Source organism: Calypte anna, chromosome 3, assembly GCF_003957555.1.
Source record: "Calypte anna isolate BGI_N300 chromosome 3, bCalAnn1_v1.p, whole genome shotgun sequence".
Taxonomy (NCBI): Eukaryota; Metazoa; Chordata; class Aves; order Apodiformes; family Trochilidae; genus Calypte; species Calypte anna.
Window position 1 is genome coordinate 57,517,514 of NC_044246.1, and position 71,791 is coordinate 57,589,304.

The 71,791-nt window shown below is 43.9% G+C and overlaps 1 protein-coding gene across 4 annotated transcripts; it reads right to left on the reverse strand.

Annotated features, from left to right (window-relative positions):
- Positions 1-6,757: 6,757 nt before the first annotated feature.
- Positions 6,758-22,754, reverse strand: TNFAIP3 (TNF alpha induced protein 3). 4 transcript variants are annotated; one of them, XM_030448293.1, is made up of 9 exons: positions 22,547-22,754; positions 18,974-19,286; positions 14,674-14,864; positions 14,283-14,430; positions 13,898-14,068; positions 12,920-13,100; positions 10,595-11,499; positions 9,045-9,277; positions 6,758-8,371 (listed from the first exon to the last, which is right to left on the reverse strand). In XM_030448293.1, exons 2-9 carry the CDS (start codon positions 19,284-19,286, stop codon positions 8,090-8,092), a joined length of 2,424 nt encoding a protein of 807 aa, XP_030304153.1. In that variant the 5' UTR covers positions 22,547-22,754; the 3' UTR covers positions 6,758-8,089. The 4 variants fall into 4 exon arrangements, with proteins under 4 accessions (XP_030304153.1, XP_030304154.1, XP_030304155.1 ...); XM_030448294.1 differs by lacking the exon at positions 22,547-22,754 and adding an exon at positions 22,214-22,472; XM_030448295.1 differs by lacking the exon at positions 22,547-22,754 and adding an exon at positions 22,077-22,184.
- Positions 22,755-71,791: the final 49,037 nt, after the last annotated feature.

Consider the following 71,791-nt stretch of genomic DNA (forward strand, 5'->3'; position numbering starts at 1 on the left):
CCCTGAAACATAACAGAAAGAGAATGCTTGTAAAAAAGATTAGGCACAAACAGCTTTGGCAACTATACTGCAGATTTTACTATTACAGGCTGTACCTTCACTGTAGAAAAGAAAAGAAGAAATAAAACCATGGCTAATGTACTTCTAGGTGGATTTTTATGACAGCTGAATTCAAAGTTATTTCCAAATAGGAAGCATTAACTCAAAAGAGTAAATACTGTGAAATCTGAGAGGAAATGGAACAGCAGTCTCAAGAGGTGAGAATCAGTTGATCCCCAAGTGATGTTGTTGGTGGGGAGTGAATATGTCCCCAGTGCAGATAAAAAGCCTTTTGCAGAGCATGGCTGGACTTCTGTATTTCTACAGATGAAGCCACCTGCAAGATGAAGTAGGCAAGCATAAAGGAGGAACATTATGAACTGGAAATTTTCAGCAAGCCATGCTTGTGACCCTTGCCTCCTACAAAGCCTCAGAGAGTGGAGGAACATGCTCAACCCAGGAGCAGGCATGAAAGTGGGGGAATAGCGAGAGAGAAATCCTTTTGCGGGGTAAGAGGAAACCACAGGTACCTTGGGGAGTTGGCTGAAGCTGTAAAAGCTGTGCCATTTACAGCACACATAGACACTTCCATAAATGAACATTGCAAGACGAACCTCTCTCTTAGGACACAGCGCTCTGAGGTCCAACAGATGTTCCAGCAGAAGTGCACAGACAGTGCTCTGAGTCTGTTGCCCTCAGGACTGGTTAGCCTGGCTCAGTGCTACTGCTCCAGACTCAACTAACCTCTCTGCTGGCTTGCTCAGGACTGAGCTGAGCCTGTGTCTCAGGCCTCACCTTTTATTGGCCCCCTAATCCTGCTCATGTGCAGTGGGGACCCACCCTAATCAGGCACAGGTGGGCTTAACACAAGCTCATGCCCACTACCTGGCAATTAGTGGCACCTGGTTGCCTCATTTCACTACAAATGAATGAATAGGCAGGCAGCGGAAAGTATAACAAGGCTCTGCACATTAAAGACCAGCTTGTTCTTGGTCACAGCTGTTGTCAGGTTTTTTTTCTGGAAGAAGAGGGCAAGCCTGGATCAGAAAACAGATGCATCACAGTGAGGCAACTCAACATCACATTGGTGATGTGGTTGTAGTCAACTTACAATGTGCAGGCACATGAAAACCTCAAATCCTCAGACAAAAAAATCTTACCACTCTGAGGAGGAATAAGTGTAGTGGAGCCCAGAGTGGAAATCTGATGTAGCCCCACTGCAAGGGAGATGAGCAAAGCTTAAAGGTCTGATGTCACAGCAAACTCTCTGGTCTGAAAGATGGTTACTTAAACAATGAAACTCTAATGCTATGAAATTCTGCCTTAGTAAGTTTTCCCTGTTGAATGCCCAAAAGACAAAGTGAGAGGAAGAAAATTCTGGTGATGAATATGTTAAATCTGACACTCGTGTAAGCTCAGATTTTGCCAGACCTGATGGGGCCTGAGCTACACATCTGGTCTGAGTAATGCAATTTGAACTTTCATGGTGCACACTGCTGATATGACTCAAATGCTCATGAGTGGCAGCAAGCACTGGAGCCTTTCCTGCTCCAAGCACCTGACCTGGTGCCAGACTTCAAAGAGAACAGCTCTGCCAGGGGTCATCATTAATTGCTATATCACCACCACCCAAACTTCCATTTTTTAAAAAAAGGCTCTGGAAATTATAACTTGTTCCTTTTAGGCAAATGTAGGCTGAGATAGACATGCATATGATTGTGGAAAACTAATACAACATCATCTTTTTCTGTTAGACTGTGCATTAATATGTAAATGAAAACATAATGTGAACTCTTCCCTCCAGTAGAAATGACCCTTGTCCTCGTTGCATGTAGTAAGGCACAAGCTCAATAAGCTACAACCTATTGTGCTGAAATATCAGTTTGGTTACTTGCCTTATAAGTGGCTGTGTATTAAGGACCACAGCAAAGCCAAAGATACCTAATCCCCATTAAACAGTAACCAGAAAGCAGTGCAAGAGGTGCACTTATTTAAATTAACAAATGAGGTCTGTGTAGAGAGACATTGTCAACCAGGTGCCTCGAATTGCCAGTGAGTGGGTGTGAATCCACCTGTGCCTGATTAGGACAGGCCCCTATTGGGCATGAGCAAGACCAGGGGGCCAATAAAGGTGGGACACACACCCACAGAAGGAACCTCAGCTCACTCTGGTGCGAGGCATGGAGAGGCCAGCAGCTCGTCGAGTCTCTGGAGCAAGAAAGGCTCTTCTCGCTACACTTCTACCCTGGAAGCGCTGTGTGGTGGCTGGAGTCCTGGAAGAGACCAGCAGCTTGTCGAGCTTCAGGAGCAAGAATGGCTCCTCCCGCTACAGGTCTGCCTAGATAGGAATGACTTTGTGGCATGAGGATTGCAACAGAAGCAATCTAGGGTCCATCTTTTTATTACAGAACATATGAAAGGAAGTAAGAGACTGTTCTTATAAAACAGCTGGTCAAATACCCATCCTAGGTATCCTAGAGCAAAGCCTGGAGTAAAGTTGCTGAAGTCAATTGAATTACTAAAAGTTTACACCAACATAAATGTTACCAGAGCTGGTAGAAAGATGTTTACCAGACATGCAGTGTCAGGTAACAGGAAACTAAATTAGTCCTGCAACAGGTAATGTTAAGAAGTGGGAATTCTGCCTGGGTGATCTCAAAGTACATCATTCTTCACATCACAACCAAATTCTGCCCCATGGTACTCTGGGGTCTATCTGAGAGCTGTCAGTAAGAAAAGCATTGATTTTAAAGCTCAAACCATTGCACTGAGTTGTGTTCCTCACAGATTCCCCTGCTCACTGACTTTACATTGTAAATAAGAAAGGGATTTTGACCCCTTCTTGTGATGTGCCACCAAATAGTTGCTTTTTTAAAAAAAGAAGCAGTAAGGGTTGGGAGTTGAACTAACTCATGATATGCATTCATATGAGCTCACATTAATCCTCTGACAAAGAGCCATAACCAGAGAGAACAAAACCTGAGTTCCCCTCCCACCCCCACCCCCAAGTAATTCACCAGGGGAAATCTGACTTCCTGCCCAACACCACGGATATGTACTAGAGCTTAACCAAAAAAAAAAAGGGGGATGGGGAAAGAAGAAAAAAAAAGCCAAAGCAATAAAAAAAGAATAAATGCTGTCATAGATCAGAGGTGGTGGGCGGGGGGAATGGTTATGTACATAGTATTATTCACTTTGGTGAGGCCAAAGGAGAGGGCAGTTGGGATAGCACGCCATAGGTTGTCTTTCAATATTAGACACAGGGAGTTTTTTGAGAAATAACATTAGTACAAAAAGAAGTAATCGTAAAACTCCCAAGAAAAATTACCTGCTCTTATTTTAGTTTTCTGTTTGACAGGCATCAAATAACTTTTTTTTATTGTTTAATATATATATACATGCAAGTTTTTTTTTTTTTTTTCAGGAGACATTTATCTTGACAAATGGAGACACAATCACACTGGGGTTACTAGGTTACTTTGCAGGGGTTCTGGCTGCCCAGGGCAGCAGGAGGAGAGATATGGCTGGGGAACTGACTGAGCCAGCTTTGCTGCAGGTTGAGAAATGGTAATGCTCACACAGGAGCCATGGCTGTCCTCCTACATATAAGAGCTATAACACTTGTAAGAGCTAGTGTCAATCTCAAAATAACCATGGATGGTCAAAGAAAAGGCATTTAAACTACCAGCTCATTTAAACCACTTCCAACTATTTTTATAGTTCTTCCTAGCAGCTAGGATAGTGCTTTGGAACCAGGCACGCGTTGATGCTATCAGCATTTATCAGCCACATGGAGAAATCATCAGCACAGAAATGACTGAACAAGTTGACCTTAGTACATTGAATCTGCTCCCAGCAGTGACAGGTTTGCTGCATTGCATGTTAAACACAGACACCTGAGAAACGAAGCACCTCAGCTGTAAAGGCACTTTTGCTTCTAACTGTGTGTTTTAAAGGGCCTCGGCAGTTTAATAAAAACTAAAATTGTAACTGTTCAGTGTTGTGGTTTTATCTTTCTGTAGTGTCCCGTTCAAGTATTCAGGATGAAATTATGCAGTCACTGCTCCCCTGTGGCTCTCACCTGAACTAAGCAAGCATCATATCACCATGCTCAACCACTTATTTTGCACAGATTGAATGCACAAGCTAATGTCATGCACTGTGGCCTCATGACCCCAAGACCATAAAGATTTATATAAAAAGATCTATATTCAGCATGTAAACACCACTGAAATTTTTCTGTATCATGTCATCTGTTAGTATAGTGGTTAGATACATGAGAAATCCAGAAATACAGATAATATTCAGATAATTCCTTCCCAGTAAGGAATTACTGTAATAAGAGAAAAATGTCTTTCCCCAAGAAAATGAATGTGTAAGCACAGTCTGCACAGCAGGCCCTTACTGCACTGTATTATGAGGATTCCCTGTGTAATGTAAGTAGTCATTAAGCTAATTCTTTCATATTAGTTTTGGCTTTCTACTAAGAAAAGAAGCTCTGTCTGTGCAATATTAGCGTCTTAGCAAAGAGACTTTCAGAAGTGGTCACAAGAAGGGAGAATCTAAATAAAAGTTCTCTTTTGCAGAACAGGAAGGAGAAAACACATGAAGAGGTTTTTGGGTGAAGACCAGAAAGCATCAGAGGGTCAAAATCCCCAAAGGACATTAGGGAAATATCAGAGTATTAAATTAAAAAAAAAAAAAAAAGCCCAGCTGGCTTTAATGTTCCCACACAAGTAAATCACAAGAGACAGGCTGAGCACTCATTTGAATAGAAGCTTCAGAATGAGATGAGCCTCATGTGACTTTAGGGTTATGAGTAATGGGCCCAGAAAACAGCAGAGAAAAATCAGCGGGACATGGGGCATTTCATCTGACATCCTTCTTCTGCACAGAATTTGCAGTTAATAGCAGCTGGGGTTATCCAGTCTCTGATGTCATGATGGAGGCTCTGCCATTTCAGCACACAGGGGCTGATGGCTGCTGGGGCTGGATGCTGGGAGCTGCCTCTATGGAGCAGACATCCCTCCTAGTCTTTGCCTCCTCTTTCAGTATGGAGGTGTCTGCCTGGTGCAGAAATCTGATGAATTGGGTGGGCATGTGAGCTGCATGAGTTGTAAGGAAAAGGGAAGGAAGGTGGGGATAAACAGAGACAGACTTTGTAAAAGTAGATATGCTGTATAGATGGCATTGGTAGATCCAGCAGCCGCTGCCCTGGGGGGACTGTGTTGACTGACAGGTTGTATGGTCTGAAAGGAGTGGTGCACGGGTACAGGGGGAGCTGGGCTAAACTGTAAGGAGAGCAGAGGGCGTGAGGAAGGTGGACAGGCATCAAGGAACATGTGCTAAAGAGCTGAGCAAATTATAAGGACTAGTTAACCTGTGGCAAAAGTACTCAGGACACATGGAGCACTGTGTCCAGGTCTGGAGTACCCAGCATAAGAAGGACATAGAACTGTGGAATGTGTCCAGAGGAGAGACACTAAAATGATGAGAGGGCTGGAGCACCTCCCCTATGAAGACAGACTAAAAAAGTTGGGGTTGTTCAGCCTGGAGAAGAGGAGGCTCTGAGGTGCCCTTATAGCAACCTTCCAGTACCTGAAGGGGCCCTACAAGAAAGCTGGGGTGGGGCTTTTTACATGGGTGTGTAGTGAGAGGACAAGGGGAAATGGTTTCAAACTTGAAGAGCAGAGATTTAGGTTAGACATTAGGAAGAAATTCTTTAATTTGAGAGTGGTGAGGCACTGGAATAGGTCTCCAAGGAAGTTGTGGGTGGCCCCTCCCTGAAGTGTTAAGGCCAGGCTGGATGGAGCCTTGAGCAACCTGGTCTAGTGGGAGGTGTCCCTGCCCATGCAGGGGCATTGGAACTGGATGATCTTTAGGGTCCCTTCCAACCCAAACTATTCTATGATTCTATGGTTTCAATTGGAACAGCACTGAAGCATATGCTGATGTGTGCTCCTGAACAGTCAGAAAGGTTCAAAGAGTTAACCAGGATAGAGAGCAGCTGATATGGAAAGATAAGCCTCTTAAGAAAGTATCCACTTTCTTAACAGCATTGGGACATTTGGAGCCTTAGAAGCCATGGCACTGTTCAGTATTGCCCTGCCACCCCTGGTGAGGAGAGGTGGTAAGATGGCTTGTGCTTTTGGCTGGGCATGGTTGGGCTCAGCTGAGGATCATGTTCTGCCCTCACCATCTCCCAAGGTGGCATTCAACCTGTTTTTTCCCATCAGTTGAGAATCCCTGGCATAACTGATGAATGAAGAAAGCAAAGTCAAGTTCAGTCTAAGCTTCACTTATCTTGCAGCCTGGTCCTAACCATCCTTACTTTCCCACACCCATAGTTCTGGGGACTAAAGATACTCTGCACCCACAGGGACCATCTTCTTATGCACACTGACTTTGACTCCCACAGTACCAAGAGCTCTTCCTGAAAGGGCAAGGAGAGCAGGTAGGAGTATGCAGAGACTTACAGCAAGTTATGACATCCTCAAAAGGCTTTGCTACATCACTTGAACCAGGGAGCACGTGGTAACATGCTGAATGGTGATCCTGAGCAGAAATGGGCAAGGGTTGTCCCGTGAGCTCTATCACATTGATATAAATCAGAAAATTCAATCCTTCAATAATTTATTTCTTTATATCAGAAAATGGTTTTCAATTGTACATTTGTTTGTAACTTTCAACAGAAGACTAAATATGTTTAAAAAAAAATATCCTAGCTGTGCAAATTTCAAGTTGCATTGTTTCAAATAATATAAATATTTTAATAAAACACATGTTCACATTAAGGTTCACAAAATATATAAAATTTAACAGGAATAAGTAATGAATTATTCTTTTTCTTTTTAAAAACTGTTTTATAATAACTAGAGAAAGATTCTAAACTTGAGAAGCAACTTAGAAGAGGTATCTCCTCCAAAATCATAGCAGCAAAATAGATGCTGAAAACATAAAGGTGTGAAAGGAGGAGAAGGCACAATGGTAAAGGCAAAGTCAGTAAAGAAAGTATTGCAGACTGAGAAGTGGATGCATGAACTACAGGAGTAAAATCTCAGTCCCAAAGGTCTCCCGTTACTGAGCTCCAAGCTCTCTGCAGTCACAGAATCACAATGAGGATAACAAAACGTGTGACAGAAATGGGGAGGGAGGGTACAAACAGCAGCACACATATTCCTGGCAGTCACAAGGAAAAAGAGTTGCTTTGATTTCAGAATTGAAGCCGAAGACAAAGGGCTGTGTTGGGGGTTTTGTATGTTGGAGGTAATTCCATCCATACAAGTGGGAGATGATGGGATTCACTTTTCCCATCACATGCATATGTCCACAGACGTTGCTTCTGTAACCACCTGTCTTTCCAGCTGTCTTGGGAATTGGGAAACGACCTAAATGCTATTTAGGTTAAACACGTTAAAGGAGCAGATGCTGCTGGTCTTGTTTCTGGCTGTGGTTTTCTGAGGGGTCTGCAAACACAGAACCGCTTGCCATTAGCACCCTGAAACACCCACAGGAGCTCCAACCTTGATGAGTTCTGTAAGAACACCAGCAAGGATACAGGCAACCCAAAGCAAGTTTCTTCAGATCAACTGCAAGCTGCATCAGCCTGTCTGAGGGTGAGGGGGATTCCTCTCAGGAAAGCCTTGCCTCTGACTGAAGTACACGAAGGGCTCCTGCACCTCTGACAGCAGCCGTGACTCCTCATCCAGGGAGGTACTGAGGAAGAACTGCGAAGTTCTTTGGATTCAAATGCTTCACACTTCCTCTTTGGAAGTCCAAGAGTTAAATACGGCATTGCAGGAGCTTAGGCGTGAACAACAGCTCTGTGCAGAAGGCAGCCTGTCCTTCTCAGAAGTCCTTGTATGCAGTGTTTATAGGAAGTAGACATTTATTCCCATTCCTGGGGATAAACACGAACACGAGCAGACAGCTTATCTTTCCCCTCGCCCTCCCACTCCCAGGACTGTTAAGTGTTTTGGACGTAGCACCTTTTCAGTGAAGGGAAGTGGCTGGGACGGCTTCCTCGCTGTTCACCAAGCCCTGCCCTCCGCTAGCCATAGATCTGTTTGAACTGGTAGCACTCGTTGCAGTACCCATTGCACTTGGCATTGCCATAGTGGTCGCAAGCAGGGGCTCGGCAGCGTTGCTTCGGGGGCTCCTCTGCAGGCAGATCCCTGGCACCCCCCCACGGCATGAGCTGACTGAGGCGCTGGCATTCGTGGCACAAGCCACTGCTCCTGCCAGCCAGGTTGTTTCTACACGATGCTGAAGAGCACTGTCTCTTCTGGCTACTCAATGCTGCTCGCTGCAGATCTCTGTGCTGTCCCGTTCTCTTGAAAAACATTAAAAGACATTGTCAGTTGCAATGCTGGCAGGACAAGCAGCTTTTCCTTCACTTTCAGCTCTGCTAAGGGTTTGTATAGGTAACCACTGGGGACTCTTGCAGACACATGCTGCTTCTGAGAAGGACAATACCAAGAGCCAACCTGGTATTGAAAGAAAATAACAAGTTCTGCCATTTCTCAGAGAAAATATAGTGGGTTTTTTTTTTCTTTGCTAACTCTCAGTTCTAAAAGGGTCAAAACAAACCAAATAAAATTAAAAAAAAACAACAAAAGGACAAAAACAAAACAAAACAAACAGAACAAAGAAAACCTGTAATTGGCTTAGAGAACAAGGCAACATGAAACTGACAAAATCCCTTGACGCATTTGCATAGGTCTAAGGATACGAATGAAAATCTCCCTCTGATCAGCAAACAAACCTACTGTTGGTTCAACTGCTTTCATTGAAATTGCTGGCAAAATCCCAGCCGAGGCAAAATTGAACACAGCCGTGAAAACCCTAAACTGCAAACAACTTTTTGGAACGCTGCTCAGTCATGTTTGTCTTTCCCTGACACTTAGGATTCGAGGATTTTTCCAGTATGCATTCCAAGATATTCACCCAAGACAAAAATGTGCAGGGGATAAACATTAAGGAGTTTTAGAGAAGTTCACACTTACTTCTGGCTGTCTCACTAGCTGTTCTTCCGTCCTCCTGGCTTCCTCAAACCTCCGATTCTGGGCTTTGATGAAGCAGTTCTGGCAGTACCCTTCGAGCATCGTGCTGCCCAGGGTGCCACAGTCCCGCCGCTGGCAGGACATGGTGTCACGGAAGGCGGCGGCTGAGGTCCCCAGCTGTCCCACTGCCGAGGACTTCCTCTGGGATCTCCTCTGGTGGCGTAGCAAAGCACTATCTGTAATGCAAAGTAAGACAGGAGAAGTTAGAACATGCCTGACAGATCTAGTGACCCAAAGCAATGATGAAAATCTCACCGGTTTATAAAGAAAACAGTAAAATAACTGAAAAAGTCTACCAGCCTCAAACTTGGGTTTTCGGCAACCCTGAGGCTCCTCAGCTGATGTATTTCCCCTTATGTTACATAAATAAGTGAGCTAATACAGCCTGACTTTCATATCAGAAGTTGTTGAAACAGCTGATTTAGGAAAAAAATGTGCCCTTGGGTGAGAAAACTAAATCCCACTTAAGTCAAGTAGACTTTCAACTTCGGCTTCATTGTGTCATTTGTGATCTACCCCAACACTTCCCTTTTGGCTTCCCCCATTTCAGGTGCATGGGGCAATGGAAGTAGAGCAGCACAGAGATTAATGGGAAAAAGTGCCTTATGCTTTTCAGTCCTGAAGAAATCTTATATATTCCACAATCAGATGAAAAAAAAATTCATTGTCCACAACACTGGAAAATAAGCTACTGCAAGCTTGCATAGAAGTTCCCTAATTTGAAAGTATAAGAAGAGTGCACATTTGTCAGCAATCAAACAGTGAAGACATAAGCAGGTGTGCCTTTCAACCTCTCTGCCCAAGAGTTCTTTGCCTGTGTAACACAGCAGTAGCATGAAAGATGAAGATTTCATGCTGCAATTTATTCACACACTATTACCTTTTTGAAAACCTTCCTTTAAACATGCATGCACACGCATGATACTATCAAGAAAGATTTCAAGTTGGATTCTAATAAAACACTAAGTTACTCAAAAATACAAGCACATCAGCTAGTCAACTTTTACTTGCTCTGTTTATAAAGATGACTTCAGTAGTTACTCCAGAATGTTAAACCTGTTGCATCCAGAATGGATAAGAATCCTCAAATTCATCCCAAGGTTCCTTAAAGCCTTGCTTAGCAACTGGTTTTCAATAGCATCTGTACTTCCCCTACAACTTGTCTAGCTGTGAAGAAAAGTCATAGCAAACCATGACTGTAGTAGATGGTGGCGAGGGATCAAAACCCACCATTCCCTCTTGAGCTAGTTTTGCTCCCATGAAAGCTGGTGGGAAGTTCTACATGAGATTTCACAGATTTTCCACACTATTACCACGTGTCCCTTTGCAGGATAAGAACAACCAAAAAAGCCCCTTCTCAGACTGCTGCTTCTGCTCCATGCTGCTCCCTTCCCCCCCCAGTCCTTTTAGCACCCAGCGCATGCAAAATTTCAAAGCCTGAGGAAACTGATCTGCAGCCAAAACGTGCCAAAGCTCACCCCATCTCCACTTACCATGGTTTTCCCTGTACTCAAAGAAACACAGTGTGCAAAAGCCCTCATTCTGCAGTGTCCCAAAAAACTTGCAGCCTGGCTTCCTGCAGGGGTTACCTCCCCTCTTCTCAGGAGGCAGTGGGGGTGGTGGGGGCTCCTCGCTGTGGTTGTTGGGAGCCTGAAGGCAGGAGTGCTGGAAGAGGATCTGTGGGATCTGGGATGGGTCTGGTGTTGATCTTTGGCATGCGGGCAGGAAAGCAGGGTTGCCATTTGAGGACTGCTCTGTAGTCCTTTTGAAGCAAGTGCTGCATGTGCCATTGAAGGTCCTGTTGGCCTTCTGATGGCACACCTTGCACGTGGCATGGTCCAAATGTCTCTGGTCATCCAGGTTGTTGCAAGGACTGAGCTGTCTGGAGTTGTGGCAACGTTCACAGAGCCCATTGTGTTGCACGTTCAGTGTAAAGGGGCAGTCTGGTGTCCTGCATTTCATGGCCGTGGTTTCACTATAGAGGAAGAGGCTTGGAGCAGTTGGAGGTGCAGAGCGAGGCCCTGTGACAGGCTCTTCAGATGTCCACCTCCCAGGTTCACAAACGTCCCCAGGAGAGGAGCCCGACCCAGCTGCTTTCAATTTCTCAGGTGCCGTTTTGGAGGTCTGCTTTCTTCCTTTGTTTCCCTGGGACCTCTGCTCAAAGCACTCGTGGCAGTAGGGTTGGGTGTTCACAGACATGTAGAAAGGACAGTTTGGTGTCTCACATTTCACCTGTAAGAGGGAGAGCTGGGAAAGAGACAGTTCTTGTCTGTTCCTGGAGCAGGTCTCCCTCCTAGTGGGTTCAGGGCTCTCCTGCCACTTCTTGTACTCGTGCTGTACCAATTGAAAGTAATCTTCCACCAGGTTCATTTCTTTGGGTAGGTTGCCTTCATCTAACCTGACAGCCAAAAAAAGGAAGATTGCATCAGTGGTTGAAAAGGGCAGATGGCGGGGGTGGGGGCAAATACAATATTGTGGGGAGGAAATGTAAAACTAATGCACATCCATATTACTCAGCCAGGAGATGTAGGATGTTAAACTGTAGCAGTAAACGGAAATAATTTCAAAAGCAGGTGCTCAGTGATGTCAATCGGAGACTTTCTCATTTAAAGAAATGGTCTGACACAATGCTAAACAGAAGTATTCTTAAAAAGATTTTCTAAGTGAGGGTTTTCTGTTCAAGAACTGCTTGCAGGAATGATATAGATAATCTCTCAGAAGCAAAAAGAAAAGTCTCCCAATCCTAACTTCTTCCGAAGACCAGTGCTCATTTAAGCTTAGAGTGGAAGACCTTCAGAAGCCTATACTAAGAACAAGCCTTTCTCACAATGGGCTCAGGATTTCCTTATACAGTTAATGATGAAATTTGTCTCTGGTTTTTCCCTGTTGGGTCTGTATCTACCAACAGAATTCAAAAAAATTATTGGGCTTCAATGCGGTGTGTGTAACACTAGTATCTCCTCACACCATCCCTACTCTGTGCCTGACCACAGGGAAAACCCCACAGTGGAGCTTCACCACATTGCAGTTGGGGGAATGAAGACCTAGCATTACTGGGAACACTCAAGAACACATCTGTGCAGTGGTACTTGGGAAGCTGGATTGCCAGTTTTTACACACTTGGAGGGCTTAAATTTTCAAGGCTCCTGAACTAGTATTCCCTTTGCAGTAACAGAAGCAAAGAGAGAGGATACAGGGAGTTGCTTCCTTTGCACACTCATGATGGGGCTGGGCAGACACAGCTGCCAGCGTTCCCTAAACACAAGAAACCAAAGGGTGCCCCTGGCACATTACTGATGCTCAACCACCAGTGGGACGAGCGCAGGTGCCGGTTCCTCCACCAGTGACAGCTTCCTGACTACTGCTGCAGAGCAACAGCCCAGGGTGCCAAGGCATCTGCTCAGCACACACCACCGAGTGCTTTCCCTAGGGCAACCAAAATGACACCAATTGCCCTTTATGCAATGTGCCCTTACACAAGAAGCAAGTGTTTGGTCTAACTAGTTCCTGGGTTTAACCATACTTTTTAGCTACCTTCCTTGCAAATCTCACTTTGTCAGTGAAACTAGTCCATTGGGTTTCCTCTTCTAAAATACTAGTTTCAGCCTGCTAAGTCTGAAGACATTTTTCTCTTTATATTTGAGACTGGTCTGACCTCACACCACTTCAAAGCATGTCGACAGTAGTGCCAGTATTTCATATTTCAGAGAGTAAACGTGTGCTGCTGTGGAAGGAAGACCAAAGGAACACATTCTACCACACAGCTTTGTCCACCTCTGTAAACATGATAACTTTTGGGAAACAGAAATGATACTCACTTTGCAGCATTAATTAGATGAGTTGTACCATGATCCCAGCCTTGCACTGGAATTTCTATCACTATCAAGTAGTCTTTTAGCAGCTGCTCTTTCTCCCTCTCTTCTGCATCTGTCAGAAAGTGAACACGCAAATCCTCAAATCTGCCTTGTTCACTGGTGACCAGAGGGACAGCCCGGATTTCTGTCAAGAAACAAGATGGATTTTTGTGTGCGTGTGTGTGTATATATATATTTTTATATGTGTATATATATCTTTATATGTATGTATCATTATCCTCATGCATTCTACAAAGTAGGACTAACCACAAGATGTGACACACAGAGATGTCAACACTGTTCCTGAATTTCAGAGAGAAGAATGGCTGGCAGAAGCAACTGGTTTCTTAACAATGGCACTGGGGGAGGATGCAGACATGTCTGCACCAGAAAATGCAGCCTCACCTCACAGGAGTTTAAATGTCTCCATATAAATTTTCTTTTCAGTGTAGGCAGCATTGTAGATTTCAGTTTATGAATACTCCCACAGGATGATGCCCTAGCTTAAACCTAGACAACTTTTATCCATTCAGAAGAGAGGCATTAAAACAGCAAAGCATCTCTCTCATTATCTCTGTCAGGCATTGGTAATTGTCTGGTAGCCATTGTGAGACTAACTCCTTCAAAGCTCCTTCTCCTACCACAGGGCAGGGAAAGGAAGCCAAAACACAATGAAACAGGCCACCCTTTGACTGACCACAGCCTGCAAGCAGGTGAGTTGTGCTCTACTTTCAACCATCACTTTGAAGGCAACTTTTAGTTTCTGTTCTGATTTACACAGCTGTTTCTGCTCACATGTTAAAAATGTATTCCAAAGAAATTTTTTACATTTATTTTAACTTTTGAAATGCAACTATAAAACACATTTTATTTTAATTCCTTTATCAGTATGACGATATTAAAGAAGCTCTATAAATACCAAACAAGGTACTTGAAAAATACCTGGCCCACTGTCCTTCAGAGTCACTAGTGGTGTAAAATGCATGTTGTCATAGCCAAGCACAATTGGGTATCTGTAGCATTCTTCAGCTGGCCAAAGGAGAGGCAAGTAAATACCACCAACATTCAGAGGAGCGAAACTGGAGCCTGACTCTAAGCTTCTCACCACTTTGTCTGCATAAGGAAGAAAAAAAACCCAAATAAACACAAATAAGTATGTGTTACCAGGAAGAGAAAATGTATCCTGGGTGTTCTAGAACAGTGGCTGAAAACTCCCAGTTCTCAAACACATCTATCTGAAAACAACAATAAGCAAAGAAAGTTCACTGACACTGCACAGAGGAAAACAGTAATCTCAACATATGAGATGGCTGTTTGGACAACTCACCTGCAAGGACAATGACTGGCCTTCTGAGGATGTTAGCAAGGATGAAGATGTGGATTTCTTCCAGTGCATTATATGGAAGCCTGTTTCTAGCCCCAGATGTTTCTGGGGAGGTCATTTCAACGAGATATTCCCACTCTTCCTCCCAGTTCTGGGGAAAGAAACATCCATCAGCAATGGTTCAAAGACAAGGCGGTCAGGAACCAACACAAACACTGCAATCAACACTGCACAGCAGTGTTCAAAATAATCACATTTTCTCATTTCCTCCAAAGGAAGACTATTTCTGCTCTCCATTAAAGGTGGAGTCCATGAAGCCAGAAAGCAAATGAAATCAGCAAGGCAAGGGTGACGAGCACTCAGGAAACAGCACCAATCCCTCAGGCCACCTTACCCGAGTGTCATAGTGGAGTCCTGTCTCTATGAAATCCTGGGATTTAACAGCCTCCCGCTGCCAGCGGAGCTTGAAGTTCCGTGTGTCATTCTCCCTGAGTGCACTGAACAAGGTTTTCCTTAAGACGAGGTCGATGTCCTCAATACCCCACATGTATTGTGATGCAGCGTGCATGAGGCAATTTCCATCACCTGCACAAAAAGAAGGTGCATTCTTTTTAAAAGACCACTTAGATAATGCATGCAGCATTAAGCTGCGCAAATGCATACTCCCTGGGCACTTCATTCTAGAGAGAGAATGATTTTAAGAAGAAGACCATAGCTATGAGCTCTCCACTCAGAGGAAGAAAGGAGGAAGTCCCCTCTCCACTGGTTTTGTTCCTTCAGCTACTGGTGTTAAGCTGTCATTCAGTGATGGTGGGAAGCGGGCCCCTTACCTATTTTACTTAATTTCAACTTATACCATTAACTAAATTTTGGTGTCAACTGCAAACCTTGAACAGTTGGAATAGCTTTTAAACGTGACAAAGTCAAGTTAAAACTACAAAAGAATGTATAAATCTCCCTTATTGGCATTTACAGAAGTACACCTGATGGCACAGAGTAGAGATAATAAGAGTATGTTATAGTAATAGAAAGCCTCTGGTCCACTGATAAGCACTGCATTGAAAGGCTTGGCACCTGGCTGTGCTTGATGGAGGAATTTTAATAAAAAAGAGACAGAAAGGGGAGAGTGGGTGATTCATGTAAAGTAATTGTAGGCACACCTCTTCCCTTCCTCTCAGAACTGATAGAAAGTTGGGCTGTTACATATTTTATTCTCTAAAACACAAAATTAATACTTAATAAATGAAAATCATAATGATTTTATTTTCATTTAGACACAATCCTTGCATTTGAAAAATCTCTTTGCAGGTAAGAAGGAATGAGATGTTCTGCAGTTTCAGAGGGGTAGGAACTGAGAATCAGAGGAGTTAAGTAACTCAGTTAAAAGGTGTGACAAACTATGCCTGTGGCTAAGTTTCAAATTCTTTCCCTAGCCAACTTCTTCAAAAGAGATTGTCAAGAATCATTACTGTCATATCCTCAGATTCAAAACTAGGTCCAGTGTTTACTAATAATAAACAGATTATTAGCATTTGCTTGGAAAATGCAGCAATTTCCTTGGAACAGAGGACATCAACCATGGTAAAGCCATAGATTTTTCTCATGTGGGGAAAAAACCCACCCAAAGATCTCCCACAAAAGGCTTCAACCCAGTTTGCTACGTGCTTTATGAGCTCAAGCGCACCATTTGTGAACATTTTTGCTACTTTTTCTGTGAAACTGCAGAAGAAAACTTACAACAGACCCCACATCCTGAAAAATATATAATTTGTTATCTAACTTAACTCTCTGGTGTTAGGGACTCTGTGTATATCAAGTTCCTGCAACTGCCTTCTGGTCTCTGAAAGCTGTCATGCAAGGCTTATTCCAAGCGTTCAGGCTGCTCACCAGCTCAAAAATCAAGGAACAACAATATAAAACAGAAAAACTGACTGGGTTTCCTTCTGACCAAGAAATATGACATATTAATCCCATTACAGTTTTCCCTTCATAAAATCTAGAGCAAAGATAAGTTTGTTTGGAGTTTTTTGGGTTTTTTTGTTTGTTTGTTTGTTTGTTTGTTTGGGTTTTTTTGGGGGGGGAGGTTTTTTGGTTGGTTGGTTGGTTGGTTTTTTGTTCTCTCTCCTTCTCCCTGAGAGCTTGCTTTCAGTCCTTTATTGAGAAGCATTGCCCAAAATTCCTTACACAGCACTTGGAATTCCCCCGTGCTGTTTGACTGGCAATTGAGCAACAGTTGTACTTTTTGTTCTGAGGCGTGCAGGGCTGCACAGCAAAGCCTCCCTTGGACTTTCCCAGGGGGTGTGGCTGGGTGAGCTGGAATGAATGCCGATTCATTATACAAGTGAAATCTCTTCAGCCAATAGATGTTGGAATTTTAAACATTTAAAAAAAAAAAGTTTCAATTTTTGTATCTCCTACTGCTTTCCTTTCATCTTCCATCCGCATGTCTGCAAAGAAATGTGTGGTGACTCAAAGGAGCTTTTCTAATTAAAAAAAAAAAATCAAAACACCACTTCATAACTTTATGTACATATTAGGTAAAATATACGCTGAAAGATCCTACAGGAAACACCATCTCTGCTTTCAACAATTAAAACTTTCATTAGAAAAAACCCCAGAATTTTCTGAAGAAAGTTCACTGTCTACCATGTAATTTCTTGTGATTATACAAGGTTTCTCCAGGCTTCTGTCTCTTCCTTCAGGGATTGACTCTTTCAGTCCAGTCTACCTTCTTTACCCCGAAAAGGTCCTTTGCTTTGACTGCTTTACCTAAACCACAGGTTCCCAAAGCCACTCCTTCTACTCATGCACTGAAGGACCCTAAAAGCACTGAAGCTGAGTTCACTGGCCATGGGGCGTACGGTGAAACACAAACTGAGCCCTTGCTTTGCCTTCCCTCAACCTTCCCCAGTACTGGGGCTTCTTGTATGCTGGTGTGCCTGCTCACGGATGGGATCCAAGTCACCAGTCCACAAATTGTTCCCATTTGTAACACTGACCGATAGTCATGAGATAACGCAACAGGTCACACTTTCTGAATACAGTCAGGAACAGGGATCTCTTCAGGCATCATTAACCCCTACAGGACTCATATTAACAGGAGCTGGAGGATTCCATAACCAGTGGGTCTTTGCCCTGGACAAAAATTATACATTGTCCTCTATTTTCCTGGTACATCCTAGTAAAGTTAGAGTTTATCTCCTGGAGTGAAGTCTTGAAAATGCAAAATTCAGATTGACAGTACTTTCCTAGTACCTGCAAAGCATTGTCCGCCCCAGCTAGAACTCCAGTCCTTTTGGAAGTTCAAGGCTATGTGATATCCATACACAGACTAATTACACACCTGAGTATTTCCTGCACATGCAAAAGCCTCCTGAAAGGTCAGTGCCTCTATGAGAGTTACTAAGAGACACTTCAGGTGAGGTTCTTCTACGTCATGGCAGTGTCATCTACATGGTGGTTCTGTTTTTATGGGTTTTGCACAACACAGCCATGTGCAATCAGAAGTATGGTAGAACTTGAAATGGGAAGAATGTGCACTAGGAAGATAAGGGCAATGTGCATGTAAGTAGATACAAAAGGAAGCATCAACAGAACATAAGGACTTCAGTGAGGCTGCAGGTCCACCACACCCAGTATTTCTGTAACTAGTGTTATCTGTTCCTTGAGCAAAGAACTGTCTTCCTTGTTCTTGGAGTCCTCACTATCCTTGTCTACCTTCACAGTTCAGGACAATCTGTGCTGTACAGAATCCTGAGTCCCAGGTTTGTAGCTGCGTGACCATAAGTCATAGCCATTACCAAATCTTTCCAATGCCCAGCAACTCTCAGAGTCATGTGCAAGTTTGCTGCTGAAGACTGTGAACACATGTACCCTCTTAAGGAAATCTCTGCGCTACTACTGTACTTTTGAATTTAGAGCACTTGATGCAATACACACAAAGGAACCCAAAAGCCAGGTACTAAAACTGGTGCTGGGACTGGAAGAAAAAAAAAACAGGGCCCTGCCCAACTTGTGTTGCACAGAGATGGCAGTCAGCCACACACATGTTGAGCCCAGAGGAAAGGCAAAGGTGGCAAACCCTGGCAGGCAGATGAGGATGAGGGAGCCAGGCAGGAGTGGGATGCTGACTCCAGGGTGAGCAAGGTTGGGTTTCCAGAGGCTCCACTCCCAGGATGCTCCCACTGGCACCACTGTTAAAGCTGGATCAGCAAGTGAGCCTTGCCTGCCAGCTAGGATGGCAGGATATTAGCTTCTGATATATATATATGAGAACGCATCCCTGTCACTCAAAGCATCCGAAGTCTCCTATTGCCAGGCATTAAGGATCATTTGGAACTTCCGAGGAGAAAGCAAACACATAGGAGAATCAAATTCACAGAAAGGTGATGGGTTACAAGTCAAGGTTCCCACCTGGTATTTTACTCTGATGTGCCACAGGTTATGGATATCATGAAAATATCTGTGAAATTTTCAGGCTGTCCATAACACTGTTATATATCCCAGGGACTGCTACAGCCTCAGGACAGTACATCATGTGGAAAGAATTTCAGTTTAAAAAACGAGGACTAAAAAGCACCCCTTTTCTAAAGCTGTGTGCTTCTGTTTTGGTAACATGAACTCAGATGCTATTAATAAAGGTGCTACATTTATTACCCATTGTAAGGCAAATGCAAAGACCTGCTGAAACTCACCATTAGTCTTCAAAGGGACAAGTCTCCGAACTTCCATGCACCAGTTGAGCTTCCTCTGACGCTCCAGCGAAGTCTGAGCGGCCTGGTCAGTCAGAGCCTTCTGAAGTGTTTCTCGAAACTGAGGACAAAACTGTCCCATTCTGAACATTTCTATGGTGTATCTGTGCATAGTCCTGAAGTGGTGAATTATTCCAGTAGGAGGCCTGACCAGATCTTCAGGTGTCCTCTCCCTAATCTTCATGGCTTTCAGCATATTGCTCTGATACAAAGCTTGAGGAAGGATGTGTTGCCCAGCCATGTTTCTAGAAGACATCTGAAATTAAAATGGATCCACTTATTGGCATGTTAATATCCTTGCATCACAGAGCTATCACTTCCATGGAGACTGTGAAGGCACTTTCAGGGTTGTGATTCTGGCTGTGGTTTTGCCTAAAATGAGCAGAGTGGATGCAGTTCACAGAGCTTAACACATCTGAAGGCTGTTAAAGCTCATATCCATTAGCCCCTCTGTGTTACTCAGATATAGAAACTTACCAGCTTATTCCAATCATTAACTGCTATCATTTACCAGATATTAAAGAGAATTCATTCATAACTATGGAAATTACATCATTGTACCAGAAGAAGAAGAAAAAGAAAAGCATTTAAATCAAAGTAAGGATAAAAGAAGGCAAGATCAAGGGAAGGGAAAATTATTCTGGAAACTTGACTAACTGATAATTGCATAGTGTAATCCCATATGAACCTGGTGAACTTTCAGCATGTTTCAAGCTCGTTTTGATGACATGCCAAAAAAAAAAACCCCAACAAAAACAAAAAACCAACAAAAAAACAGGTAATGACCATTTCAGATTCCTGCAACTCATACATTCTCAGAAGTGATGGTTGGTACAGTATAAAAAAAACCCCAAGAATGACATGCCATACTAGTAGCTGTCTTTTACTTACAGTGGCTGAAGATGGCAAATGAGGACTTTGTAGCAGAGCAAGTACTGAAGGGCAAATCTATGCTACTGTTCTTGAGGCTTCTTATATTTTGTGAGTGGTAAAGCTACTGGCCAGAGCTGCTTGTGCTGCATGTGGGGGTGCAGACTGCAGTGCTGCTATTACTCAGCAGCAAGTCAACAGAGCTGAAAAAGCATTTCCACTTGGCTCAAAACTCCCAATATTTTTCCACAGTGAGACCTGTAATGTTTCCTGCCCTGAATCCCTTTCTTCAGTATCTCTGGCCTCATAGGCTACAGCAGGAAGAACAAAAAACCCCATAACCTCAAACTGTCTGCACTCTCTGAAATTCAGAGCATGCTAACTTTGTGGCTAGCTAGAGCCAAACTTAGGGACCGCATCCCTCAAAATTCCTGTGTGCTACGGTAACACCAACAACCTGTTTTTACATGGAGAGACTCTCCATGCTGTCCATGTACATTACTGCTCTATTTAAAAACAAAGCAAAGTTTCTATTAAGACAGATAAAGATATATAGTCTCAATGTGAGACTACAACTGTTATTATGGACAAATATCAAAACAAAGGTATATTTTAAGGTGCCAACATTAAAAGTACACAAAGACAAGAAGCAACTGAAATCTTAATTTATGCAACTGTTAGGAAGCTTCCCTGTGATGTGAGTCTGGACGGCTAGAGAGAGGAAGAAGGACTACAACATGACAGACTGACCAGGAAGAGATTCCTGGGTCTGGGAACAACTTGAGCACATCCTTCCTTGCAGGGAACCATCTGCTCTCTCTCTTCACTCAGACACTTCCACTGGTGACATCCACCTCCAGCTGCCCAGCCAGAGTGTGGGAAAGGACAGCACCAGGATAAGAACTCCTGCTGTCACAAGATGCCCTCTATAACCCCTCCAAGAACCAGCTGAGCAAGAGCCTCAGTGGATGTCCTGTCAAGCCCTAAATAGAGGTGAGTGAGACACAAGATGCTGAGAAGTCCTTTCCTCTCAGTCAGGGCAATGTCATTCACAACAGTATTTCCTCTACTACTGTAAGAGCATTAGGAACAGGGCTTAGAGCTCTCACATCCTGCAACACATGGAAAAGCTTTCCTTTAGCTAATAAAAATTCCTACAATTCCCTCACCAACATATAACTTAGAATGGAAGTAACACATTTTCTAATCAACTCCCCCTCCAATATAGTTTTACACACGCTATTTCTCTAATCCTGTATTTAAAGAATGGAGGACTTAAGGGATATATAAACTTAAGGGAAATATAAACAACCTCTTATTAATCTGCTTAATAACCACAGCTATACATTGCTCCAAGATGACCAAAATACTGAACTTAAAAGTACAGCCATTGAGTCAATGGGAATTTTTAAAATTAATAAAGGCTAATCACATGACTAAGTACTACAGGCACAGACCCTTGAAATGGTTATTTCCAGCATTAAGTAGTAAAAAGTACTGAGTTTACAGAAGCATCCACTGAAACCATATTGTTCAACATTACATTCTACAGGCATATTTTCCCCTCCGCACAGGGAAATTACTGTCAGTGCTATTTATGGTCACTAAACGTCTGTCAGGGCAAAAGCTGAGCAAGCCTTATTTTCAGAAACAATGTGATGAAACAAACAGAACTCAACAGGCACCTAAGCTAGAGGTTCAAAGAATGGAAGCTCAGCTACAGTTAAATTAGTCGACAGTACTGTACTGTGCTTTACTGCAAACTATACTACTTCTTGACACGTAATGACAATTCTCAGAAAAGCATCGCTGCAAACAATGATTAAATAGCTCTCTGAAGCAGCATGCTTTCTGAACTTGTAATACTGAGGCTGCTGGGCTTTGGAAAGCTAAATGCTGCTCCAAGATCTGCCAGTAGCTTAATAAAGTTATTTTAATGTTCTGTCCGCTGTGGGGAAAACGGCAACAATAAACTCTTTACCGTACAGTGCTTAGACACTGCAAAAATAAACGCATTTAATACACCTTCAGCACCCACGGATTTCTAACGCCTGGCCTTTGAGTGCTTGGTACAAAACTAAAAATAATTGTCACTCGTTGCCAAGACAGAAGAGGAGAACTGAAGGTGTTTTATATACGACAGGGCTGGTTTACACAGCTTACTCCCTCAACTTACTGGTCTGCGGGAACCATGTGTATGCGAGCTGGAGGCGACAGCCGCTATTCCCACCCGCAAACTTTGCAGGAGCAGCTGCTCAAAGCAGGCAAGTTTTCGGCAGCAGCAAGCGCTGGAAGCCAACCCAGCAAACCCACCGCCGCCCCGTGTCCCCAGGAGCCGTGCTGAAGGGATCCAGATGAGCCCTCGCGGGGCTGGGGTCCCGCCGAACCCGGGCCGGCGCCAGACAGCGGAGGGACAACATCCCCGCCGGGCCACAGACCTCCACCGGGAACCAGGGACCGACGGACAGCCCCCTCCAGACGCCAAATGCTTCGGAAAAGCACCGAACACCGCGGCAAAACCCTCCTGGTGCTCCGAGGCGCCCTCTTGCAAGAGGGACGAGGGAGATGAAGCCGGTTTGGGGGTCGGTCGGCCACCCCGCCGTGCCCTCCCTCCTCTGCCCTCCCTGCATCCGTAGCACCGCTCACCTCTCCGCCGGCTCCTCCTCCGGTCGGTCCTGCCGGTCGCTCCTGCTCAGCAGCGGGGCTGGGGCGGTGGGACGCAGCCGACCTTAGCAGCCATCAGCCCTCACAGAGCTGAGGTTCCCTTCCCTCCGCCGCCCCCCTCCCCGCCGGAGCTGCTGCTGCCGCCGCTGCTGCGGAATGAAGGGCTGAGCCGAACCTCTGGGTTGGTTGTTCTGTTGTTTTGGTTTTTGTTGGGGTTTTTTTTTTCCCCTTTCTGTTTCCAACGCCCGGACGCAAAAGAAAAAAAAAAAAAAAGAGTAAAAACACACAACAACAAAAAAATCCCCACCGGGGATTTCCACCGGCAGCGCCGGGGACTTTCCGACATGTGACAACCCCCGTCGCTGCGCTCACCGCCGCCACCAGGGGGAGCCGCCGCGATCCCAGTCCCAGCCCAGCCGAACCCCGCACCCCCCCGGCCCCCTTTGCCCGGCCGTGCCGCCGCCGGGCAGCCCCGCCGTGACTCACCTCGGGCTTTTCGGGAGCAGGGCTGTCATTTCCCCCTTCCTGATTTCGTTTTTACCCCCGTCCTGCGTGCGTGTGCGTGTGAAGCTGCTCGCGGCACTGGTGAGGCCGCACCTCGAACGGTGCGTGGGGTTCTGGAGCCTCTCACCACGAACGGGGCATTTTGGTGCTAGACACTACGAAAAGGACATTTTGGTGCTAGAGGGAATACAGACAACGAACAACGAAGCTGGTGAAGGGTCTGGAGCACCAGACCTATGAGAAGCAGCTGAAGGAACTGGGGTTGTTCAGTCTGGAGGAAAGGAGGGAGGTGGAGGGGAAACCTCCTCACTGTAAGGAGAGTGCAGTGCGGTGGGTGCTGGTCTCTTCTGCCAAGTTGTAAGTCACAGAACAAGAAGAAATGGCCTCAAGTTGCGCCAGGGGAGGTTTAGATTGGTTATGAGGAAAAATGGCTTTGCTGAAAGGGTTGTAAGGCCCAGGGAAGTGGTGGAGGGATGTCACCTTCCCTGGAGGGGTGTAGATGTGGTGCTTTAGGGACATGGTTTAGTAGTGGACTTGGCAGCGCTGGGTGAATGGTTGAACTTGAAAGGTCTTTTGCAGCCTGAATGATTCTATGATTTTATAAAATGTCCCTTGGGCACTAGGGAGCCCTGCTGGGGAACCAGCTGCTGCAGCCCTGCCCTGATGTGCCGTGCCCAGAACTCAGCTACCCTTACACCCTCACTGGCACTGAGGCTGCTCCCTGACTGTACCCCAGTTGTACCTTGGCACCCTCAAGCGCTGGTAGCAGCAGCACTAAGAGGCTCCAGAAGCTGTTACCTTGTTCTTGTCCACTGGGACGAGCAGGGCAAGGGTCCCACTATACTCCTTGCAAACACAGAAAGTCTCTCTTTGACTGTTTTCAAATCCAAGCAAGTATATTTTTTTTTCTTTACGTTGGGTCTGCTTCACAGTTTTGACTTTATATTGTAAGTCACCACAAGTGCGTCATTAATTTCTTTAACTCAAGATTACATAGGTACATAATACTGTAACTCTATACTGCGATTTTAGGCAGGAGACATTAACTTGCTTTAATCCAGCCAACTTAGTCCTTCTCAAGGTAAGCTTGTTGTAGGTAGAGGGCAGAACTTTGGACCAAAGTTATGAGATCAGGGAGATCGAAGTGCCAGGGTGTGTTTGCACCCTCTTGGCCAGGCCTAGCAGTATATAGGAGTCATTAAGGTTAATGATGGTAATAAATTAACTCACAGCTTTAAACAGTATCTTCAAATTCATGCAATGGAAAAAGTCACTGAATAAACCACAATACTGAAAGCCTGTGAATATGACTTATGGACAGGATTTGTGCTGGAAAAAAGGCAGTTCCTTGCCCAACAGCCTGGCAACCTGCAGGCACCCAGGAATGAGATAAGATTCAACAAAATTTCTTGCAGTCCTCAAAAAACTTTATCCTCACAGATACTGAGCTCCTAACAGTTCCTGAGCATCCACTGCTACTGCTGGCTTGACTAGAAGCTAGATTTGGTCCATACTTTGAAATTAAGCCTTCAATCTTGACCCCCTCAGAGAAGAGGTGGAATTTAGAAGAGTTCATCCTTGATCTCTCTCACCTAACCTCACTTAAGTATCAGCAGCTACCTCAGCTGCTCAGCTCATGCTCTCCTGTCACATACTGTAGTTACCTGGCAGTGTGCTCCTTCCCAGGGTTCTCAGGCTCTGCACAACCTGACATCCTCCTTACATTCTTTTTTCTCTGCCTTTGTGAAAGAAGCATTTTGGAATGTGGCTGGAAGAAGGATAATCACTTCTAATTTTTTGTTTGGGCTTTTTTTTTTTTTTTTTTTTTTTTTACATCATCTCCTTGCATAGATTTGTTTTAAAAGTTAGGTGTTTTTTCTTTATTTTTTATATGCAGTTTCCTTCTTCACTCCCCTGCCTTCCCTGCTTCTCTGCACCAGATTCTCTGCTGCTGTGGGAAGTAGCAGTCATGTAGGAAGGCTCCACATTGAAAGGTTGATGGCCTGAGGGATGCCTGAGATCCAGGGGGCTGGATGCCTGAGGGAACTGGGCCTGAGCGATTACAGCATCTGTGGTGTGTTTTACATATCTATGTTTTTCTCAGCATCTTGCCATTCCCTGGATATTTCCATTTTTCCCTGTCCCCTTATGTGGTTGGAGATAATGGATGACTAAAAAGATCTGATTAGAAAATGGATATACTTACTTGTTTGTTCTTACCAAAAGCATTTCTCTCATGTGATGTGGAGCCTGACCACTCCCTGAGTTTTACAGGTTTTGAAGTGATGGCGAGTTTCACCATGGAGTGGGAATGAAGAGCTATGGTAGGAAACAGGGGGAAATGGGCTTATTTATATTATGATCTGTATGTAAAACTGCAGCAAATAGATTAATAAATGGTCCTGGCCCCTTCTGGTTTTCACTTCCAGAAAAAAGGAAAGGAAAATAAGTGTGAGTAGACAGTGTAACAGTTCTGCATGTGTTATCTGTGAGCCTACAAGGGAGATGCTGAGTCCCAGGAAAACCTGAAAAGTCAACAACTTATATTTGTTTTTCTGAACAGTGAGCACATCTGAATACCCATAATTACTATTTATATCTTGATAAACTGGAATTTGATTGCACGTGGCTAAGGCTGGTGTTTATCATACAGGTCTGAGCAGGATGGCAGAAATTAATTTGATCTGAGTTTGCACAGCACAAAAAGCAGTTCTGTCCTATCAAACAGATCTCCTAGGCAATAGAGGAATACATTAAAACATCAGCAATGTCAATAATTATAGAATGCATTAATATATATAATTTTTCTGATTTATTTCTATTTCTTGTAATGTTATCCCTTAATTTATGCCACTGTTTATGATATAATATTTGTATTTGACAGAATATAAACATACATACATATATATATATAGGGGTAAGGAAAATCTTCTTCTTTGAAGTGTGGTGTGTAGACACACACATACACACACATTTATGTTTATATATATTTTGAGTGAAGGGGGAAGTTCTTGCTGTTGGGGACAGGATAAGAAATACTTTATATTGTGGCTACCTGGACTCTAGTTAGGTATAAAGGTAAAAACCCCGCCCTTTAAGTAGTGAGGTTTGTACAACCCTGGAGCAGGCTGTCTATGGAAGCTGCAGAATATCCATCTTTGGAGGGTATTTAAGCTATCAGTTTCATATACATCAATCAATAACAATTCTTTACTGGGCTTAGGAAGAAGAATAAATCCCTCAAGACCCCATTCAGCTTCACATCTCTATGTTATTTTGATCATCTTACTTCTTTTTATTGAAGTTTTTGGGTTTTTTTACTTCACTGAAGTTACTTTTTACTTTAATTTTAACTTCATATTTTATTTAAACCAAGACCACAGAGTGTTCAGAACACCATCACCAAGTGTCTCAGAGGCTGCATTGGTCAAGACTCATTGTCAGAACGGCAGTCATATAATATTCTATCATAGGATGATGATTATGATAATATGTGCAGGTAGTAACATTCCTACTTTAATAGCTCAGTCATTTGCTAGGTCTTTTAATATCAGATAATTCTGTAAGAGGTGTGATTCATCTAGAAGGGAGGAAAAAGATCATAACAGGGAAATCCCTTCTATTGCAATAGCAGTGCTTGAGGTCATGCTTGAGTTCAGGACTTTTGTCTTCCAGGAGCCCTTTCATTGCTTCTTTTCCTGGTGGAGAAGTGATGAGAAGAGCTTGCCAGTGCAGAAGAAAAAGAGGGAGGAAAATCCCTGAAATCTCTATCAGGCAGAAAACTGGTGCTTTCTTCTGAATCTAGTAGTGATGGTAAAAAACAAACAATCAAAAATCAAAAAAACCCCAAACAAATTAATCTATTCATCTCTGTCACTGCAAGAGCTGACCTGGTTTTGTGAATTTTCCATTATACTCATCTGAATGCAGTAAGATAAACTCTGGGTTCCCAGGGAGAATTTTACCAGGGTATTGTGGCAGGTGTCTATACAGAGAGTACAGACGTTATTTTTGTCACTGGGCCAACCACCCCTCTGCTTTTCTTCTGCATTTTCTCTTCTTCTACTACTTTTTTTCTATTTTCTTCTTCTTTTTAATGTTCATGATACAACGTCAAAAACGTAGGACTAGAACCGCTCTGCAATCCAAAGAAGCTGAAAGTTCAAATCCTGCATTAGGCTCTTTGCTGTAGCTTAAACATTAAGGATAATATTATCCCATTAAGGCTGGTGAAACATTGTAATAAATGAACTATGGGGGCAAACGTTGGGTATTTTTATGAACAGGTTGTATTAGGTAGAAGAGGGTTAATTATGATATTAACCATACTTACCTCCTGGCATGGAGGCAGTGGGTGAGCTGAAGTCTCAAGAGTGCCTTCCCAGCACTGTTTTATGAGAGTCTGTGGAATGTGTGAGAAGGTGAAGTGGTAATCATAGTATCTTTCCAACTTGATTTTTAGCTGTCATACATTCTCCTGCCATCTGTACATACTGGATCGAACCTGAAAGCCCTCTGAGAACTGCAGACATACAGCTTTGTATTTGTTTGAGACAGCAGCAGAGCCCAGCATTACTGACCCTCTGTAATGCACAGTATACGGAATGGAAGTAAGCCCCCAACAAGAAATAAGCAGAAAACAAACATTATTTTTGCCTAGGAGAGCAAAGTGCTTTTAGTGGATTTTGAAGCAAGCTCAGACAAGGCTTGTGGCTGAATTGAAGAAAATAAGAACAGCCGTAGTAAGCTAAATCAAAGGCCCATGGAGCTCAGTGCGCTGTTTCTCAGTGCTTAAAAACAGATGCCTAGGAAAAAGCGTAGAGATGGAGTTCCTGATAGTTTTCCAGCTCATACTTTGTCAGAGTTTTCCTGTGGGATTTGGAGCTGTGGCTAACATTCTGGTACCTTAGCATGAGGAAGTTTCCTGTCTCACACTTCTCCATATCTTGCTTGTTTAATTTTGACTACAAACCCTCTAGGATAGAACCTTTCCTTGATTCATGTTTGCTGTACCTTAACGCTTAGGCACATGGTGATTTACCATGCATATTTACAGTGCAGTCCCTGCTTCAAAAAAGTTACTATCCAAATTTAGCAGGCTTCACTTAACTGTGAACTGTGACTGTTGTAATGGTCTTTGATTTAGATTGAGGTTTGTAAGCATATCTTTATTGATGATTTAGATGAGGGGATTGAGTCCACAATTAGTAAATGCGCAGATGACACTAAGCTGGGGGGGAGTGTGGATCAGCTGGAAGGCAGGAGGGCTCTGCAGAGGGACCTGGACATACTGGAGAGTTGGGCTGATTCCAATGGGATGAGGTTCAACACGGCCAAGTGCTGGGTCCTGCACTTTGGCCACGACAACCCCATGGGGAGCTCCAGGCTGGGCACAGAGTGGTTGAGAGCAGCCAGGCAGAAAGGGACCTGGGAGTCTGGATCGACAGGAAGCTGAACATGAGCCAGCAGTGTGCCCAGGTGGCCAAGAAGGCCAATGGCATCCTGGCCTGTATCAGGAACAGCGTCTCCAGCAGGTCCAAGGAAGTGATTCTGCCCCTGTACTCAGCGCTGGTGAGGCCACACCTCGAGTACTGTGTCCATTTCTGGGCCCCTCAGTTCAGGAAGGAGATTGAGGTGCTGGAGCAGGTCCAGAGAAGAGCAAGGAGGCTGTGAAGGGATCCAGCACAAGTCCTGTGAGGAAGGGCTGAGGGAGCTGGGGCTGTCCAGCCTGGAGAAGAGGAGGCTCAGGGGAGACCTCATTGCTCTCTACAACTCCCTGAAAGGAGGTTGGAGCCAGGGGGGGGTTGGTCTCTTTTCTCAGGCAGCTGTCAGTAAGACAAGAGGGCATGGAGTTAAGCTCTGCCAGGGGAAGTTTAGGTTAGATATTAGGAAAAAATCCTTTACAAAGAAGGTGATCAGACATTGGAAGGAAAGTAGTGGATTCTCTGTCCCTGGAGATATTTAAAAAGAGACTGGATGTGGCACTCAGTGCCATGGTCTGGTAACCACAGCAGTAGTGGATCAAGGGTTGACTTGATGATCTCTGCGGTCCCTTCCAACCCAGCTGATTCTATGATTCTATGATATGTAACACTGTAGAGGGTTGGGTTCTGCACAGGGATTTTTTTTGCTTTCCAGAACTGTAGTAGCCTTAATCACAGAGCAAATGTCTGGGTTTAGGTAGTGTAAGCCCACTCATTTTAGCTTCTACCTTTATCTTTAGGCTGGAACAAATGCTGTGCTGTCTAGATGTACAGTGCACACCACAACAGGATTGCCTCATCTGAAGTCTGGAGGAATTGCTGTTGTTTTCCTTTCTTCTATATTCCCGTCTGATGAGATTACATAAGCAGCTACTCTGACTTTAAGTATGAAGTAAGCATTTAGCACAGAGCTCCCTCTGAGAGCGGATGGGAAGGGGTCAGGCAATGGAGCTAGCAAAGGCCTGCTCATGTAATTGGAGCACTTACTCCCCTCTCCTTTATTCCATGAATGATTTCAACATATAATGCAGTCAGGCAAACATTCTTCAGTAGGGACAGCTTGCAGTTCAGCTGACATGTCAGTCTTTCAGGTTTTTAGGACACTGTGTATAAAGCTAAGAGTTCCTTTCAAGTCTCAATGAAAAAATTTATTTTTTTCTCAAAATATATGCATGTTGTGTAATCTGAATGGTCAAAAAAATCAGTGCAAACTGTTGTAGTTTCTTTTAGACATTTCCAATAACGTATTTTCTTACGTATGTTTCCATTTCTTAAGCATTAAACGTTACGCATTAAAATCAGCAAAGCTATTTTAAATCGTGGTTAGTTTCCATATGCTTGGTGAATATGTGAATGAATGACTTTGTATCATTCCTTACTAATATGGGAGAACTGATGGAACTTTTTCTCTCGGTGTGGAAATACTTTATCTCCTTGGCATCTCTCAGCAATGGAATTATGTGGGAATTGATAAGTCACCATGTGAAGGTAATCTTTAGTCACAAATAATAGAGCATGAAGCTTGTCAATCTTTTCCCTGTGTAATTTTTGTAGTTTCCAACAATTCATAAAAATGTGGAGAAATAGCCAAGAAAAGCCCATTTCTAAACTACACGGTGGATGTTTCTGAACAGCCTTTTGTGTTTATAAATGTCTAGTCTGATGTCCTCAATAATACAAGCAATTGAACTTCATCTATAGTTTCTGTGTCAGCGCCATAACTTCTGCTAGAAGTGTCTCTTTCGGGGAAAGAGTGTTTTGATTTCATCAAAGAGAAGAGAATCATATAAGGTGTCTGTTACACCCAGCACTTACGATAAATCCTATTTTAGAATTACTATCACAGATGTGGGGTTTAATCTCATTTGGCACATGCCTAGCCGAACAGTTTCACTGGGCTTTTACCTCAAAGGTGTTGAGTATTGAATAGGTTTCAATATCTTGTATGTTAAGAGGTTAACTGCGTTTTGGGCCTGCTAAAAGCTCACAGCCGTTTTCAGTGGCAATGAGGAAGTGAATTCATTCCTGGACTTTCAAAAGCAGAGGAAAGGCATTTCCTTTGCGTAGATCAAATTCTGTCCATGGGGAATAACAGGAGAGGCTTATATGAGTTGCCAGAAATTTGATCTAGCTTTCCAAGTGGAGAGAAAATCTATTTGCCCTGTATTAGCAGTGCCAGAATTTCCTCAGGAAAAATTTCTCCAAAGAAGGATGTTTGTTTACACATGGGAATTTAGCAGCATTTGCTGAATTCAATAATGGAGTCCAGAGATTGTTTCCTAAAAACTAAAAATTGTCTCCTACCTGGGAAATGGTGTATTTGCTTTGTAAACATGGGTTTAATTGAAGTCTGTGGGGTGACTTTTATCATGTGTTTTAGCTCAAAAAGTATGCTGCTTTCTTCTGACTCACACTAATTTTAGGGAGAAGGGACTCCCTATTTTTGCAAAGACAGCACTTATTGGTAACAGCAGCATGATCATTTATTCCTGTCTTCACAGAGAGAGTTTTATAAGATTTCTGCCATACACATGCAGGGAATCTGTTTTCATGTCACGTGCTGCTACCTCTGTAATTTTTGCAGCTGCAGAACACATCCCACAAGTGGCTTGCTATAAATTATCCCTCATTCATTCAGGTGTAGAGAAGTAAAAGTAGTCCCATGCAGAATTTGGAAGAGTAGAGAATGAAGTACTATATCATGTCTAGGAGATACTATAAAAATCTATTAATCTCTGATTTTTGTGGAGCACCCTGAGTAATTGTGTTTTCATCCCTATGTTGTAGAGCATTAAAAAACTGTCTTATGTGGATCACTTACATCAAGCAAATACATCACTCTGTGCATTGCCCTTCTTCATATGGAGTGGGAGTCCCTTTTCATGGCACAGTAACATAGTTCAGACTGTGTGTGACAGGCAGTTTCTGAGAGGCCATAGATCTATGATTTTTTTGTGTGTTTCTGTAATAGTTTATTTAATGGTTCATTGTCCAAAAGCATATTGCATGATTTCCACTTGGACTGATGAATTTTCCATACATACATATATATATGCATGCATACTTACATACAAGGCATTTTCTTTATTTTTTTAGACCAGTTTTACAGAAAACTCTTTTTTTCCATTGTAAACTGTTTATTTGCAAATGGGAGAGATGCTGAAGTGCTAGTCAAATCCTCATCATTGTGATCAAAATATGTTCACCTCTTGAGTCCTCTCTGTACAAAAGAATAGATATTGTGTGTTAGAAAAGTAAGCAGATGATTTTGAATGATCGCTGAAGATAGACTGAAGGAAAAATCTCCCTGTGAGCAAGATAAAGGCTGAAAGTTCAACACCAAAGCTTTAATTACAGTATGTACAGCTTTATCCTATCTGGGTCATGTCTGTCTTGTGGAGAGGGAGTCAGACAATCTAAGAAGTCCAGCACACAGGTGATCCTGATCTCCTCAGCCTCCTTGCTCTGCTGTTCTTCTATTTTTCCCCTTTTATGGGCATGCACATTGCCCAAGATAATTCATTTTAAAAACAGATGAAAGGGCAACACTACCTACATGGCTAATTCTCAAATAGCTTGTAATGAAATTTCATGAGAACATGAGGCAGAAGCAAAAGGAGCTCGTAGTCGGTAATTATTCCATGGGATTTGTTACTGTAGTAAAGCTCTGTGCTGGCTTTACATGTTTCGATGAGGCCAATTGTATCTGCTTAAATAGGTTTATGCCTGCAATTTCATCAGGTTTATGTAATACTAACATTTTCTGGCCTGAATAAAGTAATCTAGTTGTGCACTAAGGAGCAGCTATGATATTCTCCTGCACAGTGGCTGCATTTCAGGAGTGGTTTCAGTTTACAAGAGAGAGAGGAGAGTATTGCCCTGTGTCATCATCTGCTGAGATACACAGAACAGCATACGCTGAATATGCTTGTAAATAACTGTTCTTCTATCAGACAAGTAATACATGGGCTGTTTGCTCTGCTAAACGTATGCTTGTATGTATGCATGTGTGCACAGATGATACAGAAGTGGAACAGAGAAAGTTAAATCTCAAGATGATAGAGGCAGCAGAATGCAAACAACAGAGATAAAGACAGTAGTGTGATATCTACAAAGTACCAGGTGGATGATCTTCACAGATTCCTCATTAATTTCTCCTCTCTGATGCTCTCAGCAACAGATTTTCAGCTCCTCTTCATTAGTCCTGTCAACCTTTGTGCCTTTCTGTTCTAAGAGGTACAGTGCCAGGCTAATGTGCAGCCAGTCTGCCCACTGAACCTAGGAGGGCACCCATCCCCACTGCTCACAGCTGCCTGCACTGCCCTCCCCTGACCTCCTGCCTCTGGGCATAGCCATGGAAGTGTCACCTCAAGTCTATCTCTTCCAATAGGGCACTTAACCAGTCACTCCCCTACCTGACCAGGAAAGGAACTCTTTTGAAGTATCCAGCTGATCTAATAGCATCGTGATCACTTATAACCATGATTCAGTTTCTACATCCTGAGAGAGGCTTAATCTGGTTCAGTTCAGTGGGCTGGAAATTGAAATGGAGTTATAAGCTCCAGACTTTTCAGGAGATGCTTGAAGACCTGAATCCTAGGGATAGGATCTCAGTGTCTGTGAGACTCACTGGGCATGTTCTGACATTGTCACTCTCATCTACCCCCTGCAAGTACTCTCAGCCTGGACATGCCTGTCTTTTAAAAGTCCTCCATCCAAAACAGCAGTCTTAACTTACTCCTGTTCACAGACCAGGGCCTTGCTCCATACAAACATCATTCCAGGAGTTCCTGTGCTCCTATGGCTATTTACTCTTCTGGATGTAAGTAGGTTTCATTGGCTGTGAGTGCAGGTATCTATCTGATCCATCTCTGTTCTCTTTCTCTGGCACACTGAATCTCTAGAGGTGCAGGGAGGAAGTAATCTCTGCACCCTCTGCCTTTGTGGTAGATTCTTGAGGAGATTGAAGAAGGAAGATGTGTTCTGCCCCCTTGGCTGCTTGGTGTGTTTACCCTAATTGGGCATTAATGAAACCAGGATTATCTCTGACCTTATGTTTTGTTCTTCCTTTAGAGATAGGACATATGGCAACAGAATGGGAAGAATTACATCAGACCAAAGTAGAGCAGTGCTGTTGCTTCAAAATTGGAACCTGCAAATTCTGGAGAAACTTTCTGGTACCAGAGCTATCCTGGGCAGAGAGGGTAACTCCTTCAAATGAAGTCCTGCACAATTCTAACCAAGCTCTGCAGTAAGTAGTTCACATACTTCCACTGAATTGTGCATAAAACCCCCACAATACTGGTATAGCCCATAGCTAGTTTAACATCTGAATTGCTCATCAAGGGTAAATCCCCTAATTGAACATTCACTGTTGCATCAGAACTTCTGCAGATTAGAGGCACCTACACACTTACCTATTTCTCACCTTAGTTAAATACTCAGTTGATGATAGGCCATCACTGTTATTTAGAGAAAGTTGATACAATGTCTATGAAGAAACAAATAAGAGCCTGTGTTTCAGTTTTATGTTTTACTTATAAGCAGAATCAAGGAAAAACTGTTTACTAAAGTGCTCAACATTGCTGATGGTAAAACCCAGGATTTTTCTTTTTTCATGTCTGTCAAATCACGTACTTTTTGGAATAAGTCTCTACTATTGAGAAAGATGGAAAGCCTGACTTAAAATAGCTCATTATTTCCTAGGCACAAGGCTAGGGGACAAGTAATTTTGTCCCTTTAAAAGATCCCACCAATTTTTTATTTGAAATTGTCTGATGACCCTTTCTCTGGAGCAGAAACCTAATTTATGGCTACAGAACAACTTATGCATCAGGGATGTGTGACTTGAAACTCAAAGAAATGTCAGTCCAAACCCATTGATAGTCAACTGCTAGTTGCACTTGTAGGTAGAGACTTTTAAAGTCAAACTATAGGTGATTCTGTAATGAGTGCAAATGCACTCTTAGTTTCTTATAGTGGCCAAATCACTGTCTCTCCCTGTGTTTTGACTGGAGGTGTGTCTCTGGACCGTGTCCTGCAGAGTTCACCTCCTGCCTTAGCTCAGCTGCACTGCTTTTGGTGAATAGCTTACTTGCCCCCCATCCAAGAAATGTGCTCTGGATGACCTGAAATCATCAAGAACCAGGAAAAATACTTGCAGCTGGAAAATATTTCATGGTGAAGGTGAATGACAACTTTTGCTCAGTGTCCCAAGAGAAGTAAAGCATAAAGAATGTGGTTGGCACAGTTTAATTTCTGCCTCTGCCACAGAAAGCTAGACAAGGGCAGAGGCAAACCTAGATTTCATTTATCCCCTTTGGTGAATTAAGGAAATGTCCAAGCTATGCTGAAGCACAGAATATACAGAGGGAATCTTTCGGTCTCTCTTGCTCAAGCTGTGGCACTCAAAAATTTATTTAATTTTTTTGGGGTACGAGGAAAAACACCAAGTAATTAGGTTTCAATAGACTAACAATGAGGAATCTTGCCAGCACTATTCCAATTAATAGTTCCAAATAGAATAGAGTAGTCTGAAAATTTAAGTGGGAGCACTATGCCCCAGACTATACCATCTGGTGATATGAGCTGTGAAAGAAGAGTCTGGGTCTCCTCACCCATCAAAAGAATTAACCAAAGGCTTCTTTTAGTTAAAAGGTGTGAAGTTATAGCACTATCTCCTTGTTCTTTGCTTTGTGCTATACTTTTTTTTAATATTTCCAATGCTGTAAATAGAAATCAAAGGATTTCTCATGAGTAAAAATGCAGGTGAATATAATTTTTCACAAGGAAAAAAAAAGAAATCTACATTTTCCTCCAGATCAATCCACTTCTTTTACTGATTTTTCAGTTCTTCCAGTAATCCAAACCAGCTTCACCCACAGCTGGAGTAAGCTGTCATCCTGCAGCTGTGTGCTGTACACAGTGTGATGGAGCATACACCATCCCCTCACAGATCCAGTGTTGCCCAGAGGGTGAAACCGTGCAGGTGACACCGTGCTGGGTGACCCAAAGAAGGTTTACCACAGCCCAGATGCAGGCTGGGTCTCCTGCCATTCCCACCCCCTACAAGTCCAAATCAAGGTGGGAGGCCATGGAAATGAAACAAGAAAGCTTCTGCCTATCTCATGCTTTTAGTTGCCTTTGTCTTGCCAGCAGGCATGGTAGAAGAGGGGAATATCTGTGGCTCAGGAGGAGCCTGGTGTTATTTGAGTGGCAGCAGAGATGAGTTCTGGTATCTAAAGCTGAAGAAGACTGAATTTCAGAGCTGAGGAAACTGAGAGCACAGAACAGTTTCTGAGGGAGGTGGAAAGTCAGGAGGTAAGAAGCTGTGTAAGATTCAGTCAAGAAATTCAGTTATCAATGGTACCAGAATAGAAATCAACTGGGGCTAGGGAAATGGGTAATGGGAAGAGTGCCAACTCCTACTAGGAACTAAAATATGGGATGAGAAAAGGAAGTGACTGGAGAAAAAAGATCAAGCAAAGGAAGGAATTGAGTAGGATAGATAGAGCCCAGGGAAAAGGCTATCATTAGGAGTCAGAATCCAGAGAACATGGCAGGTTAAGGCTATCAGCAAAATGTCCAGTATTGTGAATTTCAAAGAGATGAAAACGAGGGCGGGTGACTAGAAAAGAAAGCTGGAACTTGGTAAATCAACAAGATGGGAGCTTGGTGGAGAATCTTGAGGAACATACTGAAAGCTGAAGAGAACAAAATTAGAGGGAGAAGAAAGAATCAGGCGGAAGCTGAAGCACAGATCAGGAGAGGAGTGAGGAAAAAATGTGAGGCAATGGGCAGAAACAGGTGTGCCTCGCTACATAATCTGTGCTTGAGACTGCTGTTGAAAGAGTGTGCTTGAGATTGGTGTCCAAGCCCCTTGAGTTTTGCCATTATTCCATTAAATGGATTATCTATCCATTATCTTTGTCCCACATTTCCTATTAGTTTCCCTGAAATTAAAGTATATTAAGGTCACTGAGTGCGATGTCTGAGACAGCATGTCTCCTTCACAGTGCATTTTTCCTGGGGCAGTCAGGGGTGTGAGCCAGAGGGGACAGGACTGTGGATCCAGGACTTCCACCTTATTTGCAGTCTCATCCTGAAGCTGCAGGCTGAAGGAAGGGATTGCATCAAGAGCATGGACAGCCCTCAAGAAGAAGCTGTCACATGCTGTCCTGGGAAATTGGACCTTATACTCTTAACCACGAAATTTCTGTGCAGTGTTGGGCAAATTTTTGAAACCTGCCTGGTCAGAGGTGGTGACTGACTGGGTGCTCCTCACATTACACACTTGTGGGTGGAGATTTGGAGTCTGACGTGAAGGAGCGGTGAGTTCTCATTGCTGTAGCTGAGGTAATGCTTTGGAGAGAGAAAGTAGAGTATTATACAAACCCAGAGATCAGGTCCCTGGGAGTACGTAGAAGTAATGGAAACTTTTGACCTTCATCACTTTATGCTTCAGTTCCCTACGTGTAAAATGAGGATTGTACCACCCCCTCATGTTGCAGAGTTTACGAATTAGGATTAGCTAACATTTAGAGATACACAGATGCTTTGGTGATGAGGCAAGAGCAAGAGTTTCTGAGTAATTTTATTTTCAGAGATGTTTTTAAGTAGTAGGTGAAGTGTGAGGCTAGGCACTGGGCAAAGGGGAGTTCGTGAAAGCCCAGATATATGCTCACCAAAAGCTCACAGGCTTTGCAGCCTGTGCATGCAAAGAGGTGACAGTGGAGGGGAAAAAGTTACTGAAGGGTTCCCTCCTAAGGCCCAGAGCCACTTAAATAGATCTGCAAAGGTAACTTAAATTCTGGGATTTCCTACCCTGAGTGATTGGTCTGTAAATGTTTTATGAGCATTTTTGTGCACCACATAAACTTGTGTTTGCAAGCTCTGTTTGGTAAAATGGATATTTCTCTCTGTCAACAAAGCAAGATGAGTCAGGTTTGCCTCATTGTGGTGTAGTATATTGTGTTGTTGAATAATAGCGTAGTTAATGCAGTAATCTTAATTAATATGTTGACATTCATAGTAGCAGGAATTTAGAAAAGTGAGCAAGTATCGCAACCATTTCACAGAATTATCAAGATTGAAAGTGCTGAAGAGTTTGGAATAAACACCAGATCCCTGCATCTTGCTCATTCTCTTAAGGATCAATCAAGACATGCATTTTTCTTCTAGTCATGCTGAGTGAGAAGCACTGCATAAACAAACACAGATCTGCAGTTTACATTGGAATCCAGTGGTTGTCTTGCTATTTAACATAACTATAGGCAAGTCTGGGAGTCTGATAGTTGTCTCACTATTTAATGTAACTGGGGATGAGGAATTATTTGGGAGCACTGAGCATCTTAGAAGAGAAATCCAGGACTGACACTGAAGGAAATCTCATTGAATCTTAATTTTAGAAAAAATTCTGTGGTCTGGATGAGTGGGATTTGATGGAATCGAAAGAGCTTCTGGTATCAACAGCTCAAAATCAGGGACACAGATGAAGGGTCTGGGTTTGGAATTAAAGGCAGTTTCCTAGAACTGACATTCACCTGTCATTTAATGAGCAAAGAGGTACTCCTTTCCATTGCACTGAAAGTGTGTGGAATCCCCTCTGATAACTGATAACGAAACTGTAACCGATACTTCTAAAATCACACATTTGGTGGTTTGTTTTTAGAAGATTCTGTGAGTCACAGGAATCTGTGAGGCTATTGTGGAGCAGGGGGAGAAAAAAAAAATCCTCAAATATGTAGGTTGCTCATTATCAAGTCAGTGGAGAAAAAAATAAAAGCCCTAAACTAAGTATAGATCCATACTCTAGTCACTATTTTGGTACAGAAACATTTGATTTCTGAGGAAAAAGAGCCCACAACTTTGTTTTCTTTTTCACCATTAAAATAAGATTGGAGGGAAATTTGTTCCAAATGTTGTTACAGTCCACAGATTCAGAGCACTGTGTAGGGCATCATGTGGAACATTTCTCAGTAACATTTTAAACCAAAACATTCACAATTTTCCTGGTGGCTGTCTTCATTAGTGGCTTCTCTTGGGCTCAGACATGAGTTTTCTCTTTTATATTCTTTGTATACAAAGCATTAAGGGCTATTTAACTACATTGTGGAAGTAATAAGTAAAAGGATAATATAAACGTATCTCCAGCCTTTCCAAAGCAAACCCGAGAAAGCATTCGTTAAACAAAGGGGTTGTGCCAATTCTTACCTTTTCTTTTGCTGTGGCTTGAAATTGTGGCCCTGACATCAGCTACTGGAAAATGTTTAATGTTAGCTCTGAGAAAAAAATGCTGCAGGTCTGGATATACTGTTTTGTTTTATTTCATTACAATGACAGTATGTATCTCATTTAAACTGTTGATTCTCTGCTATATTTGCTGTTGTGGCGTATTAGGATTTTAATTCTTTGTGGTCTCTAATCCAGTCCATTTGAAAATCTGGATTATTATCTAGAAGAACATACCTCCTTTTCATAGCAGCCTGATGCATGCAAACACACAAACTTATGCCCTAGCTTTTCTACTCTATTTTTTAAAGAACAGTGAAAAAATGAAGAGGCAGTTCAGAGCAGGTAGAGTTGATATCTTATCTGACCAGCTGGTATAGTTTTAAAAAAAAACAACAAACCAACACCCCAACCCCCCCCCCCCCAACAAAACCAAAACAAGCAAACAAACAAAGAAACCAGAAAAAAAGGGGTGCACAAGCCCTTCTTCCAGTTTGAAATAGAAGATTGAGTTTTCAAGAATGAGGAGGCATATTTGTGGGTTGGAGAAAACATCTCTCAGTGGGAGGTTTAAAGGGCACAGAACTTTGGGCTGAAAGAAGATCAGCTTGGTTTTTGATAGGCATTGAGGACAAGGTGCTAATGGTAGAAAAAGGCAAACAAACCCCAGTAACTGGAAGTCAAAGCTAGACAGTCTCAAAGGAGAAGTTAGCTGCTCATAGCTAAGTTATGATGAATCGTTATTGGAACAAATGTCAGATGGAGCCAAAAATCTGTTGAACATCAGATCAAATCAGGACAGCTCCCTGGATGATAAGCATCAGCCAAACATTTCTGAATGCAACTCACAGTGTTTGGTGCAGGGATGACTAGAAGATGTGTAACACTTGGATCAACAAATGATCTGATCCTGCCTCTCAGGCGATGACTCTCTTAGTTTGTGGGTGATCACTTTGTTGAAGCACACATGAATCTCCTACTGCTTAGGTAAATGGGTCACAAACCTTATTTGGGGGAAAGTGCTGGAAGATATTTTCAGAAATACCTAAATTATCTGGAAATCCAGGTCCCACAGATACCTGGATGGGAGGAAAAAAAGAAGAGGGAGACAGATATGTGGTGCTCAGTGACAGGATGAGAGGCAATGGGCATAAACTGAAACACAAGAAACTCCACTTAAACATAAGAAAAGTGTTTTTACCACTGTGAAGGTGATCAAACAATTGAAGATCTTCCCCACAGAGCCTCTGGAATCTCCACTCCTGGAGATACTCAAAACCCAGCTGGGCACTCTGCTCAAATTGTCCTTCCTCTGAACTGGGTGACCTCCACCTGATGATCTCCAGAGCTGCCTTCCCACCTTGGTGACTCTGGGACTCTGTGAATATGGTAACAAGGGAAATTCAGCCAACAAATCACAGCCTGACAGGTTATTTGTCTGAATAAACCTTGGTTTATGATAATCACACACCAATACCACTCTCCATTCTGGTCTTGCTGGATGTGGGCACTGGCAAATAAATGCACTGTCTCACACTAAAATATTACTGGTATTCATTGGGCAGTGTGTTTGTATTAATACATAAATAAATACATACACAATATTGTACCATACCAGTACAACCCAATCCAATTCAATGGCTAATAGTTAATGAAAAATATTTACTACAGCTGTGTATTAGGACTGTGACCAACATAATTATGTTGTCAGAAAGGCATGTCTTATCATATACTTATACTAATTTCAAAAAAAGAGAAATGTATAGTGAAGTCCCAAGTATTCATGTAAAACAATCAGCATAAACTCCAAGATTATATAGGTCTTTTTGAACTATTCCACCTTCATTTGCAGGTAGTAAGGTCCATGGTTTTCAAATGCACGTCTAATGCTGCTGCAAACCTTTGGCATTTCCCTGCCTGGCAGTCATGACAGAGAGGAGTTTCACTTGTGAAAGTTGCCTCTGGCCAGCAGTATAATGCTGCCAAGGCTGGAGGGAGAACATGCAGCATCCTTCTGCTGTGACATTATCAGTGGGAGAGAGTCTGCTGCTGTAACATGCTGCTCAAGGAGCTTGGAAGGTTGCACAGTAACTCAGGCTGGTGATGCTGCATCATAGCAATATGTGCTGGGTTGCAAAGTTTCTGTCATTGTGACTTTAGGCAATAGTGCTTTTGAGCGAGCAGGTCCATATTTACAGAATTCAAAGAGATAAGCACGAGATTATCTAAGAAGAAAGGTCACACCACTTCCATCCTTTCCTATTGTCTCCCTTCATTTCCACAGCATTTTCCTGTGATAAGTTGTTTACGTCTTCCTCTGCAAATAGCAAATCTGCTACTGCAAGAAGTTAAATCTCTCTTAACCTCATTGGTTCTTTTCATACCTGTCAGTGGCCACAACAGACAAATTGTTGCTTAGGGATGGATGTTATTACCCAACCCATTTTCTTTGCCCTAATTACGTGATCAGTATCACCCGACAAGGTTCACTAATTAGCATAGATGCTTCGTGAGAGAAAAGTTTGAAGTACACTGTGTTTCTGCCTTCTGGTATTCAGAGGAAAGGCCCATCTTTGCTACACTGGTCTGGAGTAAAACTGTGTGCTAAAGATATGTACATGTGGGAATGAAAAGCCCCTGCAGGAATGAAAAGCCACAGTGTTCTTAGAAATGAGTGGCCTGTGGAAGTGGTGAGTGTAGCGGTCAGTCATCTTAGCCCACTTCACCTACCAGATGTGTGAGGATGTGCCCACTCTTTTAACCTTTATATAGGTACATGCTAAGTTAGCATCACTTGACTGCTTTCTTTTAAGCAGTAACTTATTTTCTCTCTCTCTCTCTCTTTTTTTTTTTTTTTTTTTTTTTTTTTTTTTTTTTTTTTTTCAGAGGGGAATGCCAGACTTGACTAACAAAGACAAGAGCAGACTAAATCTTTCCTTGACAGGAAGCCACTAGCTCTCTGCTCAGCAAGTGGGGAGGGAGAGCCTTTAAAACTGTTCAAACTTTCTTATGCAAATTTCAGTTGCACACAAGCTAAGTGTTTGGGAGAATGTCCCAGGGGAAACCTACTGGATTGGAAACTCAGCCCCTCAGTGCCTTCCAGATGGTCTCTCAGTGGTTATAAATGCACAGTACACAAAACTACATATAGCATTAGGAAATAATTTAAAGGTGACAGGGCTTTCAGGTCTCCCAGCTTGTTGTTCTACCATTTCCATCAGATCTGGTTACGTCTGAGGATAACATCTAAGAAAAGCTGGAAGAGTTTTAAAGCAAAAATATATCAAAATACTGCAGTCCTGCTATGGGAACACATCTTCTCAAATTATGGCATTTACTTTCGTTGCACCCAGAAAATTAGTGTTTGAGTGGCTATTTGAAACATCTGGGTACACAGTTGCTATTATTAGGAAGTATCTCAGAGTCCTGTCAGAGATCAAGGATGCTTTCTTACTGCTCTTCTCACATACATCAAGGATATATCTTTTCTTTTTTCCAGACTTTTCCGCCTTGGATTTGTATGCATACTTTCATAGAAACATTGAATGGTTAGGGTTGGAAGGGACCTTAAAGATAATCTAGATCCAACCCTCCTACCATGGGCAGGGACATTTTGTGACCTTGTTGGTGCTAATCACATCACATAAGGATAATCACATCACATAAGGATAAGCACATGTGCAGGGACTGAGGCCTTAGCAAGGTAAAGGTAAAGGTAAAGATAAAGCAGGAGGGATTAATGACAGATGGGCCATTGTTTACAGGTTATCTTCTTCAGCCCTTGTAATGAAAAGGATGTAAAACCGTTCAGGTGAATTAAGAGCCACTGCAGCTAGCATAAACTCTCTTCCCTGGACCTCTGTCTCTCTTTTGCTGAGAAACATAGAAAATGGTTGTGTTGGTTTCCCTTGGACTTTGTGGGATAGTCTACACAGGAGTGTCTTGGTGTGTGTGTGTGTGAGGTTGCCTTAAAAATGTGCTGTCCTGCACACTCATCCCAGAGCTGAAAATGGTTGTGTGCTTGGCTTGATGTCTGTCAGAGAGACCAGCCTGGCAAGAATCTAGTGGTCCTAAAGAAAGGATAGCATAACTGGCTATCAGAACAGCAGCAGCGTACCCCTACCTTCATCTCCCAGCCCCATGCTGTCAGGAAAGCAGGCAGTATCTTATACTACCAGAGGATGCCTTTTGCATTTGAGTGAGCTACCTGCAGCTGAGGTATTTGCCTGCTCAAAGCAGGCACAAAGCCCCAGGTGGGTGTTGCTACCTGATCTAATGCTTCAGGACAAGAAGTGCAGAACACAACATTGGCCTGCCACAGTCTGTGGTGTGCTACTGTGCTATGGGTATGTAGTGACAGCTGTAATCCTTGTCAGATAAGGAGACAGATGTTCTGAATTGCCTAGATATGCTCACTTTGAGGGTATCTTGCTTTCAGAGGAAGCAACCACTTCTATCCATGTGGCTGACATCTGAGAGAAGTGACCGTTCTCTAGAGAACTGAAAGTGCTTCTTGGCATGCTGGAGAATTTTATTCCCAAACAGATAAGCACAGCACTTGTTCCTGAGAAATAACCCTGATGAAATCAACTGTCCACAGCCTCAGGTTGTCACACGGCCACACATCAGCAGATACAGAGCTGTGGGCCCTGCAGGAGGGTGAGAGATGTTGAAGGAAATCCCTGGGTGGTGCAGAAGGTAAGATGGCAGCAGTGGAAGCAATGAATCAGGAGACAGCATTGTTTTCTCTGAGTCATTGCTGATCGTTTACCTATGACTGATGTTAGAGAAACTGTCCTGCTGCATAGTTACTATCTTTCTCATTATATTTAAATCTGAGGTTTTGACACTTTTTAGCATCAGCGGAGCTACAGCACTTTTTGCAGTAGCTGGCTTAGATGAGCTTTTGTTGGGTCACCAGAGGCAAGGTAAAAAAGCCTGTCACTCAGAGGTGATCTGTCCTATCCCTGCCTTGAGGCAGGAACCCATACACCTCAGCTGATCCTGACAGATGCCCCTATTACCAATTCTTAAACACCTGCAATTATAAGGGTTTCATACTTGCTCTTGGCTATCTGATACGGTGTCTCCTTAGCTTTACTGACTTCAGGTGTCTCCTTACCTTACAGTTCCCTAACTTGTGCTCTTTGCAGTTGGAGCCAAGCAGTATGCATATAAATGCCAAATATAAATTTGGCACCAGACACTTCCACTTTGCTGGAAATAAGTTTCCTTTTTCCCATTAAAGAAATGTGGAGAAATTATGTATTTACAGAGCAAATGTCTAGTTTCAGACTTTGATTTCTGTCTTTATAGTAAAAAGCCAACCTAGAGAACCCACAACTGAAGGCCAGATGTCACAGGTTCCCCTGATCTTAGGCAGTACCAAGCCATCAAACTCCCAACACTGGTGTTCACTCTCAGTTCTCCTGGTCTGAGAGCTGTGAGCTCTGGCACCACTTTGCTTTGACATCTCATGTGTCTTGGATGGAGCTGGGGACCATTGTGATGGAGGTGGGTTAGAGTGTACACAGGCAACTGAGTCCCCCTGTGGGTGGTGAGAGAACAATGGTCCCATTTGGTGACCTTGTCCTCACCCATCCGTCCCTGAGCATCCACTTGCCCTGCCCTGGGAGATGAGCACTGCAGAAATCTAACATATTTCTTATTTAGATTGCATGCCAAACTATTCCTAACTGGTGTCAGTGATTTCGCCTGGGCTGGGTGGTGGTGTTCAGCACCCCCCCCCAGGTCACCTCAGTGGGGTGATCACAATGGGATGCTCAGGTCAGGTGGGGTTTGGGGTATGTCTGAGGCAGCACAGTGAGGTGGGGAGTGACAGGAAGCAATCCAGGAAGTCACATTCCTGCCACGATAGTGCCAACAAAACTTATTAGGACTCAGAAACAAGCACGAATGAGGTTGATCTCTTTTGAAAGCCTTCAGAGAACTTTGTGGAATCATAGAATCAAGTGCAGGTCCTCACTTTCCCCACACTGTCCATTAAAGATGCCATTGGGCTTGTTCAGCTTGTTTCAGTGTGGATGTGCCAGCAGTGGTGCTGTGAATGATACACAAGAGTCCACTGCCTTCATAACAGTTCCCTTACTAATTTTCTCTTTTGAAGGTGACAGTCTTACCTTCTCCTTACCCAGCAAAATTCTGTCCTCAAGCAGCAATTTCAAATATGTGTATATAATATAATCACTTTTATATTTATTCATTCCTGTGTCTCTGCTTAATTTACCAAGAGTTCTGAGTTAACCAGACTCTTGTAATTGTGTAATATAGGAAAAATTCAAAGGGAAACCACTTGAATCATTCATAATGCATGTTTACCAATACCCCTAATGCATCTAGTTCTTGTGTATCAAGTGTGAGGAAATTTCACAAGAATCCTCTGCCACTTTACTGAAAGTAATTTTCAGTTGTATGAACTGGGAAAACCACTACTACTTTTCATTTCCGAACAGCAACCAGTTTAGTTTGAAATTCATATTTTGTAATAGCTGAAATGAAGATGTTCTCTGCCAGACAACCTGATGATTTTTTACCATAAGACCAGAAACACTGAGCAGATGGAAGTGGATCATTCCCACCAAGGGAGGTCTTCAGCTCTGTTGCAAAATTCGTTACTGATTCCAGCTGGGCACTAAATGCATAATTTTTAATGAACAGTTTTTCAAAGTTTGTTTGTTTCCTTATTTTTACTTTATATTGACTTTATATACCTTATATTGACTATATACCTTTTCTATCAGTTTGACAAAAGCTCCATAGTTCCTGAAGTGCAATTGTTTTCTGCTCAGATTTCCTTCTATCAGTCAGCTACAAGCATTTTACCTTTAAGGGTTTATACTCCTGCTGATACGATGTCAGCTCTAAAGAGAGAAGAGGTTTTTCTTTCTCTCTCTTTTTTTTTTTTTTTTTTTTTTTTTTTTAACCTGGAAATCCCAGGTGTGATTAAAATGACTGCCAGCTATCCCAGAGGGCTCATGCTGCTCTCTGTGGCAGGGACCAGAGTCTGATCTCACACACACTGTTTTTGCCGGCGTGTGACTCTGCTGACGTCCTTTGGCTTCCTGTTCAGTGAGGTCGTGCTCGGTATTCTCAGCTTCAGGAACAACCTGTACCCTCCTAGGCTTCACCCTCTGGCTCCCGTTTTGTTTCATCAGCCCTTCCCTGCCCGTGAATAATGTTTGGTTGAGATCATAGAGCAGGGCAGCTGCGGGGAAGGAAGGCTCCTGCTGCTGCGTGGGTGAGGTAGGTGTGTGTGGGAAGGGGAGGGAACAGGTTTCAGGCAGCTGCTGGTAGCACACAAGGCACACAGTGGGTCGTGTGCTCCCCTCAACATCATCAAACCTTCAGGTTACATGTGGGTTGAATTGTGTCAGGTCATAGGCGTGTTACAAAAATAAACACAAACCTCTGAGATGGAAAGGCTACATGTGAGGGGCAGTAGCATGGCTAAATCAGATCCTTTCTCTGTCTGGTAAACTCTGAGAGTCAAATCAGCTGTTCCTACTACAGGACTTTGTCTCCCCTTTGTGTTGCTGGCATTGGTGCTGTATTGCATATCTTGGACAGCGACACCGAAGAAAGGTACAGTCCATGCTGAACTTCCTGAGTTCATTTGATAGCACCAGAGTGCTATTTTCTGGTGCCAGACCAAAATAATAACAATGGACTAGTGAAGAACTTCTCTGAGAATTAGAGAACATAATCAAGAGTTATGCCTGTCCACCCTTTTTTTGAGGTATTTGTTAGGGTGGGCAGTTCAGGTGCTTTTCAGAGGAAACTAGGACAGACAATGCTTCTCCTTGTGTTCCAGTTCTGTCATTATCTGAACTCCATTTCAGTAATGCAGCATTCTCCAAAATGGGTATTTCATAATATAAGCTGAGGATTATGCTGACTGAAGTATTCCAGCATCTGTAATTCAGAAGTAGTGCTGTGTGTTGTCAGTGAAAGCAAAAGAATTAAAAATATCTTTCAGCCTTCTGCAAGAACTCTTATTTCATATTGCCAGCTTAAGGCAGTCTGTTGTTGCAAGTACTTCAATTTGCTAAGTTTCACTGAAAACATGAAATGCATGATGCTAAAAATCAAGAATCATGCAATCATTGTATCTTGTAATGGTTTAGGTTGGAAGGACTTTCAAGATCACCCAGTTCCAACCCCCCTGCATGGGCAGGGACACCTCCCACTAGCCCAGCTTGCTCCAAACCCCATCCAACCTGGCCTGGAACACTCCCAGGAATAGGGCATCCACAACTTCCCTGGACAACCTGTTCCCACTGTCTCACCACCCTCGTAGTGAAGCATCTCAGGTTCCTAATGTCTAGCCTAAATCTACCCTTCCCAGCTTTCCTATAGGCCCTTCAGGTACTGCAAGGTCTCCCCAAAGCCTTCTCTTCTCGAGGCTGAGCAATCCCAACTCTCTCAGCTTGTCTTCACAGGAGAAGTGCTCCAGACCTCTGATTATATTTTTGGGACTCCTTTGGACTCAGCCCAACACCTCTATGTCTTTTTTTGTTTTGGGGGCTCCAGTATTGGACACAGTACTTCAGGTGGTGTCTCACAAGAGTGGACCAGAGGTGGAGAATCGCCTCCCTCAACATGCCTGGCCATGCTGTTTTTAGTGCAGTCCAGGACGTGGTTGGCTTTTCAGTCTGCAAGCACTCATTGCCAGCTCACTTTGAGCTTCTTATCAACCAGGACCCCTAAGTTGATCTCATCAGGTCTGCTTTCAATCCATTCTCCACCCAGCCTTCAAGTGTGCTTGGAATTGACACAACCTACGTGCAGGACCTTGGACTTGGCCTTGTGGAACTTCATGCAGTTTTCATGGGCCCACTTCTCATGGGTCCCTCTGGATGACATCCCTTCCTTCCAGTGTGCCGACCACACCACACAGCTTTGTCTCATTGGTACTACTGCATCATACTTATTCCTCCCTTCCTTCCTTCCTCATGGCTCAGAAGCTCAGTGTGGGTCTGTCCCCTCCCCACAGATCCCAGGGCTGAGTAGCTGCTGACAGCCAAGAGAAGTATTTGTATTGGTTGTTTTTTGGTTCTTTTATTTTTTTATGAATGCAGGAATTACCACAACTGAATGAATTATTCATTCATGAAAATGATGCATAAAGTAGAAAAGTGCTGCTGTGTTATTCTTGGAAATTGTCAACCCAGTTACTTTTTTTTTTTTTTTTTTTTTTCCTTTGCTGTGGTGGTGGCTAGCAGCTGCTGTCTTGGAGAGCCAGCAAGTTCATGCTCAGTGAAAGTTTGTGAGTGAGGGGCAGGAAAGGTGCACGGGGATGAGTTCTGACCCACTGCCACTGATGGCTTTTGTGGGTGTTCTCAGAAAGTCCTGCAGGGCAGCTGGGGTGAGTCACCAGCAGCTGACTGAAGGCAGACAGGAGCACAACAGCCACAGCACAACTGGAAAGTACAGAGAGAGCCCAGTGTGAGCCAGAAAAAGGAGAAGGAACACTGATGTGTCTGTCTGCCTGTCTTCTCTGCCTGTCACAAGGCTAGAAAAAACCCTAGTTTTTTTAGTGACTCTATTCCTTGTAGGATACACAGGAGCTGGGTGCTGTGAAGCAGCCTTAGTTCTTGCAAGAGGGCACGTAACATGGTTATGTAGCAAAAGGGAGGAGCTACTGAAGGCTTTCTGCAGACTGCTTGGCAAACCAAACTTTCTGAGACATACTTGATATTAAATCTTTTCACAGGTGCAGCGTACTTCAAGATCCCTGGACACTAGGGTCAGGTTTATCAAAACTAGGGTCAGGTTTATCTATCAAACCTGCTCACTCCTCCATGAAGCATTTCTTGATGCTTTCTGTTGGGCATATGATGGAGACCCAAAGGGACTATGTATCTGGTCATTTAGGGGTAACGGTGTAGATAGCCCAAGTTCTGGTTTGTGGCATCTCCTTCACTGGGGCTTCTGAAAAGCAAATTAGGATAGCCAGTTCTGTGTCTTAGGCCTGGAGCTCATAAAGTCTTGTTTCTTACAGAGCTATGCCTTCAACTCTGGTGGCAGGCAAACTCTAACTGCAGATCTTCCTGTAATGGGAAGTTTTATTCTTCCTGTTTATAAGGTGCCCCTTCTCTGTGGCCTTGCTGGTGTCCAAGGAGCGTTATCCTGTTGTCACAGCATCCCTCCATCTCCTGGACTACTCACCCTGACAAACTGTATCTTCTCACAGATTAGGCAGAATTTAGTTCATTTCGAAATGAACTCAGCCCAACAATCCAGTCTGTCCAAGTCCCTCTGTAAAGCCTTTCTACCACCCAGCAGATCAACACTCCCTCCCAACTTGGTGTCATCTGCAAACTTCCTGAGGGTGCATTGAATCCCCTCATCAAGATCATTTAAAAAGATGTTAAACAGGAATGGCCCCAGTAGTGAGACCTTGGGGACACCACCCCTAACTGGCCACCAACTGGATTTAACTCCATTGACCACAACTCTTTAAGTCTGGTCATCCAGCCAGTGTTTAACCCAACAGAGTATATGCACATCTAAGCATGGGCAGCCAGCTTTTCCATGAGGATGTGATGGGAGACAGTGTAAAAGGCTTTATTGAGATCCAGTAAAGATGATATCAACAGCCTTTCCCTCATCCCCTAAGCAGGTCACCTGGATGTAGAATGAAATCAGGTTTGTCAAGCAGGATCTGCCTTCCATGAACCCATACTGACTGGGCCTGATTGTCTGGTTGCCTTTTAACTGTTCTATGACATCTCTTGAGCAGCTTGCTACTGCCCTTGGGACCCTGCCTAGATAGATGAGAATTTAGCAGGCCACCAGCAACACAGGCATAGGCCTTACTATAGACCTATCTGGACATCCCAGGTCTACTTCTGTTGTTTGTTCCTCTCACCAGGCCTTATTCTGACCCTCACACACACAGCAACATTCTGTCCCCATCCCTGGGGTGTTTCCCAGTGCTGAATCCTGGCCATTTCCTGCCTGCCACTGGATGCCCAAGGCACATTAACCAGGAATTAAGAATCACTAGGGTGCTTTAGGCTGAGGAGCTCTGGCTTGTCCCTAATTGCAGCTGAGCCATGATATATTTCAGATAATACTGACCCCCCAGCCACAATTCCCACTGACACCAACCTTATTCATCAAAGGTAGGAAAAAACCTTCCTGGTTTCAAACCTTTGGGGAAGCAGAGAGGCGTGGGATCAGCATGATACAATGCAAAGCAAACAGTGATTCAGTTTTGATTCAAGGTCCCTGATGAAGAGCACGGGCAGCTTGGTTTTCTCTCTTTTTTCCTTGAAAGGGCAGTTCTCCACCAACATTACACCCTGAGACAGAGTTGAACTCATTTTCCTCTTCCAATGGGGTTAAAAGCAGGAGGGTTTTGTGAGGAAAACCCATGGAAAAGCCCACAAAATCCACCTAGCTTTTCTCCAGCAGATAAGAACCATTCATCTGGCATACCATGACACAGAGCATATGGAAAATCCTGTGGGTTGCTCTCTAGGGGTTCAGATGAAGGAGCCAGCAGTGTGCCCAGGTGGCCAAGAAGGCCAACAGTATCCTGGCTTATATCAGGAACAGTGTGGCTAGCAGGAGAAGGGAAGTGATGGTGCCCCTGTACTCACTGTGTTTAATTCTAGGCCTCTCACTACAAGAAAGACATTGAACTGCTTAATCGAGTTCAGAGAAGAGCAGCCAGGCTGGTGAAGGGTCTAGAGAACAAATCCCACGAGGAGAGGCTGAGGGAATTGGAAATGTTTAATTTGGAGAAGAGGATGTTGAGAGGAGACTTTACTGCTCTCTGCAACTACCTGAAAGGAGGTTGTAGGGAGGTGGTAGATGGCCTCTTCTCTCAGGTAAATAATAATAGGACTAGAGGAAATTGCCTGAAGTTGCACCAGAGGAGGTTTAGAGTAGATATTAAGTAGAATATATTTACTGGAAGAGCAGTCAGTCATTTGAATGGGCTGTCCAAGCAGGTGGTAGAGTCAGCATCCCTGGAGGTATTCAAAAACTGTAGATGAGACACTTCAGGCCATGCTCCAGGTCATGTATTTTTTTATTGGTGGGGGAGATGTTGATGATTGGACACAGTGATCTTAGAGGTATTTTCCAACCATGACAATTCTGTGATCTGTGATTCCCGCTGCCAGTGGGCAGAGCAAAGGTGCTCACTGGAGCACTACAGCTGCTCCTGCTGGCATGCACCTTGTGAGGCCCCCAGGGGCTGCTTCAGGGACAAGCCAGTTCAGGCTGGGTTGGTTAAATCACCAATTAAGTAGCTGTCCTAATATGGGAAGGATGTAAAACTCTGGAGTTCAAAGAGGGAACTGACACTAGTGTTTAGGGATGAAAATATTAAGGGTTCCTTTTTTCAGTGAGTGACTGGTCTCCTGCTGCAAAGAGGGAGTTTTTCAGAATGCAGGCACATACTTTCTGTGGTTTGTATCTCCTGACAACCATTTAAGCTACAGAAAATGTCAAGAAAGATTTTTTTTGTGATGAATGCAAGAGAAAATTGAAAAGCAACCTTCTAAAAACAGCTGACCTCAGCAAACATTCAGTAGTTCATAAGACTGAGGGCTGATAATGCTAGTGCTGGAGTGATGCAGCTTGCAGCAGGCACCACGAAGCCCCTTCTGATGAGCTTCTGGTTTCCAAGTGAGAGGGTGGACAGGAGATGTGTGGTAGGAGCAGAAGCTCATGAAGATCAAGGAGTGACCAATTAGTTTGCATTTTCTTGGAACTTCTTTTTTTTTTCTGTGAGTGTTTCTTTTTTTTTTTTTTTTTAATTTCCCTTTAACCAACAAGAAGATGTGAAAGTCCCTTTAGCCTAAACCAAAGCCCAAGGTAGCAGACAGGTCTGTGACACTGGACTCAACGATGTTCATAAAAAGACTCTAATGACAAGTTCTGGGGAAATGCAGAGCCTGACCCTACCAGTGCTGCTGGCACAAACCTTTCAGAGCACCTGTCTACCCACACTGCTGGGACAGCAGCACACAAAGTCACAGTGCTGCAGTGCTGGGCTGCAGGAGTGCATGTGGCATGGTGCCACACCACAGAGCATCTCCAGAACAGCTCAGGATCCTTGTGTTAGCCCTGCACTGTGCCAGGAATGAGAAGTTCTATGTCTTGGCAATGAAGATTGGTTTGAGCACAGAGCCATCCCAGGACCATTGGTACTAAAAGGCTGCTGAAGGTCATAATATCAAAATCAACAAAATATTGTAGTTTAGGTTGGAAAAGACCTTTAAGATCATCAAGTCCAATAGTTAACCTAGCACTGTCAACTCCACCACTAAACCATGTCCCTATGCACCACATTGACACATCTTTTAAATATTTCCAGGGTTGGTGGCCAAACCAGTTCCCTGGGCAGCCTGTTCCAATGCTTGACAACCCTTTTGGTGAAAAAATTTTTCTTGATATCCAGTCTAAGCCTTCCTTGGTGCAAGAGGAAATGTTTGAGGCCATTTCCTCTTGTCTTATCACCAGTTACATAGGAGAAGAGACCAACACCCACTGCACTACACCCTCCTTTCAGTTAGCTGTAGAGTGGTAAAGTCTCCTCTCAGACTCATTTTCTTGAGACTAAACAATCCAAATACCCCCAGACACTCTTCTTAAGACTTATGTTCTAGACCTTCATCAGCTTTGCTGTCATTCTCTAGATTCTCTCTAGCACCCAAATGTCCTTCTTCTGGTAAGGGGCCCAAAACTGAACACAGTATTCAAGGTGTGGCATCACCAGTGCTGAGTACAGGAGGACAACCACTTCCCTAGTCCTGCTAGCCACACTATTTCTGATAGAGTTCAGGATGCTCTTGGCCTTCCTGGTCATCTGAACAAGACATTGAGGATAACTGGCCCCAGTACTAAGTCCTGGGGAACACTGATTGTGACCAGCCAACTGGATTTAACTCCATTCCCCACAACTCTGTGGGCCCAGTGACCCAGATAGTTCTTTACCCAGAGAAGCTTACACCAGTTCAAGCCATGAGCAGCCAGTTTCTCCAGTAGAATGCTGGGGGAAACTGTGTCAAAAGTTTTACTGAAGTCTAAATAGAGCATAACCACAGCTTTTCCCTCATCCACTAGGTGGGTTACCTTGTCATAGAAGGAGATCAGGTTAGTCAAGCAGGACCTGCCTTTCATTAACCCATGCTGACTGGGCCTGATTGACTTGTCCTGCATGTGATGGCACTCAAGACGAGCTGCTCCATAACCTTCCTCAGCACTGAGGTCAGACTGACAGTCCTGAGGTTCCCCAGATCCTACTTCTGGCCCCTCTTGTAGACATATACTAACCTGCAATGACCTTGGGCCTCCCCAGTAAGAAAGTACTGCTGGTAAAAATTCTGCTTAGCTCTCTTTTTGTTTCTAATTTATTTATAGGAACATTTTAATTGACTTTTATGGCAGTAGTCAGGTTATTTTCAAGATGGGCTTTTGCCCTTCTCATTTTGTCCCTGTATAACCTCACAATATCCTCGTATTCCCCCGGAGTGTCCTGCCTTTTCTTTCAGAGGCCACAAACTCTCTTTTTTTTCCTGAGTTCCAACCAAAGCTCTCTGTTCAACCAAGCCGGTCTTCCCCTCCAGCTCATCTTTTGACACGCAGGGACTGTTGGCTCCTATTAAAATTTCCTTCTTAAAGATCATCCAGCTTCCCTATACTCCTTTGCCCTTCAAGACTTGCCTCCCAAGGGACTATGTCAACTGGTCTCCTAACAGGACAAAGTCTGCCCTCCCAAAGCCCAAGGTAGCAGTTCTGCTGACCCCCTCTCCTTGCTTCTCTGATAACTAAGAACTCTATCATATTGCGATCTCTATGCTCACAATTGCCTTCAGCCTCCACATCATCCCCCACTGAAACATCTTCTTGTCCTAGCAGACTTGCTGAATGCTAGGGCAGTTTATCAAGGTTTATGCTGCTAAGGAGATATATCATCTCCTGTTTTCTATGGCAGAAGTTTTGGGATAAAGATTGTAGAAGGCAGTTTTTTGTTTCCTTGTAATGTGATTTCCTGTGACAGAATAAATAAAAATAAAATATATGCCTGAAGAATAAGAAAGAAAAAAAGTTCTGGACATCTCCATGGTTCAAAAGGGCAGAAAGAAGCCCACTGATTTATGTTTGTCAGGCTACTCAATAGGCAAGACTGAGCTAAAAAAAAAATAAAATTCAGTCTTCTCCTTAATATGCAGATGATTAAAGGGGAACTACTAAGGTACTTCTGATATGGATGTAGACTGAAGTTCTTCATCATTATTGGGTCCTATGGTTTTTAAGGGCATGATGGTCTGTTAATCAAAAGCAAAACTCCAAGCAGTGAGTGAGGAGAAGCCAAAGGTACAAACAGAGGAAGTTCCCTTACACTGATTCCACAGTTCCCCTTCAAGTGGTGCCTGAACTGTGGGAGGCAGCTTAAGTAATCTCCTGTATTACTGTGCTTCCACCTGCTGCTCCATTTGCTCCTGGAACAACTGTCCAGTGGAGCAAGTGCAAACCATCAAAGTAAAATAGTCTTTCTTGCTCTGTTGCACAGACAGTCTTAAGAGCAAGACTCTTAAGATGCTCTTAAGAAAATGAACAGTGCTAGCAGATAAGCTACTGTGACCTAGATATGGTTTCTTCTTAAGAAGAAAAGAGATATGAAAAATATTGCGGGTGCATTAGCTGCAGAAAAGTCTTACAGGAAAGTCAATGTTTGGCTTATGCCAGTACATCCTGCTTATATATAATATTCACAGAGTCTGTGAAAGATCTGAACAAACACAGAGGTGTGAAAGGTGGAAAAATATTCTCTCTCATGGGCTTTAGAGTGTGCTTTAGTACTGGAGAAGAGAGGCCAGCTGGAGACAGGAAGGCCATAAAGTTCACTTATCAGGTCTGTTGGTCTTTCTTGAGACGAGCCAGCAGGACTGTTACTGAGGTGGTGATTCCCAGCTGCATGTCAGTGTGATACAGACTGGCAATGTTTCACCCTGAAGGGAAACTGCCAGGAGGAGTGCAGTGGGCAACACACAGATTAATGTAATCGAAGTATTGCCACTTATTGAGAGCAGAAGTAGCCCTTTTAATACACAGTCAGGCTGATAACATAATATAAACATATTGCTGATTGGTACAACACATTTTTCATATGCCACAGGGCGCTATCTAACTGGTTAAATACAATTGTTTATGTGCTCTCTATGCGATGCTTTCCCATCCTGTTATTCTTTGTTTCTGCTGCCAGCTCCCTTATCTTTTGCCCACAGCTGATCTTTTAATAACCTTGCAGCTGGGCCTCAAGGCCCTTAGCTCACTCTGGCTAAAGCTTAATAGTCAGGATTGCTCACATGTCTGTTTTCTTCCAAAAACTCTCCCAACAGGAAACCTAGCAAAGTTCCTACTCACCACTCCTTTAGGAAAGCTGTGTTGTTGCCTTGATGTTCAGTACAGAAAGTCTTTTTACCCCTTTAGTTTATTTCTGTTGTGTTCTGGTGAGGTGCACCACAAATGACATTGCTTTGGTTTCATTTGCAGTGTCCAAGAGCATCCAGAATGTGGTCCATGCAAAGGTCTGTCATATACCAAGAACTGTAAAAAATTAAAAAACCCTCTTGAATAGGGCTGTTTGCAGACACCTGAGTTTCTGTGACCAATTTATTCACTGTTAAGGATGGAGTTTCTGATATTCCCACATTCAGGCTCCTGGACATCTACTGACAAAATAAGTTACATGTTATTTAACATTGCTATCAGTATAATTGTTGTCTGTAATTTATGGGCTTCATGTGCAGTGAAATTATTGCAAGCCAAACTGGTACCAGCTATATTTAAACCTAGTAGGAGGAAAACAGGAAAGGAGTCTGAGCCCGTGGAAGGGGAAATATCTGACAGCTGAGCTGTGGTGACATTGGGAATAGCAACTAAAGATGCCAAGCACTGGGAGTTCTCTGCACTGCTTTGCCAGCAGACCCTGCTCTCATTCAGCAGAGCTGAGCAGTCTGCATCCAGCTTCTGCCTTAGGCATCCTGGTTCACACTTTGATACCCTGGCTTACCCAGAGAGTCATATTTACCATTCATCATATTAATGTACCTGAAGTAGCTTTGTGCTAAGATTTTGGTACATGGGAATATACTGCATTCTGCTCCCTTCCTTATAGGAATGGAAACCTCTGGCTTTGATTCTTTTTGGACCAAAAGGGTCAGTAACATCTACAACTTTCCTTGCTGCATTTTCCAGAGCTTGTCAGGCCTTAAACAAATTATGAAAGAGACTTCAGATAAATCAGCACAACTTCCCTGTGTAGATGTGGCCAGTTCCTTATGGTACTGTATGGTACTGTATGGTACTTATGGCCTCTGTATTCTATTTTTTCCCAAACAGCTGGAAAATTTGTCCATTTTCTTCTAAAATTAGGATAAACTACATGTGTATTTCAAACTGCATTTTCCCTTTTCTGAGTTCACACAGTCACAGTTTCTGAGAGTTTTGCCCCTTCTTTCAGTAGGCAGAAAAGTTGGGTGAAAAATTCAGATTTTACTTCAGTGTCCTTACCATCAGAAGACATCAGATCCCGATAATGAATCCGGTCTGTGTCAAGATATTCAGGATGCCTCCAAGATGCCAAAAAGAGTGCAGTAGCACAGTAATGAGACAGCTATTCCAAGTGTCTTAGTAACTACCTGACTGCTTCTCCTGTCTGGCCCTGTGGAGAGGCATGCTGACCACTCTTTGTCTGGGTTCCCAGCCAAGCTCCTACAGGCACCTGCAGGAGGTGAAAGGCTCCTGACCTGCTTCTAGGAGTGGGGAAGAAAATCCAGGCCAGCAGCTGTTGGAGCATGAACTGAACATCCTCCCTGATGCTGGGTGAGAGGGGTGGGAGAGTGAAAAAGGACATGTGGTGCATGGCTGGGGCAGCAGCAGAGGGTTCTGGGACCTCAGAAAGGATCTGAGAAGAGAAGAGCACAGACAAGGGGAAACAAATGCAAACAGAGACAGAGTGAGCAGAGAGATTTACACTGAATATGAAGGGATATGCAGGATTCAGAGGGGAGTGTGTGGCAAAGACACAGCAGCAGAAGAGGAAGATGAGCATCTGCGACAACACTGTACCTATGGGTGCTGGAAACAGCCACTACACCCATCAGACAGGTGACAGACATTGGACAAGTGCTGACCAAAAATGTTTATACATATTCCAAGCCAACTGAACTGGTTAAACTTATGGTTCAGAGGAAGTTGTTGTGTGGTAATGCATCTTTTGTTGGGGCTACAGCTACAACACTGGCTCTGATCATCTTGCGTTCTCTGTGTCTAAAAGTATTCAGGGAAGTTTTGTTATCCTCAATGATAGGTGTCACGGTTTAACACTGGCCCAGCAATTAAACCGAGTAACAGACGCTCTCTATTAATCTCTCTCTCCTCATTGATAAAGAAAGGAGAGAGAATAAGGGAGAGAGACTTATGGGTTGGAAACTAAACTACACAACTTTAATGAAACAGTAATGATAAATAGGAAAAATTGCTAAATATATACAAATATACAGGAAAATGGATACCACATTCCTCCCCCCTCTCCCCCAATAACTCTCACGTCACCACGGAGGCTGCAGGGCAGCCCTGGGAAAGTCCAGGCTGGACTCCTGGAGTCGGCAGCAGTCGGGAGCTGGAGGCAGGAACACACAGATATGGACTGGCATGGATCAGGAGCACAGGCAGACGAACGGACGGGATCCTTCCAGGATGCCGGGTGAAGGAAGGGAAGCAGGAAAGGCAGGAAGGGCAGGCAGCTGGAAGCTGGAAGCAGGAAATCAGGAAATCATGGCTTGACCCTTGTGATCCTTCAAATTTATACTGAGTATGATGTGTATGGGATGGAATACTCTGTTTGGTCAATTCTGGCATCTATCTTGTCCGTTCCTCCCCAAAGGAGGGCTGCAGGTGGGACCTCTTTATTCTCCTGGATGGTAAAATGTTCTCATCAGAGCTGAGCAGTGTCCTTGGCTCTGCACACCAGTCTCTAGCAGTAACTATAAACATTGAGTGTTATCAGTCCCAAAAGCAGACACTGTCAGAGAAACTTGCTGTTAATTTCAGCAAGTGCAGCTACTTACAAGAGACTTAGCTAAAAGCAAAAGTACAAGACAGAAAATCACCTTTATCCTGGCCCAAACCAGGATAATAGGTCCCCCCCAAAATGGAAAGAATCCAAGATTACCATGAAAAAGCTCAAAATATCTCCACTTAAATATTTACTTGCTGAGAAATAATGTTTTAGCAAAATCAGTCCTTGCATTTGGGAATTTGTCATTTCCAGGAAAAACAGAATTTTTACATGGAAAACATCAATGTAAATCTTGTAATATCATGTGAATTTAACTTTCTTTTTGTTTCTATTTATGAAAAAAATTCTTTTGTGATGAATAAAGGAACAATGTGTACTCAGGGTTTAGAAATGGAAGTAGAAATGCTCACAGTCTGGATCAATGTATATTAAGTGGTTGTGAAGAACAGCACAGTGCAACAGTGATCCAAGCAAAATTGTCACATGCATTGGTTTATTCATTTATTCACTGACTTGCTCAGACTTTGTAGACTGCATTCTGTGGGGGCATCATCAGGTCAGGTTTCATTTTCTTTTTCCTGTTGCAACTTTCCAATCCCCCTCAACTTCAGCAAAGCTGCAGAGTAGGTAAAAAAAAAAAAAAGTTTGAAAATAGTTTAACTCTGTCCTTAGGGAAAAGTGAGAAGCTGAAGCTTAGCAGCCTTGAATAGTTCACTGCCATGCATTTTCCCCAACTGGAGACAGTATGAAAAATCACAAGATGTAAAATGAAAAAAACCCCAACAACTTGTTAAAGGAATCCTACATGTGAATCCTTTTCACATTCTGACTGCTAGAAAGGGGAGGCAGGGGGAATGGGTGTTACTGTTATAAGCTGAAAATGGAGTTTAAATCTTTAAAGAATATGTCTATAGACTCACACACACACTCACATACACAAGAGCACAGTCCCCTGCTGTCTGGTAGGGGAAGTAGCCACCTACCCTCTCAGATTTCAAATTCAAAAATTATTTTAAAGCAGCTTACTTGCTGAGTTATAATAGTAGCACATCTCTTCTTGGGCAAAATTGTTATCAGTTTTTCTGTTTATTTACAGAATTTTATAGGAACTTTATAGAAAGCACAAATGGGTCCATATCAGTATGAGAAACACTCAAGCTTTGCAAATATTTGAATATCTGTTTGAAAATTACAAGTGAGGGGATTTATGTTAAAATGCCCTTCTTAGGGTATCATGAAATCCTCAGGAGACAAGAGCCTGGGCTAGGGATTCACAAATGTTTTCAAGGACAACATTTTCAGTGAAGAACTGCCTCATCATGAAGAGCAGCAAATATGCATTTTCATTCTCCACTACCACAATGTTTCTTGGCAGACTACCAATAGCAAAAGCAATTTTTGTTTTGAGTCTTTTGTCTTGCCTTTAGTATCTTCCACTTCCTGGTTTCTTCCTTTTTGTTTCCTGGCTTTTGCAGGAAAATTTGGGTGATTGGCTGTTAACCTGAATTCTTTTGTGGAAAGAAGTGTGTGTTGTTACAGTGAGTGTTGTTACAGTGAGCGTTACACACATTTAAAGATCAATTCCCTTTTCTGAGTAAGAAAATCTCCATTCTAAACTCCTTTAACCAGAGACTGAGTAACTGGAATTTCTTCTCAAAATAGAAAGGGAAAGAACTGTGAAATGGAAACCACCAGCAGTGGGAATCTTTATTTTTAGACCATCCAGGTGAAGTCCAGACCCAGTGGGTTGCTATGATTTAGGATTCTATTCTTTCTTATTCTTGTATAGTATCTAAAACTTGTAGTTGTTACAGGAGTCATTGCTGTCAGATCAGTCTCACTCTAACTCACATGACCATCTCCCCTCTCCTTCCTTGTTTGTCTAGAAGTTCCCTGTTTGCAAGATCATGGCGTAAAGGTAGAAAAGAGATGAAAGTTAGTATGAAATTTGTGAATCAGTTGCCTAACGTGCTGTGTGTCACATGGCAGGAATGCCAGTGTCTTCAGCATCCAGTCCCTTTGCTCCCCAGTGAGAGCATGTTTTTTTACCATTCCATGTTGTTCTTTTAGAACAAGAACTGGTACATGCTGCAGTGCCAGCATTACCAGAGCTCTGCCTTGGATCATCTTCTACTTTCTGGAGCCTGCCTTGCCAGCAATCTGGTAAGAGTGGCTGCCAGCTGGACTGACCATCGGGATGCTGGCATCTCTTGGGCAACCCCTGGTAACCTGTAACTTCTTCTGTTTACTTCAAATCCACTTGAGAATAAACCTCTGCACTTCTGCAGCACCATGCATTGCCAGTGCCAGAAATTCAGGTTGGGAGTGCCCATCTGGCTTTCATGTCAATCCTGTGTCCTTCCTGTCCTTCAGGGTGTGTTCCTGGGAGAGCTTGATTGGAGGTGAGCACAATGTCAGAAAGCTGACCACTTCTGTGCAGATGCCTTTGCAAATCAGGGGAGAAAAAAAAGCCTTCAAAAACTTCACAATGTCAGTTCAGCTTCACACCTAGGGCTGGGAAATATGCTGTCTTTTCATCATAGATGGGGGCAGAGATGTTTCTTTTTCTCATTATGAGACAGGGAATGTTGCAGTCGAAACCTGTATTTCCTGATAACAGAAATACTGGGATGTGTTGTCAGATGCCTCTTTTTGGGAAATGGGCTGCTGCCAAGTTTATTCCACTCCCCCAAAGGAGCAGCCCATGCAGGAGCAGGACATGCCTCTCATGCTTCATCCTGGGTCAGCATGCCTAAGGGTGCCAGGCACCATCAAAGCACTCTGTCACCCAAAAATGCATATGTGAGAGTACTGATCATCACGTGGAGCTCCAAGTTGTAAATGAGCTCAAGGTATCCTAAGGAGACATCTACATTCTATTCTCTCTGAGAGGAAGAGAGAGCACATTGATGCCATATGTGCTAGTGATGAGGGATGTGGGGACCAGTTGTGGAAGTCTGATGAGATAGAGCTGGGCAGAGTCACTTTTCCTCCATTACTGATAGTGATCCAGAGTCTCTGAATGAAGTCCTGGAGGAAGGCTGCAGGGAGCAGCCAGCATCAGGAGCCAGTGCAGGAGGTGAAGAAATCATGCTGCCATTTTGACTGGGCTTTTTTTTGGATGAACATCCCAAAGCCTTGGACCCTCAGCTTCCTTCTCACCCTTCCCTTTGGGCTCACTCTGCACACACCTGCCCTTTCCTTGCACCTAAATCCTTTCTGTCTTTCACTGGTTACTTCTTGTGATTATCCTTCCATCTTACTGATCCTTCTGTCACCTTCTAACCACAAGCTTATCCTTTCTTCTCTTGGTGTGGATGTTACATCCTTCCGTCTGCCTGGCTCCCCTCTGGTCTAGTGGGGCTCCTCCAGATGACCGTGTGCTTGCAGAGGGATGGCAATCCTCCTGCCTCTGCACAACTGCTCTGAATTTGGTGCTCAATCTAAGCAGTGAGTCTCTGAAATAACTGAGATCTGAGAAGTGACTGCTCTGAACAAATACATCTGTTTAATTTTGCTTTGGGTTTTTTTGTGAGAGGTATTTATTAAGAAAAAGATATACACACATGCTCATGAAGGCTTTCTCCCCAGAGTGCACCTTTTTTTGCTGATGGAAGCAGTGACCAAGAAGTTACATGTGCAAAGTACAAAGAACAAGAAATAAGCATATCTCCTCTGAGAATGTTCAAATGAGCTTGTAGAACTAGGCTGAAGCCTGAACAAACACAGTTTTTGTGATGCAACAGAAGCTTGTGATCCAGCTTCTGTATTTAACTACTGGGAGACAATAGGTTTGTTTGGATACTAAAGGCCCTGACATCAAGGAGAAAAATCTTTCAGTCTTACTGACAAAAATTGCACAGGTCTTCTGTTAACCAAAACGAAGTTCTACTTAAACCAGGCAGAAGAATCTGGCTGTATGACAAGGCAAGAAGTGAGTTTGCAGTGTCAAATTACTACAGACTAGAACTTGCTGAAGTGATGCTGGGCTGATCTTTCCGTCTTTTAAAAGTTACATTTCTATGAGTCATCTTAGATAATTTCTTAGGTGTTATTTCTGACCCTACAGCAGGAAACCTCTCCTTCTTTCTGCTGAGAATTTCCCTGGTGCAAGAGCAGAGCCTCCTGTGGTTTCATAGAAAGGGAATCCATGTGTCCCTCCCAGGTATGTAATTGTCAGGGTGGTGGTTTAGTTTGGTAGTTCTGATTTTTTGCCCACATGATTCAAAGCATTTCTCCTTCCTCTAACTCTGACCTCTCTGCAATGGCTTTCAGGGATTCTGGGCTTTACCCATAGCTCACGCCTGCCTCCCAGTCTGTTGCTCTGCGCACTGAGGAGAAGACCTTTAGCACAGATCTTCATCTCAGACAAACAGAGTGAATGTACAGAAAAAAGCCCACAAATGCAGTGGTCTAGGCCTCTCCTATGCAAGGCAGCTGTCATTCTGTTCCCTGGGTGCATCACTATCAGGATCTGGTCAAAGCCCCAGCACAGGTTGGCAGCTTTTTATAGGAGAAGCTGGGATGCACCACAAATGCCTCCTGCCTCTCAGGTTTTCCTTCAAGCCCAAAGCTGTATCAAATCATCCCCCCTCTCCCTGTGAGTGACCTACACCCACTGGTTCTGCTGTTGAACAAATCACAGCTGGTAACAGCATTTCACAGATCCAGCAGCAAGGGCTCTTTTCTGATTAGAATCACTGGTGTGGCATTGGTTATTCTTTCTGCTGCATTTATATGGCATGGCACCTTACAGGAACATTCCTAGTTGTGTAGAGGATCTGGAAGAAGAGATGGCTATAGGAAGAAGGAAAGACATCAGGAAAATACAGGTTGGCATATATTACCCTTTCTTTTTTCTTTTTGCAGTAACTTATTTTGAATTCCATGGCTATATATGCTTGCTGTTCTTCATGAAGAAGTTCTGTCCACAGAAAATGGGTCTCTGTGCTGCACTTTAAAATATGCACCATTAAACATTTTTGCAGAGCTAAACATATTCTTTAAAAGAAATAATAAATCATGTTTTCATTGCTAGCTCTGCCCCTTTTCTGGGTGGTAAACACTGAAAAAGGTGAAGGTGTGCCCCCCGACAATGTTCCTTGGCATGAGTAGTGCTTCACCCTCCAGAGAGTCATCTTGAAAGAGAAAGTTCTCTCTGTTAATGAAGGTAACTCTGTGGTTACTTAATTACAGCAAGCAAATGGCGGTGAAAACAAACAAAGTAACAAGGAACTTTCATCAGTGGCTGAGTTACGCCAGTAACTACAAGTTGCTATTCCTGTAGGTAATAAACATATGACAAGCAATTACAGTCAGAAGTGCTGTCAGTGATATCATGAAATATTGACAGCTCTTGCTGTGTCTCCCACAGAGAACTAAAAAGCACCGGGGGCATCATGGGCTGTGATGCTCTGCCAAACATGTTTTTGACAACACAAGCGTGATCATTGCCCCAGCCAGTGCCAGCAGCCGTGCTTGTGCTGCTCAGGACATGGTGAGCACATCCAAGCACATCCAGGTCACAGAGGTCTTGCCCCAGCCCTTCACAGAGCTCCATGTGCTGCAGATGGGGCTGTAGGACATGATCCGCGTATCTTCTGTGTTTTCTCTGTTCAAAATGTCTGAAACAATGAGAGAGGTTTGTTGCAGCCCACTACAGATGTACTTTTATGACATGAAGCTGAGGATACCTCCAGGCACCTGCCTGCCACACTGTGTGGGATAAAGCTACGGGGACACAGTTGCCTGGGGCTGCCTGTGTCGGGCAGTGCTGGAGGACTGATCTGGAGTGAAGGATGTCAGACCTGGTGCAGATTGCCCATACCACCTCCTCAGACCATCCTGGAGTGAACATTTCTCCCCAGTGCACCTGGGTTTGTTTCAGAGGGAATGGGCTGTCCTGTCCCAAAAGGACTTGGAAGTGTACTGGTGCTGGGGGGCTGGGTGTCATGGAGAGGCTGAGTTAGCTGGCAGGCTGGATGACAGTATGACAGTATGACCAGAGCAGCATCCATTCTCACCCATTTTGTCACAAGTGCCAGTAATCGTATCTCCCCATCAAAGGACAAGATCTGGAAGACATTCTGGAAATGGCATTGTGACTCCAATTTTCATTGACCTAGGCATGCAAGAGAAGCTGTTGTTTTGCTGAGGCCCAGAAGCAATTTTGTGTTACTCCAAGTACAGCATAACTGCTCAAGGCACTGTTGTAAGGTGAAGTCTTGCTCCTCCCCATCTCTGGCTGACCTTGCTGCTTTCCCACTGTGACTTAGTGACTGAATGGCCAGACACTGAGCTGGAACTGCCCGTGGATCTGCCAGAAAGAGAACACCACAACCAAAGACTGCCAGCTTAGCAAGCACCAAGCTACGCCTTTGAAGAGCAACCCCCAATCCTCAGTCACAGGAGTAAATGAGCCAGCAGGGTTGTCCTGGGACCCAGCTGCATGCCCAGTCCTGCTCTCTCCCACATCGCTCCTGGAATTTCCCCTCCTCTCAGCTCGTGTTGGTGTAGTATGTGGTAGGTGTCTCATAGCCTTCAGGCACAGAGAAGCATCAGGATGCAGTGGGGAGGACCAAGGGGATTGGCCACTGCTGGCCCGTCTCCCAGGGACAAGCAGGGAAGTTGGGATGACTCAATTAAAACTGCAATATCAGTCTGCAGAAGTGAAAACAGCTTAGCTGCACCCAGCCCCTTTAGAAGGCACCAAGCATGCTTTTACTTGTAGAAATGGAGTTCACAACTTTCTTGAAAATAAGCTAGCCCTGATTAGACAAACCTTCAGTGGTTTCCAGATGGAAGGCAAAAAACGTGGTTAGTGTCAGTGTAAATAAGGCCAAAAACCTTCAATTATCAAGTCATGTAAATAAATAGGAATCTTCAGCTAACAAGTCATGCCCTGTGCTACTGGCTGATAGCAGAATTTCGGTAACATGCCCTTTAAGAAAGAAATCTGCACAAACAGCAACTGCCAAAGCAAGTGAGAAAGCACTGAATGGCAGTCTCTTGCCTGCAAAGGCACTTTCAGATGCTGGTAGATACTCAGAAATAAGTCTAAGAAATGCAGTTAAGGCTCTCAGCCTTGGTAAGGACAGACGGATTTGTGTTTTGTCTTTCCTTGCATAAGTCAGGCATAACAGTGTCCATGATGATACACATGCAATAATCTTGTCAGTAAGAACAATATCCTACCTGAGCTGTCATAGAAAAAAAGGCAAAAAAATCCTCTTTCAAGGCCTAAATTGTAGAATTGTACCTTAGTCCAATGGACTGACATCTCTGATTCCAGATGTGCTAGGTTGACCACAGCTGCTCTTCAGGGCTTTAACCTAATGTCAAGAAAGGAGCTTATCTAAACTGAATCCACTGCACCACGAAATGGGGAAAACCGTCTTTAGACAAGGATTTCTACTTTGTGCATGCTTTCACATTTTTTTCACATTTTAATCCTACTGAAAAAAGATTATACCTTTCAACAAGTTGATGGAAAACACCCCAGGAAAACACCAGTTCCATCTTCCCCTCCAGTTATCAAAACAGCACCAGGCTAGAGATGATACAATTGATATCTGTCCCAACAGTCTTCCAGCCAAAACTTTGTCATGCACTTTCCTCATACAGCAGTGATTTCTTGGGTCACAGCTTTCATCTGCCCTGGCCAAAATACTTCCCTATCCTCTTTAATCCTTCTTTATAACCTATCAACAGTTCTGGAAAACTTTTGTTTGCTGCCCAGCTTCCCAAAAAGGCAAAAAAAAAGGAAGCCACTGCCTAACCTCCTCTCACTGCCTGGATCAGGAAGGGTGTCCTCAGCCTCCTCAACCTGCAGAAAGAAACAGCTAAGGGACTCTGCATACAGGGAATCCACAGGACTCAGGATGGGGAAATGAGTCAGGAGCAGCAGAGAGCTGGGACACAATGCAAAGGGTCTGGGGAGCACATATTATAAGTGTGGGTAGAAAGAGGGGTGGGAAACCTACCTCCACCCTTCTTGTCATTGCAAAAACCCAGCAGGAAACAATGGAGCAACTTCTGAAGGCCACAGTGAAAAAAAAGAGGGCACAGATGCTGAGATGAAACAAACACACAAAGCTTGGGGAGATGCAGTTTGTCTTTGAAATGCAGCAGGGCCAGGCCTAAGGCAAATGTAAGCAAGGAGGAAGCCAGTTGTAATGCAGTCCTGTCTTATTTCTTTTTAAAGGTGTGGGCTTTTCTTCTGGTGTTCTTGCAAGGTATCTTGTCCAAATACGCGAAAATGCTCCTTTTTGTCCTTGTAATCTCTGCATTGTTTTCTGGAAGATGTTCTTTTCTTCTTTATTTGAGATCCTGAGGAAAGTTCATTCTACTTCTTCCGTCACAGTGTGGTTTTTAATACTAAGTTCTGTGGGGACCATCCCTTTAAGGTGCTGTGTACCAACAGCCTGCCTTCTGTAGGACTTCTTCACCTTCAAGAGTGATGCAAGGGTACTTGAAATTACTATTCTGTTCCCTTGATGAGACCACACCTCTAAGCTCCTTTAACTTAAAATGATGGGTTTGAAAGGAACCCCTGAACTAGATCTGCCTGTAGCTGTGCATCTGTCCCAAAACAAGTTGCCCAGAAAGGTGCCCCAATGTGATACCACATTGATTGTGGTATCTGTAAATGCTTGTTCTGTGAAACTCTTAGAGTTGCCATGTTCCTTTGCTATGTGCTGAAGTTTGAACAATTTATTATTCTTTCACAGTGATACCCACGATCAGGAGAACCTCAGCCTTCATAGTCTGTCAATCATGACCCAAAGCAATATTCAAAGAAAGAGGAGATTCAAATCCAGATTGCACATGGGGTATAGCAAGCTTTGAGGCAGGTGCTTTAGGAAAACCAAAGAATCCTGGTGTATTCATGACACTGGATCTGCTGCAGTAAAAGAGATGTTATAGGCTAGCATGGAGCAAATGTTCTTTTTTCACTGGTGAAGAGGCACTTTGCTTTGTGTCTATAGACAGTGATGGAGCCAGCTCATGCTTCTGAGCCTGGTTTTATTCTTGGTCCTAATTGCAGGAAAATTAATCTATCTTAAGATGAAAAAAAAAATCCATGCATTGTGAAGTAGATACTGACGCACCCCCAAAAAATGTCTCATCAGCAAAAAAGTCTGAAACAGCTTATACAGTATTTTTTTGGTCTCTTTTCATTCAGACATTAAACAAGAGAAGCACCACAACATAGGACACAGCACTGACTTTGACAGTTCCCCTTAGTTAAACAGATCTGCAAATGATTTTAATAACTGTCCTTGTACTTCAAGATGAAACTTGGCATAAAGTATGTCCATCACTAGCTGCCATCTCAGGGCTTCCCCTGTGCCTCAGCTGGTGGCTCCAATGCTCAGCACTCTTCAATAACATCTTCATAACTTCCCATAGGATCCTTCTGACAAAGCTGTCAACCCAGGGCTCAGACAGGAGCACTCTGTGCTGGGTTAGGAACAGCTGAAGGCCCCCAGAGAGTGGTGCTGAACAGGGCTGATCCAATTGCCGGACGCTCACCAGTGGTGTCCCCAGTGCTGGGCCTGGTTCTGTTTAATATCTTCGTTGATGGTTTGGATGTGGGGACTGAGTCCACCATGAGCAAATTCGCAGACGACACTAAGCTGGGGGGAAGTGTGGATCAGCTGGAAGGCAGGAGGGCTCTGCAGAGGGACCTGGACAGACTGGAGAGTTGGGCTGATTCCAATGGGGTGAGGTTCAACACGGCCAAGTGCCGGGTCCTGCACTTTGGCCACAACAACCCCATGGGGAGCTCCAGGCTGGGGACAGAGTGGCTGAGAGCAGCCAGGCAGAAAGGGACCTGGGAGTCTGGATTGACAGGAAGCTGAACATGAGCCAGCAGTGTGCCCAGGTGGCCAAGAAGGCTAATGGCATCCTGGCCTGTGTCAGGAACAGTGTGGCCAGCAGGTCCAGGGAAGGGATTCTGTCCCTGTACTCAGCGCTGGTGAGGCCACACCTCGAGTCCTGTGTCCAGTTCTGGGCCCCTCAGTTCAGGAAGGAGATTGAGGTCCTGGAGCGGGTTCAGAGAAGAGCAAGGAGGCTGTGAAGGGATCCAGCACAAGTCCTGTGAGGAAGGGCTGAGGGAGCTGGGGGTGTCCAGCCTGGAGAAGAGGAGGCTCAGGGGAGACCTCATCACTCTCTACAACTCCCTGACAGGAGGGTGTAGCCAGGTGGGGGTTGGTCTCTTTTCCCAGGCAGCTGTCAGTAAGACAAGAGGGCATGGACTTAAGCTCTGCCATGGGAGGTTTAGGTTAGATATTAGGAAAAAATTCTTTACAGAAAGGGTGATCAGGCATTGGAATGGGCTGCCCAGGGAGGTGGTAGATTCTCTGTCCTTGGAGGTTTGTAAGAAGAGACTGGATGTGGTACTCACTGCCATGGTCTGGTAACCAGAGTGGCAGTGGATTAAGGGTTGGACTTGATGATCTCAGTAGTCCTTTCCAACCCGGATGGTTCTGTGATTCTGTGAACAGGAAAGGGCTTGGTCAGCCTGGTCTTGAAGAATTATTTCTGGCTTTTCAGAAGTATATTTAGCAATCATTCTACATGTCATTACGTGGAAGTGAATCTCTGCTGCTTTCCACATCTCCAATGAGCCTTTCCCTGAGATATGCTGTGCCAGTTTTCACTCATTGCTGCTATTCTGATCCCATGGTGTATGTCTGGAGAGGAATATCCTTGCTTGAATCCCACAGTATGTCTCATGTCCTGGAAAATGTGTGTTTGCCAAAGCCAATGGCAGTGATACAGCTCCAGTGATCCTGCAGAGCCTGCAGGGAGCAGAGAAGCAGAATGAGAAGGCACATTACCCCTCCTGCCTCACTTCAGTTAATGAAGACCATTCCATTTTCTGTAATGAAAATTGGTTTATGACTTCATTGCCCTACTCAGAAGATACTTCTGATGGTTTTGCACACCTGCGTCTTAACTATCCTTTCCCTCTGTTCCCTCCCAGCTCTTGCTAGCCCCAGGCTAGTGGACATTCAATCTCTGAGCTTATTCCACCTCTCATCCAAGCTGCCATCCCTAACTGCCTTCCCAGTAGGAATTAGCTTTCCTTGCACCACTATGTAGCTAGGAGGATAGGGGAAATGTGGGTGTGCAGTTGCAGGAATGTGGTTTTCCCCCATGAACATATAGAATCATAGAAACATACGGTTGGAAAAGACCTCTAAGATCATCAAGTCCAACTGGCAACCCAACACAGATAAGGGAGAGGGGACTGCACAGATGAGGGAGAGCAAAGGCCACCTGGAAGGTAAGGCGGGTCACTTAGCAGTGCTGGGTGAAGGGAAGAAAGAGGACTCAGCAATGCTGGAGAGAACACAGTGCTTTGAGAAATCCAAGTCCCCTAAATATCAGATATGGTATGTGAGAGGGATAGAGGGCACTGGAAGCTAACTTAACAGTGGGAGGACAAAGAAATAAACATCTAGAGAATTACAGGGACTGTCAGCAAAATATTGAAGTTACAAGAAAGGTAGAGAAAGGACAGCAGCCAAGGTCAGAGGGAAGGTTGCTGGGGAAGGGGGACAGGAGATTACAGAAAGATGAGGGAGTGATGTGGAATAGAAGATAAAACGGGAAAGAGAGGCAGATATAGATCCCCTTTATAGCTATATAGAGGCTGCAGCACCAGAATTATCTGGAATTAGCATCACTTAGTATCACTTCAGCATATGAGAAGTGATATAGATCACATGTAGTCCCAGTCTGATCCTACAGTTCTGACTCCCATGCTTTTACCCCTACCTGTTTCATCCATCTCTCTGCCTTCTTTTGGAGCCTGGTCTGCCTGCACTCGGGTAGGCATCTGACTTCTCCATACTGCCTGAAAGAGGTAGGAGCCCTCAGGAGTGTTAGTACTCCTACTCTCAGCACTAGTGCTTACATCAGGTATCAGTCTGCATCAGACTTGAGCAGAGATCTTGTTGAAGTCCTTGTATTAAACATGCTCTGTGCAAACTGTCCTTGGGGAAGATCCAGCTAGCTTTTTCCTGAGGAAACTGAAATTTCTCCAAAAGCTTCTATATCTTGAAATTTGGGCTGATTGTTCCAAGAACAGCAAAACACCCTTCTCTGACTGAGAGTCATCTCCTTGCTAAATATGAAGCCCTGCTCCAGCATGTTGGGGCACTGCAGCTTTGCCAAAATAAGATACCTGCCAAAATTCTGGGCTAAGGAGTGTTAGTTTCCCAATCTTACTCTTGTGAATTACTTTGGCTTCGGCTTCCTCCATGATCCTAATAAAACCTCATCCCAAAGCAGCCACTTGGGCATGAAAATATTGGGCCAGAAGTCTGAAAGTCTTACTATGAACAGTGTCATGTAGTGCTGATCTTCTGTGAACATTTTCCCACACCACTTTATGACTTAACTCTCCTGCCACATGCAAGTCTCTGCTACCTTCTACCAGGGGTATCTGATGCCAAGTATTTTTCTTCCCAAACCAGAGCCCCAGAGTGCATCCACTTGTCCAGTTTCTACACACAGGTACTTGGAAAGTACTTGCATGAGATAGTGGTGGCAACAAATATTTCAGCAGGAGCATTGGTGTAGGTCTGTGAGCCTTCTTCTAAGGACACATGGCCCATGCAATCAGATCTTTTGAGTTAGGTCTGTGAGCTGGTGCAGCAGTAATGGCTTCTGCCGTGTACCCACACAATGCCAGGGAACAACTCACTCAAGGCTCATGACATGGAAAGGCACCTGGCCATTCATGTATGCCATTAGTGAGATATGAGCAGATAGGGTACACTGAAGGGAGAGACAGACCTGTGGGCTACAATAAAAAATACAGATGAAAAGTGAAGGAAAGAAACAGAAACTTTTTCCCCTTCTCCACTATTGGTAGACACCATGCATGGACATCCCAGGAGTGCATGGTAGAGGGAGGGGTACAGATGTCACCCAGCATGGGGTGGCCGCCCAAACTATGAGACTGTCTGCCTGCTTTGTGGCAGAAAATGAGAATTATGGCTTGCAGTGAGGGGTTCCTCCATATATGTGAGGGGCTCAGCTCCACCTTAGGGCTGCAGAACCACTTAGGTGCCTGAAAGTCAAAGATACCAAGAATCCTCCATCTTATTTGCAGCACAGGTGGGAGCAAGGGAGCAGCACAGATTATGTGTGGTTGAGGATGAAATAAACATCAAATAGACACTTTTATTTATGGGTTGTGGAGGCCAAAGCATCAAGAATATGCTATGAAAACACAGTTTTTTGCTGCCTTTACTACAGAATAGTTCATTTCAATGTATTCATCTGGAAGAGTACCCAGCCACCTCTTTCTGGGCTGCTCAGACATCCAGAGATCCTGTGCATCAACGTGGGGCATCACAGGCTGTAGGTTACTTTATTCTGCAATTCAGGAAAAATGAGATGTTTCCTTCAGCTGGCCTGGTCTGGCCTGGACTCTGGAGCCAAAAAGGCACCTTCTGTGGTGCAGACATGAAGCTACATAAAGCCCTGGGGACGTCTGGCTTGGGGAGAGGCCTTTGGAGCTGAATTGGTCCCTTTGCCTGTGAGAGGGAATTAAATTTGCAACAAGGTCTGAAGGACACAGAAAACCTTAATATTTGTTTTTCAGGGCCTCAAGTTTCCCTCTGCTGCTCGGAGATGGCTGGTTCACAACCCAGCTCTGCTCATTTTCCCTGCTCATCATCAGCAGGACCCCAGATAGGGAGGGTGGAGAGGGGAAGAGAGCAGAGCGGGTGTCCAGAGAAGGGGGAACAGGGCACCCAGGAGAAGGGTATGGGAGGGGCAGGGAGAGGGGTCGCTGTGGGGTCCCAGGAAGGCAAAGGGGAGAGGTGAGCAGATAAAGTGTAGTGAGGAGAGGAGATTCAGGGAGATGCTGAAGGACATGGCAAGCTATGGGGAAGAAGGAGGGAGCCCCAGCTCCTTCCCTGA

What these genes read in the sequence shown, in the direction of transcription:
- TNFAIP3 (XM_030448293.1), bottom strand. Translation starts at nt 19,286, where the DNA reads ATGTCTTCTAGAAACATGGCTGGGCAACACATCCTTCCTCAAGCTTTG. An exon ending in CATCTAATTAATGCTGCAAA is followed by an intron (nt 11,500 to 12,919) that starts GTGAGTATCATT and finishes TTTGGCTGTCAG; the next exon opens with GTTAGATGAAGGCAACCTAC. An exon ending in AGCTAGTGAGACAGCCAGAA is followed by an intron (nt 8,372 to 9,044) that starts GTAAGTGTGAAC and finishes ATGTTTTTCAAG; the next exon opens with AGAACGGGACAGCACAGAGA.